General features: G+C 35.6%; 3 protein-coding genes and 1 long non-coding RNA gene across 6 annotated transcripts; all 4 read right to left on the reverse strand.

The window, feature by feature from the left end:
- Positions 1–840: 840 nt before the first annotated feature.
- Positions 841–2,157, reverse strand: LOC149959765 (uncharacterized). 3 transcript variants are annotated; one of them, XR_016478398.1, is made up of 4 exons: positions 1,990–2,026; positions 1,444–1,498; positions 1,113–1,263; positions 841–1,015 (listed from the first exon to the last, which is right to left on the reverse strand). It is a non-coding gene; the product is annotated as an uncharacterized LOC149959765 (long non-coding RNA). The 3 variants fall into 3 exon arrangements; XR_016478396.1 differs by lacking the exon at positions 1,990–2,026 and adding an exon at positions 1,829–1,874; XR_016478397.1 differs by lacking the exons at positions 1,444–1,498; positions 1,990–2,026 and adding an exon at positions 2,067–2,157.
- Positions 2,158–3,695: 1,538 nt separating this feature from the next.
- LOC149959766 (ganglioside GM2 activator-like) lies at positions 3,696–32,661 on the reverse strand. The gene is made up of 4 exons (XM_090165179.1): positions 32,375–32,661; positions 18,258–18,351; positions 11,126–11,324; positions 3,696–4,905 (listed from the first exon to the last, which is right to left on the reverse strand). The coding sequence occupies exons 1-4, from the start codon at positions 32,396–32,398 to the stop codon at positions 4,647–4,649; spliced, it is 576 nt and encodes a 191-aa protein (XP_090021305.1). The 5' UTR covers positions 32,399–32,661; the 3' UTR covers positions 3,696–4,646.
- Positions 14,857–16,918, reverse strand: LOC149959767 (uncharacterized). The gene is made up of 3 exons (XM_090165270.1): positions 16,853–16,918; positions 15,379–16,780; positions 14,857–15,304 (listed from the first exon to the last, which is right to left on the reverse strand). Exons 1-3 carry the CDS (start codon positions 16,916–16,918, stop codon positions 14,871–14,873), a joined length of 1,902 nt encoding a protein of 633 aa, XP_090021396.1. The 3' UTR covers positions 14,857–14,870.
- A 15,533-nt stretch (positions 32,662–48,194) lies between the features above and the next one.
- Positions 48,195–58,288, reverse strand: LOC149959768 (uncharacterized). The gene is made up of 4 exons (XM_090166533.1): positions 58,225–58,288; positions 54,759–56,865; positions 53,743–53,810; positions 48,195–49,642 (listed from the first exon to the last, which is right to left on the reverse strand). Exons 2-4 carry the CDS (start codon positions 56,845–56,847, stop codon positions 48,506–48,508), a joined length of 3,294 nt encoding a protein of 1,097 aa, XP_090022659.1. The 5' UTR covers positions 56,848–56,865; positions 58,225–58,288; the 3' UTR covers positions 48,195–48,505.
- Positions 58,289–72,089: the final 13,801 nt, after the last annotated feature.

Here is a 72,089-nt window from a genome sequence, read left to right on the forward strand (position 1 = left end):
GTGAGGTTTTTTTGACCGAGCCAAGACAAGGCAATAGGTATCGAGCCATATTGGCTCATGAGGCGGCTCGCGAGCTTATTGGCTATAAGTGGGTATTACCTTACACCCCCACGCGAATAGTAAGCCAGAGTCGAGTGGGGGGGAAAGCTTATCCCAGCCCCATTACCGCGAGAGGTGATCCCCCCACTTTAAATCACCGGTTATTTTTGCATTCCTTTTTTCGACAAATAACGTTGTTGTTTTTACTTTTAAGAGACATAAAGCGTGAGAAAATCTTTTCCTCGCTCTCCTAGCTATGTGAATATTACATGTAAAACTACGAAGAAATAATTAAATAATGCTATCAGCCTAAGGTAGCCAATAATATGACCAAATTATAATGATAACAATAAATAAAGCCGAGGTAATTTCGAATATTTCTTTAGAAAGTGTTAGCGTACAATAACTTGTCCGTTCGTTGATACCACTCAAATTGTCCTAATAGAGTGTAATTATTGTTTGCCTAAACTGTTTTATTTCCGAATACTATTTCGATATTGTCTATAGTTGTTGAAAGATTTATAAAACAACTCCTAATAGTCCAATGAGGAAGTGTGCTACTCCGACTATGCTGAAGATGGTGCTAAACAACACTTTGGGGCTTTTCATATTTTATTTAGTACCGGCGCGCGACGCACGCTCGGTGACTCTTTCCACTGAACACTTAAGCTCTAAAGCCTCTATAGTGTTTTGTACCGCCATCATCAGCATAGTCAGAGTATAAATCTTCCTCACTGTAGGTCAGCTATGAGTATCTAGTTGTTTAAATCTATACAAGAGTTCTGATGTCATCACGTAACATTTATATGATAGAACTTTTATTTCATTTCAGACATTTAAAATTACAATCCCTCATTGTTAATGTTTTTATAACTGTAATGATTTATACCATCTTTCAGTGAGAAAATTGCACTTTCCCTGTCTACGTTGAAGTTGCAGATGTTTCAGCATCGTACTTCACTCCAGTTACTTTATTCTAAAAGATGAACCGTGATTAGTTTTGCTAGTTGCCAAAATTATTGCGTGTCACATTCAGATGACGGAACACCATTCGGAAATTGAAGGTTGCGTACCTGGTTTCCTGTAGCGTAGGTGTTGTGATTGGTGCCAACATTTGAAATGCCGTCAATGTCACCAATGTTTGTGGTGTATGTGGGACCTATGTCAGATTTTGAGTAGTTGTTTCCACCGTAGAAACTGTGATTGTTGCCACTGATGTGCGAGCTAAATTGAAAGTTATTGGTATTAATCAGACGGATACCAAAATGGAAAGCATAAAAAGGTCATTTTTAAATATATTTTTTGGTCACAAAAAATGTTATTTGGAAATCACCCAAAGCATATTTTGATTGCAAACATTATATTGATAATAAATCGGTACATAAATGTTTCTGTCAGACCTACCATCGCGTGGCACGGAGGGCTTTTACCACCCTCCTATGCAGTATAGCCCGGCTATCTGAAATAATGGTCATAAAAGTCACTAGATGACTAGGGTGGTGCCTGGGGCATTAGCTTAGCTGATAATAATAATAATAAAACCCTGAAATGGAATAGAAATATTGATAGCAATCTCAATATACCACTACTACTATATCGAGTAAAATCACAGCGGCACCACGCAAGATTAGCTTGTTTTGGTGTGGTACACATAGCACGATGATACATAAATTATAAAATATTTTTCCTTCAAATGTTTCGAGGTAAAGACCCTAAAATCTCTAATACATTAGCGGCCATTAAATTCCCTTAATTTTAGCAGCGTTTTGTCAACCAACCTGGTCCTTACCCCTAAGTTCAAGGTTTAAAACCGACCGCATTTTCATTTTTTCATATGAATAATATAATTTATGAATCGGTCTGATACTACATGTAGATTTGTTTTACAACAGAACGTTTTCTCAAGCTACGCGCGCAAAAGAAAATTTTAAATACAAATAGATACCATACTCTGTGAATTCAATATGGTTTCGTTTTGATATCTAATCGCTTAAGCAATGGGAAGGGACACATAAGCTAATACTTACTTATTTTGTGTGGACGACATTTGGCTTTCGAAATGTGGCTCTGATTAGTAGTGTGACTAAATAATTTGAAAACACGACGCCAATGTTATCTCTGAAAATGAAAAAAGCTTTGTGGAGGCGCTTGACAACCAAGTACCACACTTGACAAAATATCTTATCTGAAAAATACTATACCCTATATATTAGTAGGTACATTGCGTATTCTGAGATAAGTGCGCAGGTAGAAAAACAATTTGAAGCCGGAATAAGGTTAGTTTGTAAAATTAGGGCCTTTGTAGTGACCGTGTTTAAGTACGGGATTTAAAGACAGTCTCGCCTGATAAGAAACTTTCGGACGTAAGCAAAAAATATGAATCATTACATTTTGCAATTTTTAATACAGACAAAAGTATCGAAAGCGTTGAAGTCTCAATGTTAAATGAAATACTTGAGTATCTTTATTTAAAACCAATCTCGTGCTTAGGGATTATGACGCGTCTCGACCTAATCAGACATTTTCCTTCAGTATCAATCAAAACATTCTTAAGTAAATATTTGAAATAAAATTATTTAAATGAAATGGCAAAACGAAAAGTATTACAAATACTTCAAGAAAAAGTATTTGTTAGAAATGAAATACTTCATCCTCTTTTTTTAAAACATTTAAAATGAAATTATTTAATTTAGATACTTAAAATTCGTAGTACGCTCCTTTCAATTACGGTGGATTTTGAAGCACTGCAGTTTTAAAAGACCTAGGATTTAATCTAATTGATAAAATGAATCGGTAGATCTGGATTATGTTCAAAGTTGTACGCAAGCTCAAGCACCGAGATAGTTCTTGAGAGGTCAGAGAGTTTCGAAAATTGATGCAACGATTAGACGTTTTAGATATTGTGAATTTTTTTTAATTTTTGTAGTTTATATTTTTCTGACGACAGTTCAAGAAACATCCGTACTGTCTCAATTTGTTATCGATAACTAAAGCTTGAAAAGGGAAGCAGATGGCGATGTGGTAACGTGATCTACTGCATTTCGTGGCGGTCTCTGGGGTCTGAAATTGAACTACAAAGATCTTGCTCAAGATTTTAAGCATTGAATAATATTATATTGATATGTATTCAATAATTTTAATGTTAATTTTTTAGTAATAATGTGTTATATATAAAATTTTATGTATCATTAACATGCTAAATATTAAAAATAATTAATTGGAATTATATTATTCTTATAATTTTTAATTATGTAATAGTATTAAATATAATTAAAAAATGAAATACTATTTTTATTTGAATTATAATTCTTTTGACTGTTTGTAAATATAGTAGTAATATTGAACCACAGATGGCGTCTACAACGTATTACTCAATTAAACTCCGCCCACAAAATTCGAAAAGAAGCGCGTCATGAAAATGTGGGCATATCTGTTTGAATGTTTCAGTGGCTTCTATCAGTACTTCCTTGAAATGATTTCGTTATTTTAAACACATTAATAAACCACCTTTTCATCTTACTCATAACGTTTTGGAAGAAAAATTATAATTTTATCCAGTATTCTTATTTGGTATCATGAATTTTCTAAGTATGCTAAAAAGGAACACAATAAGGTGTCGTGCAGCTCAATGGTTAGTTAATTATTAAAATCGTGAATTCGGGATAGAAATAACGAGTTTTATTTAAAATCTATTTACATATTTGCGCATATTTACAATAATTTCAAATCACGTACTACTCAATAGCAGTAGCAATTTATTCGAAGAAATGATCTTGTCCAAATATAATCCCCTGGGGAAACCATGTGAATGTCACCAGTTATGTCACTTTTTGATCAGTTTCACTGCTATTAAATTTTTGTTAAAATCATTCTTTTTTTAAGTAAAACAATGATAAATTTTAACTAATTTGCTTAAAGCTTTTTTAGGTTTAACTATTTAGTTATTTTTGAAAAAATCTTTTGATTTGATTAAGTATAAGACGATGTTTCGAAGCCTGCATGCTATTACTCACTTCTGGCTTCATTTATGTCATCATTTAATTTTTTGCTATAAATTTATTTGTTATGACTAACTAATACTTTTATTGGCATATCTAATATTGTTTGCTTAAAAATCGCAACAACTAAGTTAATTTGTTTAAATTGTTTGTACACAATATTTGGAGTAAAAGTCTGTAACCGAAATTCTGGCAACGACAATTATTAAAGGAATTTTGGAATGACTATGGAAGATCACTACTTCAAATAAATCGTTTCTGGCAGTAGCTTACTTCTTGATATTAATACAGATTCTTCGAAGTAACATAGGAACTTAAGTGTGATTCCTCTACAATAGACAAACTCACAAATTGCTTACAGATGTCGCCAATTTAAGCGTTTGGGTGGAAAGAGAAAACTATTTACAAAATTCAATTCCGTAAAAATTCCGAATAAAAATTAAATCTAAAAATTTAAATTTTTAGTTCGTTAAAAATTTTACGATTTAGCCGTCTTCTGGTAAGACTTCGGGTATTTAAAAATTGGTCTCTAATGGCGTTATTGTGAACGGAGCTTCTCTCTTGACAAACGTGAAATAAGTCTATTTCTTGTTTGTCTTTGATCGCCCTTCAAGACGTGTTTTTGATGGAAAAGGTCATATTGAGGCACCCGAGAACGGCGCCGCTGGAATCGACGAACGTGGCGTTCCCGGCGTAGTTTCCCTGCATGATTCGATGGAACATTCTCCCAAATGTTGGAAGTTTGAGCGGCGTACTATTCGCCGTGTACAAGCCTTTGACAGCTTGACAGTCGCAGCTAGATCCAGACGGAAACATGGGACACAGTTTTTGAGGGTAATCGAAAATCATCTGGCAAACGTCGTACGAACTGCAAAACAAAAATTCGAAATGACAGTTTCATTATTTTTTCCCATCAAACGTCTCACCAAAGTTATAAAATTATTCATTTACTAAAAAGTCTAAAATCTATTCCCGAGAAAAACATCTGACAAATATCGTTCGAATTTGAAAATGACAGATTTAATTATTTTTTCGATCAAACATCTAACTAAAGCAATTCTGAGATTAATGCGTTGATTTTATTTGAAAGTTTGCGAATTATTTCTTCAGTGTTCCTTTTAATTTCTTAAAAAGCAAAAGTTATTCTACATTTAGCTTTCATAAATAACTTTATTGGAAAACAAATTTAATAATTCCCAAAAAAACTGCATTTCTTGAGATAACACAAAACTATAATCTAGCGCTTTTCGACAAATATTTTAAGTAAGGTGAGGTCAGATGAAATCCGCTTTTGCGAAAATGCTTATTAGAGAGATTAAACCCAAACTAAAACAATAGCTTGTACTTCTTTAGTATTATTGTTCACAGACTAATGGCAAGAACGTATTCCAGATTAGCATCTTTACTCTTTCACCCTGTAAGGCGGAGAAAAACACCTGTAGGCTGTGAATATCTCCCAGGGAGCATACAAAATTTAAATATATAGGGTGCTATGGTTAAATATGTCATACATTTTAGTGCGTGTTCTTTGGGTCCGAATGAGTAAAAAATGTCCTATGAACATGGGCAGGAATCCATATCTCTATTTGGAATGCTTATCGCGTATGGTAAGAGATCCCCTTTGCGTGCGCTCCCCTCTCACTTAGTTGTTGCAGGGTCGTGCCAACCACAGGGGCAGCGGGGGCGACTTGCCAACGCTTCTATTTCACAGTAGGGGCGCTGCCATCGCTATTTTTCCTAGGGAGTTGTAGTCCACTCTTGGAGGAGAGAATCTCGTCCCAAGTCCAAGGTTCACTCAGGATAATTATTTGTCACGGACGGACTCTGACAATGTGGCATGTGTAGTTACCCTGACATACCTCATCCCTTCGATTCGAAATCACTGCCTTCCGCGTAGTCAATAGCGATTACCCACTTCCTGCCAGTACTCTTGTTACTATCGCAACCAACTTTAGATAGCGTTTTACAGCAACCGATGAAGGCTGTTACGTTGGAGGTCACGTGTCGGAAGCAGGTAAACGCTTCGTTACAAAACCGTCAATTGGAAAGCTCTAAGAATTCGAATCTTAGTTGGCCTAACTGAGATTTTTACGTCGACGCGAACAAAATTACGTTAGGCCTAACCGAATGTTTTTGCGAAAAGGCTATTACCCCTTAAAATGAATATCAGACGTATTAAAAATTAATATTATTAATTTACTGTTGAGCCTAGTTGGCTTGAGTTGGGATTGTAGTGGTCTTCTTTGGCAAGCAGGGCAAATCTGGTAACCGACCAACCGGAAATGTTTCATTCAACGTTCCCCATTTCGCCACGTAAAAGAGGCTCTTTTATTGAAGAGGATATCCGTTTAGATGGAAACTTCTTAGAATCGTCACTGTCAGTGGTGGAGCCAGGATGTTTTAGGACTTCAATTTTAATTGATTAAGCCCCTTAGAACGATTTCGTGGGTAATTTGTTTTTAAAGTAGGCCATTACCTGTCGTGCCGCCACTGTTCATTAAGACTAATTTATGACTAATAAAATTGTGCATTTAAAAGAAATTTTTCAACTCGTTTAAAAGTTCAGAGATAAAGCTTCCAACATCTATAGCCAGAGGTAGCAAACGGTGTCAAATGCAGAGTTGGGCAAAACTCCGAGTGAATTTGTGCTTGTGATTTCACTTTTTCGTCACTCGCCGAGTGAGCTCGCGGGAAAAGAGTGAAGGTAGTCAAGGTCAGCTCCTTCACTCTTATCAGTTTTCAAGACTATTAAAAGAAGGCGGGAATTTTGAATTTAAATTTAATTTAATGACTTAACTGGAGAGCGTGCTGCCATCTATTAACGGCAAAGGAGGCTAAAATATACTTTTTGGACCGAATTCAAATTTCCCGCCAAGAATAAGAGTGAAATTGGTGACCTTGAGCAATCTCACTCTTTGCGGAAGAGTGCACTCGGCGAGTAACGAAAAGCGAGAGTGGCAAAGAGTGAAATTTTTAATTCAGTTCCACTCTCACTTTTGAGTGAGATTGTATCTCTAAATATCACTATCAATTTTGCCCATGTCTGGTCAAATGTAAACAAGTAGTCAGGCTAGTTTTGGTCATGATTAGTAATTATAACCAGGCTTGGACATGAGGATTTGTTTTAGTAGTCAGCCTGACTAGTGAGCCTCCTTTCTTAATTTATTCTAGTAGTCACTGACTATAGTGGGGGTATAAAATAATAAAAACAAGAAGGACAGCCAACATTTGGCTTTACCCGTCAGAATTAAAATAGGAATTTATTATCACTTGAGTTACATGACTTTGGACGATCACAATTTAGAAATTAAGTGGGATTGATGAATGATGAATTTATGATAACGCCATATTCGCCATTATTTATCAATATTTCGGGAAATATTTCACTGTAGTCAAATTGAGAGAAAGGCTATCAGCGAAACCTGTGAACACTTTTCGTACGCAACGTGTTGTTTTCGAGGCGTTAAATAAACAAGTTGGCCTAAAGTTTATGTACAATATCTGGATAACAAATAAGTTTATACTCTAACAAATGTAAAAACAACATTATCGCTCTTCAGACTATATTTATTCACGACTCGAAAACAAGTTGGCCCGTTAGGATTAATGTTACATGCGCTTCCATGGGGCCTTCCACTCTACGCGAGTGGGCTACTATATGGTCTTACAATAAAATAAGTAATATAGAGTCGGCATACTTCAGGACTAAAATTTTTAATATTTATATTTATTTATAATAAAATAAATTAAAAACGGCGAGCTTTCGGACCGTGGCCCCTCGTCAAGCCAACAAATACAAAAATGAATTTTTTTATTTCACTCGGCCCTCTGTCCTGATTTAATCTACCTCTATCTTTTATGTACACTGATTCTTTAAAATTTCTTTTATGCCAATTTATTTATTTTGTTAATATTTCTGAATTATCCCACATTATTTCATGTCCATTATTATTGTTTAGGTGATAAGCTAGGCCATTTACAGGGTCTCTTTTTTAACCTTATCTTTATGTTCTTCTAATCTTGTTTTAAAACGTCTCTTTGTCTGACCAACATAGTTCAAACCGCAATTACAAGGTACATTATAGACAATTCCAGTTTCATTTTCTTTTTACATCTTTGGTTTGTTTTTTTAACAAAATTGTTCCTAAACTCCCAAATTTGTTATTTATCGAGCTTATTAATAGACAATTCCAGTTTCATCTTCTTTTTTCATCTTTGGTTAGTTTTTTTAACAAAATGGTTCCTAAACTCCCAGATTTGTTATTTATCAAGCTTATTTATGTCTAGCAAGTTGGCGACTCGTTTTTTCGTTTATTTCTTTAATATACGGTAGCACTAGTTTTGGTTTTTCTCTTATTTCACTAGTTTTTTAATTTTTTTACAAACGGGTCATTTCTAACGACATTTGCCTCAAATATCCTTTTTATACAATTTTTGGGTAATTGCATTCTTCTAATTGTTTTACCATTAATTTTGTATCCTTAACAGGTTCGTCACTAATCGCTTCTATTTTATACATTTTAAACTTTTTAATTGACCTATTTTTATCGCGTTCGGATGCGCAAAGTCATAATTTAAATTTGTTTTGCATGTGTAGGTTTCTGTTAAATTTTTGTCATAATATTATTATTTTTTATTTTTAATCTTAAATCTAAAAATGGCAACGACCCATCTATTTCTGCTTCATATATAAATTTAACATCATCATCTAATTTATTAAATTTATATAAAATTAAACTAAGCTTTTCCAAAGATGGCCTTATTTCCGTATCAAAAGATTAACAAGACGTTCAATATACTAACACGTACCTTTTTTTGTCTTGAAAAAATAGCTTTTGGCCCAAAAAGTTGAAACGAAAAATAACGCCAGGTGTTTGGATTTGAATTTTCGCCGCCACTTAGGGGCTTACGCCAGCGCCCCTAACCCCGTATGAGCGATTTGCAAACTAGCGTAACTTTAGAAATCGCTTAATTTAGGCTTAGGTCTCTTGTAACTGGAAAGCGCCGCGCGTGCAAATAAAAAAAAAATATTTCGCATCTACAGCAGCGCGAGCTTTTTTTTTAATCAATTTTAATCGAGCCGGGAGTGTTTCACCGGTTTCTCACCAGGTGTCGCGGCGGACGCGCGCTTTTCGATTTCCCGAAATTTCTTTATTTGATTAAAAATTAACCACTCAATATTTTTGGATGCGGTTTTCGCCATAAATTTTAGTTTTTATGGGCTATAAGGCTATCTATCTGGTTAAAGCTTGACCGTTCCCTTTTAAATACTAAATACGTATTTGTGAAACAAAGGTCTGCTAAGCTTATAATAGTTTCCACACGCTCTCTCAGATTTTTATCCTCTTTTAATTTAATCTTTAAAATCTCTCGCGCTTTTTTTATTGGGATATATGGGTACGTACTAATTACATATAGACTCCCTAATTCATCATCTTCAGCGAGTTTTATATTTTTTATATTTTCATATAATTGATATGAATTTTTAATTGTTCTATTGTTTTGAACTATTAGCGGTTTTATAATTTTAAAAAGAATATTTTATGTTTTTGAAGTTACACTATTCATTGAAGCTACTACTTTATGTAATTTTATTTGTGCGTATATGTGAGGAACCTTTATAGAAAAAGCAAATATCTTTTTATTTTCAATTTCTTTACTTTTTACTGCCTTGTTTATTAATGTCGATAATTTCATTTCTATTGAGTCTGTCGGGTAATTTTTTAACAACTTAAACTCTACTTGTTTTAGAAGAATGCAATTACCCAAAAAATTGTATAAAAAGTATATTTGAGGCAAATGTCGTTAGAAATGAACCGTTTGTAAAAAATGAAAAAACTAGTGAAGTAAGAGAAAAACCAAAACTAGTGCTACTTGCTAGAGATTATAATAAGCTTGATAAATAACAAATTTGGGAGTTGAGGAACAATTTTGTTAAAAAACAAACCAAAGATGAAAAAAGAAAACGAAACTGGAATTGTCTATAATTTACCTTGTAATTGGTCAGACAAAGAGACGTTTTAAAACAAGATTAGAAGAACATAAACATAAGGTTAAAAAAGAGACCCTGTAAATGGCCTAGCTTATCACCTAAACAATAATAATGGACATGAAATAATGTGGGATAATTCAGAAATATTAACAAAAGAAATAAATTGGCATAAAAGTAATTTTAAAGAATCAGTGTATATCAAAGATAGAGGTAGATTAAATCAGGACAGAGGGCCGACTGAAATATATTTGTTGGCTTGACGAGGGGCCACGGTCCGAAAGCTCACCGTTTTTAATTTATTTTATTATAAATAAATAAATATAAATATTAAAAATTTTAGTCATGAAGTATCCCGACTCTATATTACTTATTTTATTTTAACATATCGCCATGACTCTAAGGGTTTTTAAAGTTAATGTCTATGGTTTTACACTTGACAAAGGATCTCATAAGATTCGAAACGTTGCGTCAATGCCGGTTAGAGATGTTGATTTGGGTACATTTGTTCGAATTTCATTCGTCCGAACGGTGGTACAAATGTCCGAATGATCATTTGTCCGAATGCCGGAAAACAGGATCGTATGTCCGAAAACATATTTCATTTGCCCGAAAAATTTATCGCAACGTTTGTTGGTGATTTAGTCGTTCAATTTATGTTAACTTTACTGGCGAATTTCATTTGTTCGAATAATCGTTTGCCCGTTTTTTCGAACACTAGGAATTGTTTTTTTTTTTTAATATTGTTAATATAAGAAAATAGAAACATTAACGTGAACCTAACCTAACCTAAAATATCCACAACATTCAACGCAATTCCCACTTACTATATCGGCCAAAGGAAAAATGGACATAATAGGATAAAATGATTAGACATTATAATTCGGACAATTGATGCTACCGATTCGGACGAATGAAATTCGAACATTTGTTCCACCGTTCGGACGATTGAAATTCGAACAAATGTACCTACCCCGAGATGTTAGTACGTAACATAAAAAGCGTAAGGGCTTTTCCGTTATTTGATTAAATAATTAATTTATTAATACTATTTGGTGGCTAGTACTAAATAGGTATTTTGTGATGAAAACCTTCTCACCATGAACCAAATCTTCTGAAGCAAGGGACCCTCATCGCTCTTGGCTCCAGTTTTACAAGTTTTAGTTTTAGACGGACTCCGTTCAAACTGACATTCTGTTTGAAATTCATTTCAGCTGATATTAAGACAGTTCCTGGATTCAACAACATTTCTGGCCTCAAAGAACTACTTTGGAATTCGATGATGCTCTCATTTCCTCCTATACAGATCAAAAAGATGGAATACATTTAAAATATAAAAGCAAACAGTGATCGAAATATTAATTCGACTACTCTGAAGATAGCGCTACACAACATTGTAGCCACGTTCACACTGGAGCCTAAAACCCAGTTTAGGTCGGTTTGTATGCCAGTTTTGACCGTCTACGATAATTCTTGGTTCACACGTGCGAAATCGCTTCACCCCGGTTCGCTTATAGCCAAGGCTTAATGCCATTTCAAATTATGACTAGAAATTTGAAAATTCTAAAATGTATCCCAAAACAATTAGTTAATCATGTTTACTATACATATAGTAATATTATTTGACATTATTTAGAATTTTATCCCCATTATTTTTGAAAATACGAGCAATTTTACTTCCCCGCCTTGTCGTTTTGAAAGCGATTCTAAGCGAACCGACTTGGACGATTGCTTCCCGACCCAACACGAAGCGATTTCTCACTTTGGTTTTAAAAATCAGTTATCTAAACGAAGCGAATTTAGGGGTAAGTGTGAACGTAGCTTAAGTGGTTTTCTCAATTCTATTAAGTCAGGTTCACACTTACCCCTAAAATCGCTTCGCTTTAGATAACTAGTTTTCAAAACCATCGTGAGAAATCGCTTCGTGTTGGCTCTGAAAGAATCGCTTTCAAAACGACATGGCGGGGAAGTATTTTCCAAAATAATGGGAATAATACTCTAAATAATGTCAAATAATATTACTGTATGTCTCATAAACATGATTAATTGATTTGGGATAAATTTTCTATTTTCAAAATTCTGGTCATAGTTTGAAATGGCGATACGCCTCGGGGAAGTAGTTTACATTTGCCCCAATACTAGTTTTGGGTGACGTAGGTTACGTGACGATTGTATTAATAGTTGCAGACTAAACTAAGGCTTATTTAAATGGAAAACAGGATATTTAAATACGGAGCAGCTACAAAAGAGCGAGAAATGACTTGGTGCAATAGAAAACAGGGTAATTAAATACGGAATAACTACAAAAGAAACAGAAATTTTTTATTTCAATGAAAAACAGAGAATGCGCATTCGGAGAAGCTACAAAGAGACAAAGATGGCTGGTTTCTATGGAAAACAAGGTAATTAATTACGAATCAGCTACAAAAGAACAAGGAATTGCTCACCTAACCTAAACCTAACCTAAACCTAACCTAACCTAACCTAATGGTAGAATAGAAGAAAAATACTGGAGAAAAAACCAAAATGACAAATGGAAAATATTTTATAAGATAATAAGAAACTAAAATCTTAGTTTAGTCTACAACTATTAATACAATCGTCGTGTACCCTACGTCACCCAAAACTAGTATTGGGGCAATTGTAAACTACAGTCCGCCTCGGCTATAAGAGAACCAGGGTGAAGCGATTTCGCATGTGTGAACCCAGAATTATCATCGGCGGTCAAAACTGGCATTCAAACCGACCTAAACTGGGTTTTAAGCTCTAGTGTGACCGTGGCTTTAGATAACGGCGCGCGACGCACTCTCGGTAGCACACGTTAATTGGAACGTGCAATCAAGCCTGCGATATTACACTGAGAAAAGTCCCTTAATACACGAATGAGAGAATGGGGCCAGAAATATTTGGACGCCATTTTATAGTTTTTTCCGACTTCCATTCCTAAAAATTTGTCTGGCAGCATCGATTTCCGGTCAGATTAACGATGGCTGCGAACGACTCTGTCGTCTGTCTCGCGGATTCCAGCTGCAAAGGCTTAAATGTTTTGAATGATGTTTCGGATTCCAATATTATAGATAATAGGTTAATTTTCCCAATTGTTGGATACAGCAATTCCGTAGAAGAAGTACCCAAAATTAGCCTAGACCATATTTTAGCTTATTATAGCAAGAAATCGAAAGCCAAGCGCCCGTTCGAGAGAAGTTATAAGTTTTCAACTGAAAACTATATAACCAGTGGATCTGTGCAAACTTCATTCAACAGGTGTGTTCTATATTATTTTATAACTCTTAGTAGTTTATTAAACTTAATTGTAATATGTTAATTTTAGTGGTTCAAAAATCATATATATAAAAGGAAAGTGTTACCGAAGTCAACGAAAAAGACTCGAACCATACACTCCAATGGTTGCGATTAAAACATCAAACCCAATTCAAATAACGGATGGATATTGTGAGTGTAAAGCGGGCACAAAAGGAACCTGTAACCATGTGGTTGCTTTATTAAGGCTTGTATCTCTTTTAAAAGAAAACAATTATAACCATGCACCACCGTCTCTCGCATGCACCGAGTTACCTCAACAATGGAACCGTCCCCGAGGAAAGAGCGTACAACCACTTAAGTTGCACGATATAAACTGGGGAGCTCCGAAAGAAAATGGTTCTACTCCTGATATAACGAGTAGACTTTATGAAGCTCGCAGGTTTGGTGAACGAAATGAGTCAGAGTTAAATGACGCTGTAAAAAAGCTACAAGATGATCTCCGCTCTAGTGGAGATAGTTCTTTCGCTGATAGCTTGGCACAAAATTATACTGAATTAGAATTTGAAAAAACTCAATTTGGTAGAGCTCCGAGGGCATCTACGCTAAGTTTACAAATCCCGCTAATAGAAGATGGGTTTTCATTCAAATTTTCAGTGGATATTAAAGTCAAAAATTTTAAGGAAAGAAAAGTTAACTTTACTATTCCTAGTCAGCTTAACGATGCGGATTGGACGCTCCAAACTCACTATCTACCATTAACAGAAGTGGAGCACAAAATATTAATGGTAAATTTAAAATTTACTAAAAAGTAATTTCCTTTTAAACAAATATGTTTCGTTACTTGTAGGCAAATCAGGTCAGTGGTTTTGAGGCTACTTCCATTGAGAGAGACACCAGGAGCCAAAGTGCTTCTAATTTGTGGAAGGAACATAGACGAACTAGGCTCAGTGCATCCCGGTTTGGAATGGTAGTCAAGCGCGTTAAAGCCTGGTCAGACAAAAGTTTAGGGGATATTGTTGCCAGTAAAGACCTGAGTAAAATACCCAGTGTAAAATACGGAATCACAAATGAGCCAATAGCCATCGATAAATATTTAAATTGTATGAGAAACATTGTGCATGATGTAATAGTTAACTCTTGCGGGTTTATTATAAATCCAAATTTTCCCCATCTTGGAGCTTCGCCAGATCGAATTGTTTATGATCCTGCAGAAACACCAAGCGTGGGTTTAATTGTGGTAAAATGTGCGTACTCTTATAGAGGTAGCACAGTGGAGCAAGCTCTAGCCGACAAAGACTTCTATATGGAGTTAAATAATGGTAAACCAAGCCTAAAAACAAAACACAGACACTATGCTCAAGTACTTGGACAATTGGCAGCTGCTAATTTGACTTGGTGTGATTTTGTGGCTTACTTACCAAATGGATTAATAGTAGATAGGGTTCATTTTGATGAAGCAGTGTGGAATGAAATGAAAATTAAATTGGATAGGTTTTATTTTGATCAAATGTTGCCTTATATAGCAAAAACTATGTAGAATTATTATTTTGTAAATTTTGCATTTTATTTCATTTGAAATATTAAAAAAAATGGCATTCCTCCAAGCTACTATTATTTGTGTAACTTTCTGCATCTGGCAGAATTTCACTCAAAGGCTCCTCGTACTTCTCAGGCATTTCAAGAGGAACAATTATTTCTTCTAAAAACGTTTCATTATCAATATTATTAACATTGTTACCACTGTTGCTTTTCACTAAAGGTCCTTGGAAGTTCGTTAAAATTGCGCACACAGTCCATATTTCATTGATTACTGGAGACAATGTATGTGGTATGGCCCTGTCAAAAATATGGAAACCTTTAATTCTTTTAATTCTCCTCTCAACATGAATCCTTAGTGAGGCAATCTTTTGCGTGTCTTCAATTTCTATTTCATCAAGCTGATCTTTATTGCGAAGAAATGCCGGTATGTTGAGAGTTATGCCTTTTTCTTTTAGCATATCTTGTATGGTGAAACCTGAAAATGGTTACACAGTATGTCAAATAATTTGCTTCAGGGAAATAACATTCTTCAGTTATTTTGAATATTACCTTTATCTGCCATTATGACGTCCGAAGGCTCGAAAGGTAGCTTTAGCAACCCACTTCTTGCGGTGAGTTCCTTATCGGATATGCAACCAGTGTAAAGTGCGGAGACAAATGTTACCAGTCCATCAGGGCTAATACCAATTAATCCTTTGAAAGTAGTCGTCGATTTATAATTGGAGTAGGTCCCGGACTGCAGATATAATGATTTTGAGGTTTCACATTTAATTTCCGAAGCATCCAGAATCAATCTTGTATCTGGATAGTGCAATTTAAATTCTTCTGGCATGTTACGTAGAATAACTTCTTTGGAGGTCCAAATGCATAGTTGTCCCAATTGTAGGTACATGTAACTTATCCACGTAATTGTTATTCTAGAGACGGTGTTTGCAGAAATACCAAAACGTTGAGCAAGGTCTCTTGAAAACAAACCAAGTCTTAACCGCATTAAAACTAAAAATAATTGGTTTTCAGGTGATATTTTTCTTGGTCTACCAAGACCACTGTCAGTTGGTTTATTTCTATTTTTAGCGTACCAAAGAGCAATGTTCTCTCCATTTTCACCAGGATTCAGAAACGTGAACAAGCTTTTGAAACGACCATAGTTTGGTAAACCAGTGTAAAAACTAACATCTTCGTCACTACTTTTTATCGAATCTATGCTCAAAATTTTACTATTCAGTTCATCAGAAAGATGCTGCTTTTCCGCCTTCTCTTTTTCAAGGGTTTCTATGATAGTAGAAATCTCATCTTTTTTCAAACTCAACTCCTTTTTGAGATTATTATTTTCGAGTAGAAGAGCTTCTATTTTCTCTTTTAGAGACGCGCAATTAGAACAGTCTCTAGTTTCTTCATTAGTAGTCTTCTTTACGCAAAGTTTTATCGAAGTGTTTCTCTTATCAGAATTCAAGTCTATTTTTCCAGGAAATCTAGACACAAACTTCGACGTTGTAAGTGGCGTTGATGTTAATTTATAGCTAACGTTACCATTAAGATGGTCATTACTAGTATTATTTAAACATGAATCAAGTTCATCTTCGTTATCAATCACAATATCGCTTGGCTCATTAGAAAGATTTCTGGTTGAGATATTAGAGGTGGTAGCAGATGGAACTGATTCTCCCGATCCAAACTCAGTCGACAGGTTTGAAAAAATATTAGGTTCGCATTCAAGATACTCAAAACTAGACGGCCTACTGATAGAGCTATCCCAATCAAAAACTGATGGTATAGCGTTTGATTTTAATCGGGGCCTTTCGCTGTCTAGCGATACAAAGTCAGAGGGTTTAAAATGTCTTGAACAAACTTTGGTAGATTTAGTTATTTTACAGAAATTCAAATTACAGTGAATATTTTTTAGCCACTTAGCTCTTATCTTCTCTTCTTTTGGTAAACTATGAAATGTAACCTAAAATATAACCAAGGCTTACAGAAATGCCAGTTTAATAATTAAAATAAACTGTATTTATCAAACACTTACTTTTTGACCACTATCATCCAGACTAGATCTCTGTTGACAACGCGCTACAAAACACACTCGTGACATTTCTTTTTAAAATAATTTGAGAATAATGAGAAATTACTTTACGTGTTGTTTAGAATTTTCGAAAACAATCTTACTCGACAACAAAATTAGCCAAAGACTACAAAATACAGTTAAGACTGGTAACTTTGCTATTCCGGAAGTATCTAGCGGAAGCGCGTCCAAACTATAAAATGGCTCCCACACTTCATGCCCCCCCATTCTCTCATTCGTGTATTTTGTGTAGCGCCAACTTCAGTGTAGTCGAATTAAAAATATTCCTTATTAGTATCATTTGCACTAGTTAAATTGCAGAATTGGTTAAGCGCATTGTACTTGTTCGATTCTAGCTACCTGATACAAATGGAACGCTGGAAGGTGGTGCTTTGGGTATTCGCCTGGCTGATTATTATTATTATTATTATTTTTATTACAATTCGTTCTAAAACGTTTCTTTGAAATGCATTAACGGCCAAGGTTTAGAATTGTTTTTTTAAATGCTTAGATTCATTTCAAATAATAATGAACACGAAAATGGTATGGAACTTTAAGTATACCTTAATACAAAACCAATATTTATTCAAAACTAAAGACAAAGGTTATCCAATTAGCGGTAAGCCTTTCATATCATTAACTAGACAAGTGCAGTTATGAACTGACCGTAGGGGAAAAATTACTTATATATTTGGTAGGCACTGTGCAACTCTGTTCACTTCCGGTTCCTACTACAAGGACGCATACACGGTGACCATATTTCACCTCATATATTTGGAATCACAGTTCATTAGGGCTGTGCGAGTAGTGGTTTCAGGCAATCGAGTCGGGTATCGAGTACCAAATTCTTTTTCATCGAGTATTCGAGTCGAGTAATATTGAAGTCGAGTCGAGTAATCGAGTACTTGACTAAGGGGAAAATTTCCCTTATTCGAGTCGAGTAACTAAAAATAACCATCGAGTAATATTTATAACGAGTCGGGTTATCGAGTACTTGATTAGAAGCTGGTTCTATTCAAGAAATTATGAAAATAATTTAAAAGGAGTATAAAGTAACTTTCAATGCTGAAAAATATTCCTTTAATTTAAATGGACCACAGTTTCTACAACTTTGTAGGTACCGTTTATTGCCCCAAAAAAGTTGTAAAAACCCCTCTTTAAACTTTGAAGCAACGATAGCAGCTTATTCGTGTAATCGGGTACCCGAATATGCAATTTTTTGGTACTCGGTAATCGACGAGTATTCTCCAATTACTTATTCGAGGTCGAGTTCGAGTACACGACCTCAAAAAAGCCCTACTGTTCATTTGATATAAAATTCGTTATTAATGCGCAACTTATTTTAACGATGATAAAATGTCGTACTTACCACAGTCTGATGTTTGCGACGCCTTGAAGACAATTCTTTTCCGAGCGTTGACGATTGACAGGAAAATTACCACAAATACGAAGAAAAGTCGTTTCTGAAAAGAAAAATAATGGAGCTACAATGAGTTTCTGCCAGTTGAAAATGGTGCTATTCTTAAAACAACTTATCTATACAAGCCACTAAGCATCTGGGATTTTTAATATTTATGAGCCAATTATTAAAAATAATCATGATTTAATCATTTACATTATGATTAAATAACTTACTTTAGGATTAAATAATTTACATTAGGATGAAATAATTTGCATTAGGATGAAATAATTTGCATTAGGATTAAATATTTTACATTAGGATTAAATAATTTACATTAGGGTTAAATAATATACATTAGGATGAAATAATTTACATTTGGATGAAATAATTTACATTAGGGATAAATAATTTACGTAAGGTTTAAATATTTTACATTAGGATGAAATAATTTGCATTAGGATTAAATAATTTACATTAGGATTAAATAATTTACATTAGGATTGAATAATTTACATTAGGATAAAATAATTTACATTAGGATGAAATAATATACATTTGGATGAAATAATTTACATAAGGTTTAAATATTTTAATTTAGGATAAATTAATTTACATTAGGATTGAATAATTTACATTCGAATTAAGTAATTTACATTAGGCGTAAATAATTTACATTCCGATTAAATAATTTACATTAGGGTTAAATAATATACATTAGGATGAAATAATTTACATTTGGATGAAATAATTTACATTAGGGATAAATAATTTACATAAGGTTTAAATATTTTACGTTAGGATGAAATAATTTGCATTAGGATTAAATAATTTACATTCCGATTAAATAATTTACATTAGGATTGAATAATTTACATTAGGATAAAATAATTGAGCGTAGCTCTCACTGTGGAAACTGGCAGAAAAAGTGGCTGTCCGGTCCTAGAGAAGCTATTGGATGAAACGAAAAGGGGCGTTTCGGAAAACGACTCGAGAGGGAAAAATGGGTGATTGTTCCGCGCTTTAAAAAAAATTGGTATTCTCTCACTGCGATGAATTGGGGGGGGGGGGGGAGTGGGGTTTCGGAAAACGAGTCGAAAGGGAAAGAGTGGTTAATCGGTCGTGTTGGGGGAAAAACGACTCCAGAAGAGCCGGCGCCAGAAAACTGCTGTCTGACGGAGCCACGAGAGGGGAAACAAGTGGGCCCGGCAGTCCCAAATAATAGTTTCACACGAGCCAAGCTTTACGAACACACGAATAGTAGTATAACCGGTAACGGAAACATGAACAAATAAAATAAACGGTCGAGAAAAACCGCTCGGAATATTTTTGTAGGTAATATGGGAACCGCTCGAAATATGTTTGTGGGAAATATAGGGGTGACAATTTCAAAAATTACCCAGAGTGGTTGGGCTAAAGGGTTAAAAAACCAACAGAAGCGATTTCACCACGTTAAGAGATGCACTTACGAAAACCCATGCCGCCCCCTCCCCTCCCTTCACACCTAGGGGCTCATTGAAGGTGATAGCATAGTTCCCAAATTCCATAGAATGGCTGGGCTCCGAAGAGTCGCCAACAATAGATAGGAGCGCTCGGTGGGAGAGTCGCCATATCTTACCCTCCCCCACCCGAATGGAAGCGAGAGGCAAGCGCTGTTGCGGAAACCGTGTGCGAACGAAAACGCCAAAACGCCAGAGACGGAAACGCCAGAAGATCACCGAATCCCGATTGCCTGACTTGCAAGGTTGTTGGTTGTCTAAACCGCGTGAATTTTAGGGATGAAAAGCTGGTATAACTATAGCAGCATATGGCTAGCTTTCTACGGCCTTTCCCTCTCTGGTTTAAAGCGCGAGCGTAGGAGGATTCTACCGTGGCGTAAGAGAACGACGTTATTGCGGACGATGAGAATCCTACCGTGGCGTTCGAAAACGGCGTGTTTGCGAACGGCGGCGGCGGGGACCGTAGCGGCTACGGGAGTTTTACTCTAGCCTATACTAGGCTCGTGTAAAACTAAAAAGACTCAACAGCTGACAATGACCGAAAAACATAAAACGTTTAAATGAATTTTTAAATTTATATTTTTATTGACCGAAAAAAACAAAACGTTTAAATAAGTTTTGAAATTTATATTTTTATTTAAAAAAAACAACACGTTTAAAAATTTATTTTGAAATTTTACGTAAAAGAACATTTAAACAATGGGCCACGTCGACGTCGACCTCAGATTCCACACCGGCAAGTCGTTCCCCGCATCTTCTAACTGTTTCTCCACTCATGAATGCAAACGAATTGAAATAAAGAGTAATCTTTAAAAACTAAATTATTTATCTCGCTTTCCTTTCTCTACTTGAGTTTAATTAATCTAAGCCTAATTAACCACCGAATTTGCATCTCGCTCCGCTCAAGTATTTGTTGAAAATTCCGTTTTCGGTTTTTGCAACGTCCTAGTTTACATTAGGATGAAATAATAAACCTTTGGAAGAAATAATTTACATTAAGGTTGCCTAATTCGGAGTGGCTATTCCGGCCGAAAATTTTATCCAGCCCAGTGAGGGCCGTCTAATCCGGCCGAAACTTTCCTTTTATAAAAAAATTACTAAACCTTAATTTTAATGGTAAATCGTGTATTATCCAGAATCATTGCAATTGAGAAAAGGAAGCAAACTTATCGAACCATTAATACTAACCATTTAACTGACTTTTTGACAATTATTATTTTTCGTTTTCACCTTGGAGAGTAGAGACACGAGGCGATAAATTCCCAACGAACTTTATCTCGAATAATATTACTCTTCCGGTAATCCGGGACAGACGAATAAACGTTTTTGTTTGGATTACACTACAATCGTTTTGGAATCGTTATGTTTCTAATAATGAGAATATGAAATAAATTAATAGTTTTCTAATTGAATAAACATAAATATAGTGAGAGCTATAAGTCGCACTGAACATTGTTTTATGAAGGGAGTACGTAGTTCCATGATCAACGAATTTTGCATGTCTGCCACCAGGTTTAACAAAGCTAGGAGTGCTTGGCGCTAGTTACCCAAAAACGAATTTAAGCAGACTTTTTTTGTATTTACTAGGTACTCCCTTTAATGATAGTCTGTCTTAGAGCGATTGCGTTATCGAAGTTTTGGATCAGGTACGTTCTTGCGTACTATCCGTTCGCAAAAAGCTGCCGGTTTCAGATCGTTTTCAATACGAGCAAAAACACGTTTATTAGTACAGGAAGGTTAGCTCAAAATTTAGGTGAACCCGTAACAAATTAAAACAAAGCTGAAAGTTTCCTAAATTATAGATTTTGGGGCGCTCTTTCACGTGGTGTGGTCTCTTTTGTTCTCCCATTGGTGGAATTTCCGCCATCTTGGAAAATGGTGACCAAAATGCAGTGAAAATTCAATATCTTCCGTATGGCTTATCCAATTTACATGAATATGTTGCATCTTTTATGTTCTTAGGTATTTAGTCATATTATGCACCGGAAGTGCGTAATTTGAGCCGGAAGCTAAGACAAATTTCACAAATTTGGTAATTATTGACGTTATAAGCATAATATAACGTTATAAACATGTCTTGGGTAGAATTTTTATTCTTGAAACACTGACATAGTTTAATTCCTCCATTTTATATAATGGCGGGAAAAATAAATGTTACATCAACTTTGGTTTTATTAATTTAAGAAATATTTTTGGAACAATTTACTTTCATATTGTCTAGTAAAGATTCTAGAAAACGTTATAAAATAAAACCTACATATCAAGCACAAACTATTTTTTAATAGATATTATGAAAAATATATATTCATCGACATCCTCGTCTAAAAGTTCCGTATCGAAATCTCTACGTTCATTGGTACAAGATATTCCCTTGCATCGCCTACAAATTGAGGAACAGATTAGACCAATCTTTCGGCATTCCTCATTTCAAATCGCAGACGTCTTTGCATTTACTAGAGATCATCTGAAGAATCTCGGCCGGTGCTGGTTCAAGAGTGGTTGCGTTGAGGCCGTTACCTAGCCAAGTTTGAACTTGGTGAAAGACACGCACGGTATGAGTGTTGTTTCACAGCTGCGCTATTTGGTGGTAGTGATGCTAGCTCAAAATTTGAGCTAATAGACGAGGGGTCGGACACTTGCCATTATTTTGTACAGGATTTTGTAGAGATTTTGGCGATTTTATCATGACCTTTTGAAGTGATTTTGGGATTTCAATGTTAATTTACCATAGAGAGAGTTGAAAGATTTTGCGATTTTAGACAAAGTGTACGGAATTTTGGTAAATGTCCGACCCCTCGCTAATAGAAGACCCAGCGGTTGCTTTTATAAATGCGTGGAACCGTTGTCCGTCCAATGTATCCGTTTCATTTGCTCCATAAAGTCTCAACAAATACATTTCACCGACTCTAGATACTTCGTCATGGGTTGAGCTACGCAAGCAAAATATTTTTACGGCTTGTCGAAGTTCTTCGTTCTTCTTTAAAATATTAAACGCCTTTTTCTTTCCTTGTCGATAAAGTGCTGATGTTGTGTCGCAGCGAGTCATAGCGTGAAGGAACGGTAAAATCTGAGTCATATCACCTAATGTCTCTTGAACGTCTTTTATTTTAATAATTTTATCGGATTTATTCGTTACGAAATAAATATTACTTTTAAACGTGGGACGCGAAAGCGCAATTAGCAAAACCAGTAAGTCAGTGTCTTCTCCGACCAGCGCTATATTTTCGTGAATTTCTTCAAGCGCTAATTCAACTGTAGTGTTAACAATAAGGGTATCGGCATCTTCTTTCGCTTGCTTTACTGTGAATCCGTGTTCCTGGAACTAGATTAACAAGTTCTCAATAAAAGACTGCTTGTTTCAAGGATTTTTCAGGAATGTTACTTGAGATGTCGACACTTGAATATTGTCCTCTATTTTCATGTCAGTAGCCATAATTTTAGAATTTCTCCTACGTTGCTCCTCACCTTTGGTCGTTAGTGTTTCGTTGTATCCACCAAAAACTATAGTGGCATTAGCACCATAATGTGTTTTAACAAATTCTAAATAAAGGGAAAGTTCATGGACGAGGCCACACTACTCGGTGAAGTAGAAACCCACCATCTACGACTAAAGGATTGAAATCCAAGTTCGATTGGTTTGATGAACTATTCTAGTATGTTGGCTAGAGTAGCTTTGTTGGTTTTCCTAAACGAAATTTCGTCAAAGAGTGCCGGGGCGATTGGTGACAGCTCAAATTGAAGATATGTCTCTAAATTTGCTCCGCGTTGTAAGGCACTGGCAATTCTACCAAAAAGTTGCTGTGGGTTTACAATAACCTCGTCTTCGTCAAATCGAACGGAATTTTTCATCGCTGCTAATGGTTTTACTTTGTCATTTCTTCGTAGCTTCACTTCAAAAAACGTCCTTCCTACCATGCGCTTTATGGATTCACTACCTACTTCTAAAGCTGAATTACTATTTATTGTAGTATCTGCGATTAAACCTGAAGCAAGAGACACCAGGGAAGACTCTATCTTAAATGGCGAGTGGTCTCTTAACCATCCATAAAGTTTTGACGAGTCTTTGACGTCACGTGCTTGTCTAGAGTCTCTAACTTCGACGTGTTGTTCAGATGTAGCTGCAGTGACGTCACAATAATCTTCTAGGGCCTTACTTATGAGGGTACATACTGGAGTTGTTAACACCAATCTAGCAATTGTACTTTCAGTTAAACCACGTCCACTTGTTAGCCCTTCCACCACCTTCATAGATCGCATCAGAACTTGTTCGATAGTCATGTCAGACCAGATTCCGGACCAATATTTATTTGAGCATCTAACGGTAAAATACCCATTTTTAGTGAAATTGTTAAACTCTTCCAACGACATTGAGTTTTCGAGCTCAGAAATTTGCTGTAGGTATAGGTGAGCTGATTTGGCGTAAGCTAAATTTCCCGAAGCGTGTAATTAAGGCAACATTTTTTGAAGACAGTATAAGTGTAAAGACCAATGTCCACTCCACTCGGCTCTAACAAACAAGCGCATGACTTCAACAAGCTCAAAATATAATACCCATAATTTAGCTGTTCAACTTGTCTTGCTTATGTTTTCTTTCAGAGTCAAAAATTGAAGATATTTTTCGTACTTCATAACACTCCTGCATCTCCTCAGTAGTTATTACATTAAACATTTACTCCATGTGTTTACGCTTGATATTTTCCTTTAGACTTTCATCTATTGTGGGCATAGTATCGAGTATAAGCTTTCCAATCTATGGTGCTATCCAATTGTAATTTCACTGCTCTTAACCATTCATCACTTCGAATTGCTGTACGATTTTCTAGAGTTGTTTTTATTTGAAAAGCTTCAACCAAATGGTTTTCGAACTGATCTAGATACATCTTCACCACATAAAAAACAATATTGTTTTAAGTCAAAAGTTGACGTCTTCGATCTTAAATGTGTTTCCTCAATTTCAGTAGAAGTACTGGCCTCTTCTATTTTTTAATATTATCGTCACGAGTATATTCCCTTCTGCAGTTGTCATGTAACCGAACCTCTGACAGATTTTGGAGTTTTTCATGCAGCCCGTCTTTCCTTCTTAAACTTGCACTTACGAGGGTTCGTAACTTATGTAGTTTTTCTACAATTTAATAACTCGTCACAGATTATACATTTATTATCCATTTTAAATGAAGAAAAATACGAAATATTTTAGAGTTTTAACATCTTTCTTCTGCTAAAACTCAATCGCGACTGAACTCAATTATTTTGGTTTTCTTTAAAGTACGAGGTCCAATTTCAGTGTTTCGATGCCCTCTCACCTCCAAGGTCGTTTCGGCGAACACCCGTACGAAGATAAAAAAAAGCCGTAGGTCGTAACAGCTCGGAGATAGGTCGTCGTGTCCATATTGGTCAAAAGGGTTTTTTGAACAGCTGCGAAATTCAAGTATTTATCCCTTGCGTAGGGTCACACGAAGTAATTACACAACCGGAAATAAAATTATGCCAAACTATTAAAAAGATAGTTTTCAATCAAATACCCAAATAATTAAAGCAATCAACAGTGGTCCTAATCGAAAATAGGCTCTGATAAGAAAGTACGATCAGTTGAAGCGTAATAGCGATTCGCGAGTAAGGCTGGTCGGACTACACGTGACGAGTGACCAATGCACAAAATTATACCCTAGCATTATATGTAAATAATTCCATACTGTCGGGATTGTGCCTAAAAATAATAGGTGCAATTTGATAGTTTACGTAACTTCTAAAAAGTAATAATTCACAATTCTTTCCAAGTGGCCTAACATATCAAGCATAATTACGCACTTCCGGTGCATAATATGACTTAATACCTTGAACATTTTAAGTATTTTTTTCATGTAAATCGGATAAGCCATACGAGATATATTGAATTTTTACTGAATTTTGGCCGCCATTTTCTAAGATGGTGGAAATAACACCAATGGGAGAACACCGGAGACCACACCACGTGAAAGAGCGCCCCAAATTCTATAAAGTAGGAAACTTTCAGCTTTGTGTTAATTTGTTGCGGGTCAAAACCTATTTTTCCTGTACTATATGTTTCAAATTCGAAAATAACTACCTTCTGAAGCTTGTTAGTCCTTACAATGTTTGTCACATAAAGATTTACGTTGCATTGGCGAAACCGACTGTCATTTAATAATTTTGCACTGAATGAATGGGAAGTGTCATACTTATTTTACTATGTTACTTATGCTATATCTCGCTCGCACTCACTAGCTTGAGATCTGCTGATGCTCGCAGATTTTTTAGCGCCTAAATCGTTGATCCTAACATTTCACTCTTTTAGGATCGCTTAAATTGGCGCTCCTCTCATTTTCGATTTGTGATATTTTAAATGCTTAAAAACCGCTCAAAATTAAAGGAGCGCCCATAAAATTCTTCAATGTACGTGTTCCATAAAAGCAATACGAATAGTCCGGGCCACGCAGACGAGTCGCAAGGGGAGGGAGGGAGGTCAAAAATTGAAAATTTATGAAAAAAAATCACTTAAAAGGCTGGAAGTAGGGGTGCAAATCAACCACATTTCTAATCCGCTCCAAGGGATCGAAGGGGGAGGGGGCAGCAAATAGGAAAATCTATAACAATGATTTAGAGTTTCGAGGGAGTCGTGTAATTGAAAAGACTATTGCTCCAACACTTGGGAGAAATGCTTTTCGCCGCCCCTGTTTAAACCAGACAGTCTCGGAAACCATGTTTAAAGCCAGTGAGGTTCTAAATTTAATGTACTAAATATAGACCTCAGTATCTTTCCTGAATTTTTTTTAGAAATGTAAAACGTCTTTCTGTAAGACCGACGATAAATATCCAAAACCCTAGCACGAAGTCATTGCATAACGATGTAGTTTTTCCTATACTCTAATTTCCTAAAAAACACACATTGAAGGGTTGAAATGTCACCATAGGCATACTGTGCATTCTCTAGTACTAGGCCTATATGTGGGTAAATTATGACCACTCGAAAAACCAAAACGCGACCATAAGTTGTAACCTTTTCCGTGTGGAATTTGTATATTTCATTTCAGTAAGTAACTAACTCCAAGCACTCCTAGCATTGTTAAACCTGGTGGCAGACATGCAAAATTCGTTGATCCACCATAAACATAGAACTACGTACTCCCTTTAAAAACAATGATCATTGCGACTTATAGCTCTCACTATATTTATGTTTATTCAATTAGAAAACTATTAATTTATTTCATATTCTCATTATTAGAAACATAACGATTCCAAAACGATTGTAGTGTAATCCAAATGAAAACTTATTCGTCTGTCCCGGATTACCGGAGGAGTAATATTATTCGAGATAAAGTTCGTTGGGAATTTATCGCCTCGTGTCTCTACTCTCCAAGGTGAAAACGAAAAATAATAATTGGCAAAAAGTCAGTTAAATGGGTAGTATTAATGGTTCGATAAGTTTGCTTCTTTTTCTCAATTGCAATGATTCTGAATAATACACGATTTACCATTAAAATTAAGGTTTAGTAATTAAGGAAAGTTTCGGCCGGATTAGACGGCCCTCACTGGGCTGGATAAATCGGCCGAAACTTTTACTACGGGAAAATGTCGGCCGAATTAGCTGGTTGCTGATGGACGAATATTCCGGCCGAAACTTTCGGTTTGGAAAATTTCGGCCGGAATAGCCCCCAACAATTCGTCAGCTATTCCGGCCGAAAGTTTCGGCCGTTTTAGCCACATTTTAGTTGAAAGCTAGTCCGGCCGAATGTTTCGGCCGGAATAGTCTGGGGGCTAATGCGGCCGGAATTTTCGGTCGGAATAGCTTCGGCCTAAATAATTTACATAAGGTTTAAATATTTTACATTAGAATAAATTCATTTACATTAGCATTAAATAATTTACATTCCGATTAAATAATTTACATAAAGATAAAATAATTTACATAAAGATAAAATAATTTACATAAGGATTAAATAATTTACGTTAGGATTGAATAATTTACATTCGGATATAATAATTTACATTCGGATATAATAATTTACATTCGGATTAAGTAATTTACATTCCGATTAAGTAATTTTCGTTAGGCGTAAATAATTTACATTCCGATTAAATAATTTACAAAAGGGTTGAATAATTTACATTAGGATTAAATAATTTACATTAGGATTAAATAATTTACATTAGGATTAAATAATTTACATTAGGATTAAATAATTTACATTAGGATTAAATAATTTTCATTCCGATTAAATAATTTACATTCCGATTAAATAATTTTCATTCCGATTAAATAAATTACATTAGAAATGAATAATTTATATTAGGATTTAAAAATTTTATTAGAATATATCTCTAATTATTTATTTATTTGAAATTATACATACACTTGAAAAAACGTGAAAAATGCCAAATGCGTGAACTTTTAATTTAATCTTTTCATTGTTGTTTAAAACTTGGAGCTCTTGAGAACGAATTTCAAGCGCCATAATAAAAGCTGTTTGTCCGGTTTAATGTTTTAGGATTAATTAACTTTCCATCCTTTTGAATAACTTGACCAGGTAATATTTTGAATTTCATGCTTTAGGAGCTCTCCCTTACTTTCCGTAAAAGGTCGTTGTGACGGATTAGCAATTTGTGTCATTAGACTACGCTAATCGCCAAGAGTTATGTTTTCGACCTTGAATACCTTGGGTTTAACCTCGTAAACATGATTACTGATTTGTACGTGTACAAGACAATTAGGTTTGTCAATATCGAGACATAATTTTTGTTAGCTGTTTCGTGTAGAGGGAAATTAGAGGAATGTCCGTAGTCGTTTTCTTAATATATCGCGACAACTAACAATGTATGTTAAAACTTTGCAAGTTACAAAGACGCCAATTACTTTTATTACAAGTAAGAATTTTGTACAATTTTCATTACTTAAATTACAACAGTATACAATCCATTCTCTAGCTTTAATTCAATCAATACCCCACCTCTCAGTTTTGGGATCTTAAGGGGGAAGACTACAGTAGCCATTGTCTACTTTCGCGCTATTTCAAGCTGAACTCTTTTAATTTTGTATTTTAACTAAAATTAATATTTAAGTGTAGAACAGCCTCTTGTTTAGTGCTTAAAATAATTTTTACAATTTTAAATTTAAAAGTAATTAAGTTATTAAGTTTTAATTCGGACCCACGGAGCTAAACAAGTTCGGTAAGCGCCCAAACAACCCTTTAGTTAGGACCTTATATCTCGTTAACTATTAATATTAATTATTAAAATTATTTTAAGCACTAGAGGGAGGTTCAGCCTAATAAGAAAAATATAATTCAATTATGTAATTGTTAAAACAGAAACGTTCAGCTTGAACGAAAAAGAGACTTTTACTATCTTCTTCCCCCTTAAAATCCACCGTATATGATTAACTAGAATATTAGGAGTATCCGCCATTTTGTAAAATGGTGGATATTCATTTAAAGCGCTTAACTAGGTAAACTATTAAACTGAAGTGAGCATTATTCTAGTTACGGTTTATTTCTTTTCAAAAGGCGTGGTATTATTTTTTAAATGTCGCATTTTAGTTTCTATCATATATCTACTTTATTTAGGAACTAATTTAACCAAATTATCGAAAGCAAAAGTTAAATATTCACGTATTTTATAGAGAACTATTTTTCATCGTGGCGGAGTACAACCGATACCTTTGTGTCCCTGTAAAGAGGCGAGGGGGGAGTCATTTCCGAAGCACAAAAAAAAATTTTACCCCTCAAATAAGACGTCGTGCGGTTGGACCCAAGTGCCAGACTTTCTCCCCCTATTTACTTTTGGTCATAGCACTGCCAACTTCTTTAACGCACTTCCGCGGTCGGGGTTGGCCGTGGTCGAAACATAGGGGCTGCTTCACTAAGCGTAGGTTAAAAACGTGTTCTAGTCTTTAATTGTTTTACTATTTTCTAATCAGAAACATCACTATCACAATAATAATACTAATGTCCGAGTGGTCGTTAGATTAAGTTTAACAAATTAATCTATTTTCTTTTAAAAAGTATAAATATTTAAGTATGACTTTCTTTAAAGGTCCAACTTTTAAAGATTTATTTAATGAAGCTGGAAGTCGCTGTTTAACTTATAAACTTTAAAGCAAATTTAGAACCACGTGACTACTTTTAAAGGTTTCTACCTTTTGTTGGCGCTCAAAGGTTTTCCGAAAGAAATTTTACCCAGCATACCTTGCAATTTATGCTATCGCCAAGTTGTGGTATTTGATTATTTGTAGTATTTTATCAATTATGTTTGACTTTTTTTACAATAACTAGAGTCAGATATCCAAGGGAAATAGGTATGATACGTAAAATTACATTGACGCTTCATTTGTGATATTTGTTTGGGTTTTGAGTGACACGTAAGGGTCCGCTTAAGATCTAGAAGACTAATCTAAGGGCGCTGATAAAACTATTAATAACACTTATTTAAAGTACAAACCTTGTATTATAAAAATATTTGGCCGCATAAAAGATTTCATTTCCATCACTAACTGTCTGTATACCGGGTGTTTCAAACGGTTATGTAAAAATTTGAAGGAGTTGTAGGGGGTGAGTTGAGAAGTATGCCTGTTTTTCCCCCATTGTCCTACGATGAGTTAAAAGAACGCCAGAGAGCTTCAAAGTGTGGCCTACTAGCCCCTGGAAATAGGCTGCAACAAGCGTAAAACCAAGCAGAAGAGACTTTAAATACTGTTTAAGTTTGCTTTTTTACGCTGGTTATCTCAATTTGTTTACAGAGTCCTTTTTCACCTATCACACGAACCCAAACCTTATTGTTCGCATTTCACCGCTGCTTGGTTTTGCGCTTGTTGCAGCCTACTTCCAGAGGCTAGTAGACCACACTTTGAAGCTCTCTGGCGCTCTTTTCACTCATCGTAGGAAAATGGGAGAAAAACAGGCATACTTCTCAACTCACCCCCTATAATTCCTTCAAATTTTTACATAACCCCTTGAAACAGCCTGTATACTTAAATAATTATAAGCAGTTCTTTTATATTTTGAGTGCACTCTTTGACGCAATATTCTTTATCTAATCGCAATACGTCAAAGTTTTACCTTTTTAATTTATCTTTTTCTTTAGTTTAAAAGAGTACTGACATTAAACATACCTTAAGTTTATAACCTTCAAATTTAGATTTGTTTTGATATGCTTCCAAAGCTACTAAAACAATTTGTGAAACTGAAAAACCATAATTACCTTCTAAATCTAATTAGATTTTAGAAATATTAAGTATGGAAATGAAAATATAGATTTACGTTTCTTTATTTGTATTTAAAGGGAATATAACCTCAAGTCTTTTTTAAGGTTTTTTTTATGTTTTTGATGTTAACAATTTAGGCGGGAAATCACTAACCAGCGCCCAAAATATCTGAAGCCATAGGAGGGAGCGGGAAATGGTCGAAGTGTTGGTGTTCCATGCACAACAAAAAACCTGAGGTTATATTCCCTTTAATCTGGCCAATCGGGTAAGAAGTAGGTTTCAAGAAGGTTATAAACTTGTTAAAATCTTCATTTCATTTTTCATTGTACCATTTCAACGGAAAAAAATATTTGACATTTTTATATCCGTATTTCATGTGCTTGCTAAAATTTGATATTTTATTTTAAAGAAATCATGATCAGAATTACAACGCAACTCCTGGATATTTTCGATATTTCGAAATTGTTTAACTGCGTAAAAATACCTATATTATAATAAGGTTCAAAATCTGCTTATGTTCAATCATTTTATAAAATAATTGAAAGTAATAATGTTTTGCTATATGCACTTTAACTTAAAGAAGAAACACGCTATTAATTTTTACAAAAAGTTATTTACGTTTTTTTTTAGAAATATCTTTTGACTTTACGAGAACTAAAATAAATTTCATAAAAATAGTTTCAGGAAATGAGAAAAGTAATATATTTTATGATCTATATAAATTCTTTTTATTAGTGACAGTAGTTGGTTTCGTCTGAACAAAATATGTGGTGGATAAAACATTTTTGAATTTCGTTGTTATTCAAATCTTTCCGATTGGATTTCATTGTCTTTTCAAGCCGTTTGACCAATATCATTAAATGACATGCCATTCACAATGTAATTTTAATAAACGTTTGGCCATTTAGGGTATTTGCAGTTAAATACAATTAATTAGAAAATTTTAATTAGATTCAGAGTTAACAAACTTTTTATTTTATTTGCATTTTATACTTTTTTCAATTTCTTTAAGTGCGGTAAAAATTAAAATAACGAAAGTTTACAAAATGCACTATTAATTATTCACATAAATATTACATTAGAGCACAAAATTTTAGTCATGAATGAGTAATATGGATTTTCCATAAGCGATACTAAAACCAGTGAAACCAAAATGTTTTAAAATTGAAATTAATTTAAATATTTAATGACTATTAAACCGCCTCGGAATTATTATCAGACGCAATTTGAAAAACATTGTAAAGCGTATTTAGTAATAGTTTCCCTGTTTGAAATCCGATTTCATGAATTAGGATGCTTTTCCGCACTAATTTGCAATACTCACAGACAAAGACGATAAAATTAAACATGATTTTTTAAAATATCTTACTTACCACAGCAACGCTTCCGAAATCCATGTCACTCTGTAATTAATTATCGTTCAACGAGCAAATAATAAATTCATCAATGCTCACATTATCGTTAAATAATTATCAAAAGTTGAACAATATGACGACTTGAGATTTTTTGACGAAATACGCTAAGATACCGCGAGTGCACGTGAACCGAGAAATTATCCCGAAATGTTTACGATCCCCGATTGATCTCGCTGCGTACGAGCCAAATCTAATACATTTTTTTTTAATTTAAGCGAAAAAGCTCCCCGGGCTCCGACCTTAAGCGATCATTCTTCGGCACGCCTCCCCTGCCAGCGCTCTCTCGCGGCCGATAAGGACCCGTTTCACGCGTGGAAGGAGAACCGCTCTCGGTGCAGCTGCACTCTTTCTAGGCCAAAGATTGCGATCGCAAATTTTCCCTTTCAATATCAGACATTTTTCCCGCTTGAAGATGAAAGCTATAACTTAATAATGGGCGTTTCCAGGAAATAGCCAAGAAGTAATATTTCCGAGAGCCAGGACCTGCAAGTTGCTGTTTATATGGTGCTTGTTGAAATAATGCAAACGTTTCCCCTGTACCGTATGCAACGAATGTGTTCTTTTACAAAGGTATAGCTTTTTTGACATATTAAGGCTTAGCAAAAACACAACGTTCTGTTTACAAGTGAAAAGTTTTCATTATTTTAACAAGCACCAAACAGTAACTTGCTAGTCCTGGTTCTCGGATATATTACTTCTTGGTGATTTCCTTGAAGATGTTTTATCTAAGCGCTTTTTACGGAGGACGAATTTCACTTCGAAACTTCGACTTCGAAAGTTAATTACTGATAGTTTTTTTAACCGGGTTAGATGAGTGTTCTAGTCTGCCACTTTTAGAGTCAAAAAAATTAATTAACTTCCTTAATGGTGGTGTCACACTGTTCAAATGGTGCCATCCAGGATTTTAAGAGGTACATGATAATAAACTATACCGTTAGGGGATCCAGCTATGACTGGATAGCCTCTTACCTAAATGACCGAACCTGTCAAACAAAAGTTAATAATACACTCACAAAGGAAATTACTATTAAAACCGGCGTTCCCCAAGGCTCTACCTTATCACCAATCCTGTTTAATCTTTATATAAATGACATGTTAAATGAAGACTTAGAAAAAACGTTTATCTCTATGCCGACGATACCTTAGGTCTAAATGATGGTCCTGATTTAAATGAAATTATCAAATGCTTAAATTCAAATCTGAAAACTATTTACGAGTGGCTAACTGTAAGCGATCGAGAACTTAACATAGATAAATCAGTGTATATGATATTCTCAAACCCTAACAAGATTATAAAATATAATAGAAATATGTTTATAAGTAATATAAATCTAAACCGCGTTACAAATTATAAATACTTGGGCCTAATGTTCGACGAACAACTAAATTGGAATTCACATGTTTCTAAAATAGCTAAAGAAATATCATATATAGCATCTACACAATTTCCAAGAACAGAACTATACTATGCACTGGTGTATTCCCGTATCTCATATTGTATCTCTGTATGGGGTAATACCACTGAGAAAAACCCGAGGGGCATTTCACTTCCTTGATTAACGACGCAAAAGATTAAATCCGATTTAATCGTGATTATTTTGATTAAATTCATGTTAATCACGATTAAGTTGATTAAATCACGTTTAATCATGATTAGAATGTTTGAATCTGATTTAATCATGATTAAATTATTAAATCTGATTAAAATTATTAAATCCTGATTAAAATGATTAAATCCTGATTAAAAAAATTATATCGTGATTAGTATGATTAAATTGTACTTTAGTTTTGATTTTAATGATAAATTCTCGATTCGACCGATTATATTGATTAAATCGTGATTAAAATGATTAAATCTAATTAAAATTATTATATCAAATTAAAAAGATTAGATCATGATTAGAATGATTAAATCATGATTAGAATGATTAAATCATGATTATTATGATTAAATCTCGTTTAAATGATTAAATCCTGATTAAAAAGATTAAATCATGATTAGAATGATTAAATTTCGTTTAAATCGTGATTAAATTTTTTAATCTTGATTAACCTGATTTAATCACGATTACCCTGATTTAATCATTTTACTATGATTAAGACGCACCCAAAATGGAAGTGAACCTACACCGTATTCATTTTCTTCAAAAAAGGATTGTGAGAACATTCGCCCGTGTTAAATTTCTCGACCATACCAAACCACTATTTGAAACTTTGCAATTTCTAAATATTTATCAAATTTATAACTTTTGTAGCCCAACTCATATTTTTAAATCTCTAACAATTTATGATTATAATATTTATAATAATGTAATATTAACCTATTCGAGGAGGCAAAATATTTTACAAATTCCAAAAGTTAAAACTGTAAAAAAATTGAAATTTATTTTTTATAAAGGTATAAAAATTTTTAATGAATGTATGACAGAGGACATAAAAGCACTAAATCAATTTAAAAAGAAAGCGAAGGGTTTTGTAACAAACCTAATACATTAACGACTACCTGAAGACCGCCAGCTCTTTTTTATCTTTTCTTCTTTTCTTGTGTGTTTTTTCTTTTTTTGTTTCATTATTGTCTGAGGTTGGTTGGCCTAAAAGTCATTTATGACTTGGCCACAACAATTGTAAACTTGAACAAGTTCATCAGAATTAATAAAGAAATTATTATTATTATTATTCTTATTATTATTATTATTAATGGTTCTCAAATGTGGGCCTTGTTTCAGACAATTACCAATTTTACAGAACGTAATTGACTTGGCTTAGGGACCCACAAATCGACTTGGCTTAGAGACCCACCAATTGACTTGGCTTAGAGACCCACAAATCGACTTGGCTTAGGGACCCACAAATCGACTTGGCTTAGCTACATTTTGACCCAAAATTCGGGACGTAAAAGTACCATTCGCGTTGATTGGCTCGTTTGTAAATTTCACAATAACTTAAATTAAAGTATTTTTTAACAATATATTTGATATGGAATATATAATTTAGATTAAAAAATCCACTAAGCAGAGTATAAGTTGTCTAATTATACTACTCTGCAATGGTTTTCTGACGATGTTATTGTTTCGCTATTTTTAATTTTAGCTTCCTTTGCCATTAATAGATGGCACCAGGCTCTCCAGTAAAGTCGTTTTTTCAAATAATCTGATAGTTTCATTGCGATCTCTAATAACAAAGGTCTTATCTTAATACAGGTGTCAATGATAGAGCCGACAGTTGCTTTAAATGTATATGGGATGGGCCATAATAATACCAGAATTGCTCGATTCTTCGTACTATTCTCGTCATCCGAATCTTTCAAATTATTGGGAATTTATTTATTTATTTATTTTTATAACCTCCATAAACAAAGGAAAAACAGTTAAACTGTTTCCTCAAATTTATTTTTAATTAAACACAGATTTTAAAAATTGGTCTTTTCCTTATTTTCTTTTCAAGAGGTTCGCGAGAAGTTCCACGAGCATCATGGTCGAATTCCCCCCCCCCAGCACGAGGGGGAAGGAAAAACGTTACCGGCGTGTGCTTCAATCACGTAGGAAGACGTCAGTTTTAGGGAACCAATGAGATGCCGAGCTGATTTTATTTTGTTTAGAGTAAGGAGTTTCAACTTAGTAGGCGCTTCAATAAAACCTCTTCAAGGAAATCACCAAGAAGTAATATATCCAAGAGTCAGGACCTGCAAGTTACTGTTTATTTGGTGCTGGTTGAAATAATGGAAACTTTTAACCTTTAAACAGAACGTCGTGTTTTTGCTAAGCCTTAATATGTCAAAGCTATAGGGTTAAACCGAAACACTTTGGGCCTATCATACGGGTGAAAAGTTTCCATTATTCTTCCCACTTGATGGCGTGTCCGTCGCCGCCAGAACTCCACATGTGTTCCGCTATCCCGTTCTCCCTATTGCCCTCTTTTACACAATTCTTATGCTCTTTAATCCTTACATTTAAATACCGCTTTGATTCACCTATATATTTTTTTCCGCATTTGCAACCGATCTCATATACAATTCCAGTCATTTCATCAAATTTTTTATCAAGGAACCTTGGTTAGAGCTAACAAGTTTTATTCCTAATGGTTTTAATTGGCGGTTGGTTTTTTCGGTTATTGATTTTACATAAGGTAACACTAATATTTTATCATTTTTCGTTACCGTGTAGTTTTTATAATGTTTTACAAGATTTGTCGCAAAAATGTCTTCCACCAGTTTATTAGGATAATTACAATTCAATAATTGTGTTTTATATAGCGCTTTATCTTCTATGGGCCAATCCGAAAGGGTTTCAATCCGATGTTTTAACGATTTAACTATTCCTACCTTTACACTCCTGGGATGTGACGATTTGAAATTTATAAAAGATTGTGCATGAGTTTTTCGCCATTTCTATCTGGGTTGAAAAGGAGCGAGTGGGCTCGAAAAGCTTCCCCAATATTCTTTTTAATAAAAGTTTATTTTAAACCATGAAGAATCTGTCTCTATAGTATATTTCTTACTATTTACTAGTTTAAATTAATCATGGTTAAATTTTGCGTTTATGATTCCATTATTTTAACCAGCAATATTTGATTTTATAAATGAAAAAGTGGTCTTGCCCAGCTTGTTAAAATGTGGCTCTGACGTCACAAGACCCAGCAGCTTTATTAGTATATCCTTCGCACGGGCGATTTGCACGCGCTCCAGAAAAACCTATATTCCTCTGGCGCCTGTAGGGCGCGCTCGTAGCCTTGTAAAAGTAAGAGACTGTGACGTAAGAGCAACATTTAAACAAGGCCACGTTACTTTATAAAAAGAACTATTTAAAGCAACTGCCGGCTCTATCATTGCCACCTGTATTATTAAAAGGCCCCTGTTATTAGAGATGGCCATGGCCATGAATATTGTTTTTTTGAGATACACAAATCGGTGTCGACCCCATTGAGTTGGGAATATTAATCTAGAGATCAAATCTGCTCCCCGCGAAACAAGTTTTTGAAAAATACGAATGTGCCGTCTGCTCTAAAATGAAGAGCAAACGTTATCATATGACCCGTGGCGCCATCCATTATTTTGAAGAAAAAAAATATTTTTGCTTGAAAACGCGTCTTATTTGAACGAATCATTGAGAGATAGACGGCGCCACGGGTAGAATGATAACGTTTTCTCGTCATTAGGGACGCCGATGGGAGCAGACGACAGACAGTATTCTTATTTTTAAAAACTTGTTTCGCGAAATACTGAAATCCGACGTTTCGATTGGACCTCTAGATTAATATTCCCAACTCAATGGTCGACCCAATGCCTTAGACACCAGCACACAATAACTGATTAATCAGGGTGAGACAAGTGTAACGGCCACTGGCCAACGGGGGGATACGTGGAGACAGTGGTGGGGACACCCGTGGCGGAAGTATTCCGACCACCCGTTGGGGGATTGGTGGTCTTCCTCAGACGGCCATCCACAAACTCTGCCTCCCAGACGCTTGGGATTACAAGTGTACGCCACTACTCCCGGCGATGGCCATGAATCTATCCGAATCTTCGGAAAAAATGACTTTGGTGGAGAGCGTGGAGCCATCTATTAATGGGAACTGAAGTGACAATTCAAAATAGCGAAACAATAATGTCGTCGTAGAGCCATTATAGAGTATTATATTTAGACTACTTTTACTTTACTTTGTGACTTTAACCTAAATTATATATCCCATCTAAAATATATTGTAAACAATTACTATAATTGAAGTTATTTGGCCAATTTACAAACGAGCCAATCAACGCGAAGCATACTTTTATGTCCCGGCTTTTGGATCAAAATGTAGCTTCAGCATCTTGTTTTGATTTCGACGCTAGCGACATCTGTTGAAAAAAGAGCTACTTCACCCAGAGCCGACACTTGCTTTAAATAAAAGATCAACTTTAGGTCCTGGTTCTAGGAAATATTACTTATTGGTGAATATATTTTATTAAATCGCCTATTGCACATTAATTGTACTATCAACTAAGCTTCAGTGTTCACAGTGTGCATTTAATTGGGGGAACAAAAATGGTTAAAGAAATTGGCTCAATAAACTTGTATAATGTGAACGATGCTTTAAGTCTACCTGCACCCAAAAATTAAAATTTTATATTTTATAAGATTATGTATAGTAATCAACACTGTCTAAATTTCATATTAAGATATTAATTATTTTATAAGTTATTCCAAATAGAAAATGTGTATTTTAGCGGACAAACTTCCGCTTTCAATTGACCCGAAAACACAAAATATTGAATTTATGACGTAGAAGAAGCCAAACAAAATATATTTTACTCAAACCGCCAAATTGGCTAGATCATGATTACTTATGGCAACACCCTAGAAATTAAAAAGCCAAATTTCCAGGACAAGTTATGTCGCGTTGTGCGATGAAAACACACTAACCCATTAAAAAATAAAGGGTTCTGATTACCGTATCATGGTTTTAAATACCAGTGGATAAAACTATCTTTATCCCATCTGTATGAAAGAAACATTTCTACCAGGGAATAATTCTTTCACGGTTAGCGCTGCTGTCATCAAGCGACTTTTAAAGCCATAAAATCAGGTGGCCGGGTTACAATGCGTAGGAGGGTGGTGGCCAGCCCTTCATGCCACACTCACTATTACCGTTACCCTCAACAAGTTTTTATGGAATGAGGAAACCGAAGAGCTCGGGTGAAAACCCCTTAAGCCAGCTGGAAGAGAACTTGCAAACTCAACGCGGAAGGAGTTGTTCCGAGTTTTCACCCAGTGCCACAAACTGGGATCGAGGCGAAAGTGCTAACCACTCCGCCAGCGTTATTGCGAAGATTTCTAGACTTTTGAAGCGAGGGTCCGATCACTCCCTTGATTACTAGGGCATTATATGATTAAAATCAAATCAGTAGCTTTGGTTGTATAAAGATTGAAAATGATTAAATCATGATTAAACTTTTACTTTTCAATATTAGGACACCTCGTGACCCGAGTGCAGATTTAGAGGTATGATAACTTTTGTATTTGTTTGAAGAATATAGACCATAGAGTAACCCACTCGCTTAGAGTGGAAGGCCCTATGGAAGCGCATGAAACCATAATCCTAACGGGCCAACTGGTTTTCGAGGCGTGAATAAACAAGGTCCGAAGAGCGATGGTGTGTTTTTTACATTTTTTAGAGTATGAACTTACTTTTTTATCCAGATATTGTACATAACCTTTAGGCCAACTTGTTTATTTCACGCCTCGAAAACAAGACGTTGCGTACGAAAAGTACTCACAAGTTTCGCTGATAGAATTCCACTCTATGTGAGTTGTTTATTCTGTGATGTAGACGTTTCATCAAAATGTTTGTATGCACACTCGGTGATGGGTGGTTGTTTGAGTGAATAAAAAAAACGTTTGGTATTTATTTTAAAATTCCTTCAAAATCTATTGAAATTATTTTCCGAGAACGAAATTTTAAGGATCAATCGCCATATTTTGCTAGCTTTAGGAATTTATAAATTGACCTCAAAACCCTTATTAAGAGGTTTAAAAATAAAATAGGAGCCCCATTTACTTATATTTGCCGTGTTAGCTAGAAAAGTCTAAACATTATAGTTTACTCAAGCGAAAACAATTTACCAAATCGGGATTAACTTGGACAAGTCTAGTTTTGAGATCTAGGAAAAATTACCTTACATTCGGAACGTTAATTTAGGCAGTTCCGTTGTCCGCAATTAGTTCTAAAGAACTGTTCATTGTGAAAACTAACGCTAACGACTTCGGATAGGAGTAAATGAACGACGTCATACGTGTTTGGAAACGGAATGTCTCGAACTAAATTTGACTGCCAACTTATTATGTCAGTCTTCGTATGTCCGCATAGGGGTAAATTTCAATGTGTAAGTGGATCACTTCATGTAATGGGCGTGGATATTATGGACCCCTTCTCTTAAGTACTAAGCAAAATCGTTACTTAATAGTCTTGGCCGCCTATTTCTCGAAATGCCTGTTCGTCGTATAACAATATAAGTAATATATTATAATAACAGTATCAGTACCACGAAGTATCCATCGTTGTAAAATTTTGTGTTAGTTAATTACTATGCAGGGTCAAAAAATTCTGTTATTATCTGAACATAAGTATGTTGCAAAAAATTCCGTGATTTCATGCTCTTGGAGGATCCTCGTAAAATAGTGAATCGCGTCGAAAATCAATTTTCTCTTTCTTCGATGAATTCAGTTACCCATACTAGCACCAGCCATTTCCCATTTTTACTTAAAACCTAGATGACCTTGGATTCATGCCGCACCAATTTCAATTTAACCCGGCCACCGGTAATTGGCTACAAAAGTCACTAGTTGACTTAGGTCTGTGTGGTTCGTTGAAGATGATGTAGAAACTTAAGTTTGGGCTCTCTCAAGTTTCCAAGTAAATTTTTTTGAAAGTTCCTGCTAAGTGGGAACAGTCCCCGCTACTTGTACAGAATCATATTCTTCAATGTATCAGCTTGATGATGCAATTACCAGTGGCAATCGCGGAAAACTAAATATTAGACACGTTAAGGCACTCCTCGAAAACGTCTAATACGAACTTGTAGGAGTGTAGATTGTACAGAGTAAATCCACGTTTACACTCAGGTACAAGAATCCACCACATATTTTAGTTTAATGTTCAGTTAAAGCTGTACTTAAAGTGTTGGTTGCACGAAAAATCGATAGTAATAAAATCGAATGAATGCGGGCTTGTTTTGAAGCCCAGGACGTTCTCTTTCCAAAAATGTCATTGTCGAAACAAATAAATTTCCAAGCCAAAGGGTATTAACTTTGAGTCCGAAACTGACCTTTTTCGCTCCCCGAAATCCTGAAATTTTCGGCAAATTTTTCCCCTCCGTAGCAAATCGAAGCTGTAGTTTTATTCCTAAAATAGAAGGAACTGAAGTGGAGGGATTCTGTTTACTTGTAGAAGTTTTCAAACCAGAGGTTTTTAATCATAATATTAGGCTTATTATCGAAATAAAAAATATTTTTTTACTCGCGCGCTACGCGGCGCGCGCGACCCGACGTTTTAAGAATTTACAAGGAGCCTTCGGTTTCATATCGTTTTTCTACTACGTAGGCTTGTGTATGCCTATTTCAATTACTACTGCGTAGGACTTTTTCCTGGGTGTTAAATCAACCTGCTTTTAATCCCAGAACTGATGTAAAGAAATGTATTACAGACAATTAGCCAATGATACGCTTCGCATTTTCTGACGTCATGGGTGCCGAGAAGTCTGGAAATTCGCCGAAAAACTCGATTTCCACCATTTCGACTTCTTTTTATAATAATTCAAAGACCACTTAACCGATTTTGATGAAATTTTCTGTACTTGCTATAAAATGTTTGCTCTTTCTAATGAACCATTAATTAGCCATAGCTAAAATTTCGTGCAACCAACACTTTAACGTATCACTAATTGTTACTTGATTATCTACATTTTTTAATTGGCCCTAATATTCGGTATTAGATAGATCTTTAATTTGGGATGATCCAAGCCCTTCTATTTTGCTTCGTCCTGTAGCAAGGAACCAGTAGCCTTCGAAGGCAAAACCAGAATAATCTAGGAGGACCCTTTAATAGACACATGATATTTCCATATAGAAGATGGCTTGAATTTGACGATGCTAAATCTGATAACGTGTATGACTTTGAAAGGATTGATCACACTTCGATGACCCAGCCTCGATCAATCTCAGTCAGTATTGATGGAATGGCAGTAGCGTGGCCAACGATTTCAGATTTAATAAAATGTTATCCGTTCATTAAACGCCATACCACAAGCACATAAAGATTATCAAGTACTCTAAAGCTAGAACCTTCAACCATTACCACAGTTTTCATGATCATATAACACGCCTAAGCCACAACCTCCGATAACTATATCAAGTAGCCAAATCACTTGACAAATTAGTACATGAGACATACTTGTACCATGTGGTTTTAGCCTTTCGAAATTATTGAGCTTCCGCGCCAAAGAATGCATCGCATTCAGGATTTAAATATCACTTATGACTATTTCTAATTCAATGTTATTTGATGAGATAATGTAAATGACGAACGGACGCGGCAATTCAAATATCCTGCCGTTTGTTGGAGGGTTCCACATTGAGATGGCACTACGTCCGTGCTCCGATCGATAAAGCGTTCCTATGTTTTGCAAGTAAACGTCAGATTCCACGTCGTGCGAACGAAGACGTATTTGATTTAGATAATGTCTGTTATAATTGTAGTTACATTGGTCAGCGGTTCCCAATTTCTTTTGCTATGGAACAATAAATTATCCACCTAATTCTGTTGGAACCCCAACTAATTTTTTATACTTATTTTGGGTTGGGTTAATCGGTTTGTATAATATTGTTTTTTTATCGTCGATTTGGGTACTTTTTCTTGGGTGTACCGATTTAGTAGAGCTCGGGGAAACGGGTAAATTGACCACGAATATTTCAATTAATCGTAAAAAGTCCGATTAACTGTTTATTTATGGAGATTATTCACGACTATTATATGATTGATTATGCAAGAAATAAGTTTTTATTCGGATAATTTTCGGATATGGTTATAAAAGAAATGAACGAAAAATTTCTTATCCGAACGCTGAGCCCTACGATTTAGTGTGGTTTTACAGGGTGGTACCAACCACTTCTGTACACTGAGTACAGATAGTACAGCCTCTGCCAAAGCTACAAGTACTACTACTCTATTAATTCTACGAAAATAATTATTTCCGCCAAGAAAGTTTGGCCTAAAAATAATAAACATGTTTCCCCCTTTCCAAAAAACTCATTCATAACACCAGACAGGAAATTAGCGATCGGTAAATTCATACAGGTAACAACGGAACATTCTGAAATTATTTTCAACTTTAGCGATGATTTCGAATTCTTATCAAGACAATTTGGGTGTATGATACGGATTGGTTTTATAGTTATTATACACCTTTTGATTTACCACAAGGACAAAGCGGCACAAGTCGCTTACTGACTTAGCCCCTTAGCACCTTGTAATATGTATTATTTAAAACTTAAAATAAAATTTAAATTGAATTGAATACGATGTGAGAAAATGTGTCATTTACCGCAGGAAGAAATATTGAAATGTTGTGCAACAGAACATAAGTTTGTTTAGCAGGTGATTTCTTTCATTGTTCGGGATTTCGGAGTTCGGAGTAGGATAAGAAGAGTAAGGGTATGACGGCATTTTACTCCGATTCTGTGGTGGCGAATCGAGGGGTCGGACATTGGTGTACGGGATTTTGGATTTTTGAAAAATCCACTATTTTTAATTTTGGATTGTCATAAAAAGTCTATGGGAGCGAAATTCTTGGATGTTGGAATTGGTTATTTAATTCTAAATTTAGTACGGAATTTGGTCAAATGACCAACTCCTCGTGGCGAATAGTTTGAGTCGGAGTAAAAACGTTTTTCCAAAATATCTGCCTAGCAGATAAATTCTGGCTAGCATATGACAAAATCCGATTTACTCCTTTAAACTTCCTTTTCAGAAGGAGTAAAAAGAGTAGCCCTAATACTCCGGAACAAGTGAATAGTTTATGGTGCGGAGTAATTATCATCCTCGGATCAGGCGAATAAAATGTTTTAGGTTAAAAAGAGTAGGGTGTAGCTCAATAGCGCAGCTGGGTCATAATAGCAGCCGGGTTCAATAGCTCAGCCGGGTCAGTATAGAAGCGAAAAAATTCATTAGCGCAGCGAATAAGTTCAATAGCACAGCGAAGCGGTTTTTTAAATTACTTGTTTATTCTTAAATTTTCCATTTTGAAACATAATAATTGTCATTTTCAAAAAGAAATTGTTTTTTTTTTCAATCTACCCATTTTTTTCCTACCATATGACGCATCCAGGGTGTTAACTAAAAAACGATACAGAGCCAATTACTCAAAATGTGTTTTATGTAAGAATTTGAAATTTGGATGCAGAGGGACAAATGACAATGAAAATTTCAATGACCTTGAACCAGGTCTTCAATTCAGCCTGAGCTTCTCTGTTACTACGGCGGGGATTTGCATTAAAATACGCATACATCGACGTCTAAGTTGCCTACTAAGTTTTTTGGTCCTTTACCATTAAAAATACTTGGTACGTCTGAAATTAATTAATTAACGTTTATTTTGGAGTTTTATTGGTTTATTTACCTCGAGTAAAAGGTAATTTGACTTAAAAAACCTTAATTGGCGGGCATTTTCCTAATTGGAACCATTCTCCTAATCCTAATGGTTCTCGAGATAAATTTGAATGACCTAGAACTAATGTTTCAAGGTCATCATAAGTAACATATTTTGAACTCCACCACTCAGTTTAGAGTGTCACGACAATTTTGATCCATTAGATCTGGTAGTTTTCGATTTATAAACCGTTAAATGTCGTGTCTTGATTAGAATACCACACACGACCTTACGGTGTTTGGTCTAACATTTCTCGGCTTCCCATTGGTCAAATTAGATCGGGTCAAAGCTGTTTAGACTTAAACTTAAATGTAGAACACATTTCTAATCGGAACCATTCTTCTAATCCTAATGGTTCTCGAGATAAAAAAAATATGACCTTGAAGACCTGGTTCTACTTCGACAGCGATTCAATAACATTGAAAATATATTTAATTAAAGGCCGGTTTAAAAAAAAACAAATCCCAAGAACAACTTGGCAAGTGGTTTTAGGAATATCCTTTTTTATACGCTAAAGCTTTAAAAAAGCCATATGCGTTAGAAATTGTTTATAATAATGGTTACCACAATTTTAAACCAGCCTTTAATTAAACTTGTTGTTGGATCGCTGTCGAAGTTACGTTATTAATAATCGCTTGGTGCATTTTAGGTGTTTCCCAATTTCGACGAAAGTTTGTAAACGCGATAACTTCTCAACCGTTGGTTGTAGAGAGAAAATTTTTCCCCTTTCTAAATATGAACCGACCATTGTGAATTCAAAAACGCGCGAGTCAGTGCCGTAGAACCAAAATTTAAAAAGTTGACAAAAATGAGTTTTGACGGTTCCCGCCAAACTATTAATTTTAGGCGGACGAAACCGATAAATAACGAAAGCTATTGGAAAATAAATAATAGTTGCAATTGGTTTCATCGATCTATCTACTATAGTTTTCTAGCAGAATTAAAAAGAGGGCAAAAATTTCACGTGTCGAAGACTTTTTAAACAGAGTGTACATGGTTCTACTAAATTTATATCAAAAGATTGAGCATTCCAAATTGCTTGAGAAACATTAAAAGAGTGACTTTTCGCGGGATAAATTCGTTGGGTACGTTGTATTTTTTTCTTTTGTTGTATATACGCCACATTTTAGATTTCTAATTCGGATAGAATAACGATTGTGCAATGGTTGAAGTAAATGTAAAAAAATTCTGCTGCTATATTGAATCCTTTGGTTGCGCTATTGGGCTTTTCAGTTGCGCTACTGAGAATTCAGCTGCGCTACTAGGCTCGGCTGCTATATTGAACCCCAATCAAAATAGTAGACATAGTCCGAGAACAGGCGAATGGAAACCCCCTTCCATGAAAACTTGTTGAGGTTAACGGTAATAGTTAGTGTAGGGAGCTGTTGGCTCGCGTGGCTTGCCACCACCCTCCTACGCATTGTAACCCAGCCCACTAAATTAAAGGCTTCAAAAGTCGCTTGATGACTTAGGCCTAAGGTGGTGCCTTGGGTATTAGCCTAGCTGATTATTATTATTATTTTATTACACCTATTAAAGGGAAGGCAACAATTGACGACGAGTGACGAATCAGGAAAATAGTCATGTCTACAAGTTGGAAACTCACATGTGTCAGAACAAATTTCGAAAAGAAGAAATATTTATATTTTCAAGACAGGAATATATGCACTAAAAGCTATAACAGCAGGCAATATAATTTATAACTAACAATTGTTAGTAAGACATGGCAAAAGGCTGTATGGAATAACTATTTGATTTGTGATATTTCAGAGATGAAAGAGAATATTGACGATTGCATTTAATCATGTTTTAATGTAGTGGCCCTTAACGGGGCCGAGGGTTCAGAAACTGGTTGCCTTACCCGGGCGTTGGGGTCCAACACTTACAACCTACAAGGGCAATGGCGCACTAGGAGATGTGATCCTTGTTCCAATCTTGTATTAAGAATGTGTTACAGGATATAGCATTTCCACGTTTTGTAGGGTTTAACAAGTTGGCAAGCCAAAATATACCTCTCCTGGGAAGAGTTTTTAATTTTCAGTTATGCGTAACTGTATCCGTGGTTCTGCGGTAGAACGCTCACCTGTCGTTCAAAAGGGCTCGGGTTCTAATCCCGGCCGATTAAAAAATTATATTACACCCAATGACAAAAAGAGGGCGCTTTTGGAAAAACAATTTCCCTGATTCTAAGAAACTGCGTACGCAGTGATTACCCTTTGCCCCGAAAATGCGAACACGTTCGCAGGCCTGACAGACTGACCCACAGACAGACAGACACGGTGGTTGTATAACCCCTCCTAGGGTACAAAGTCCCCTCGGAGAGGTAAAAATTCTGGATCGCACTCTGCGCCATCTATCGGCTTGACAAGATTTGGTGACACAAAGAAAGCGACGTGTATTTTAAGCTGAATATTGTAGAGCTCCAGTAGTTATATATTAAAAGAATTTTTATTATATTTATTTATTAAATATATTTTGGGTTGTAAAGTAAGTAGACATGTATTTATTATTTATGTTAACGTATTCATATTCAAAAAATAAAATAATAATCCTTACCGCTTTACGATATGCGCACGCGCCAAGATACAAAATGTGTATGTATCACCGTTTCCCTGGCAATGCGATCCCCCACGCGCCTTATTTTTTATCCCTTCCGTTACGCGCCAAAGAATGCCTTGTCGAAGGTAGAGTGCTATATCCAGTAGACGTAAGCTTCAAAGCTTCAATTATTAATCCAAGGTCCAATGGTTCTCCCCCTCCCCCTGCGACTTCGGTCAGATAAGGGCCAAAAACTAGACTTATGCTTAGAACCACGGGGGAAATACACGAACTGCCGGCGTTCTTGCGAAATGGATTTCCAGCTGTGAAGTGGTGAAGCCGGGATATCCGGTTACAGCTGAGCGGTGCCCGTCGTCTGCCTTTTGATACCCTTCACTTCCGGGCGTTGACTCTCGCTCTTTTGGGAATTGAGATTCTGTAGGTGGTGCTCAAAGACTATAAATACATGTACGCATAAATACAGGAGTCTCAATACAAAATACCTGTGAACACTTTCGAAACACGAGAGAAGCTTCTGACCAGCCGTAAGAGGTGCCACTAGTAGCATTGCTGAAGCGCGGGAAAAATTTTAACCAGCGGTTACTATCGTATGCAAGTTGAGCCATTGAAGATGTCAGCTAGGAGCAACAAACACAACACCCCACACAAGGAGAACGCAACCCGTCAATAGTTGTGGATTTTCTTTCGTACAATTTTCATTGGTTAGACGCTTTAGCGCCTGCTCCCGTCGGAAGGGGAAACTTCGGAAATTGTCTTCCCCCCGCCCGTAAAACGCTCAGCGGAAACGGTCTCTAACATGCTTAATTTATATAGCCTTGAGTTTAGGTACATACGTGCCAATATATAAGTAATTATTTATTTCCATACGCATATATTTTCAAAATTAACAAGATACATTTTGACCCTATACTCTTACTTACCTCGAATAAACTTTTAACAGCAACCCATAACTTGCGTAGATTAACAAAATTTCGATAATTTTATATATGTAAAAAAATGAAATATATTTAACGAAAAAAGAAAATTAACAACGTTGTTTTCGCTTGGATTAGAAAGAAGTGCGTTTTTCCTAGATCGTTTTAGGAGTAGGTTAAAAGGTATATACTCAATTCTACACTTCGTTTATGCTTTTAATAATTTTCCAAACGATATTGTAATTTTAAGGACCCACATATTAACACGAAGAGGCCCTCTAGTGGAACCCTGGAGTTAATTTGTGGGCCTTCAAATGAAATGTAGGCTATAGCCTCCGTAGCCTACAACAAAAAGTACAATAAAGTAAAACATTTTGCGTGCTAATTATTTTACATATCAATGGGTTTATGGCTTTACAAAGCCAATTGTATATATTAATCAATATTCATAACGTAGTCTCCATCATGAGCTACTGAATCAGTTAATTTAATTTCTTTAAGCAAATATTCGCTTTTAAATTCTTGCACTTCCGATTGCGTCCATTCTCTGTTCTTGTCCAAACCGGTGCCAGGAAGAATGAATTTGAGGGCCTGAACGGAATAATTTTGGAAACGTGGATGCAGTGGTCTCAAAGCGGACTTGGGGAACAGTTCCGATCTTCCGTAATCAATAAGAAAAACAACGACGCGATTAATAAGTTTTTCTTTTACCACTCCTCTGTACCAAAGGGAATTGGTCGAACTTTTGGTGGCGTAAACCGTGCCTATCTGAGCAACAAGTACTGCTTTAGCTTCCTCATTCACATTGTAATGACGCTGCAAGTTGCTCATCAGCGACCTCAATTCGAAGCGCATTTCCAAAGGCTGGACGTAGATTTCGCTGGGGTTGACAATATGAGTAACTAGGACGCGCGTATCCGAGTTAATGGTTATATTTTTGGCCGGAAACTTTGGATGGATGGTAGAGATTACATTGTCCCGCTTGGAATCTAATCCAGCGTGGTTATCCAATTGTTTTGATTTAGTTATTTGATGTGGTTTGGGCGCAGTTCTTTTGACGGGAGCGGTTTTAAATGGACTGGCGTCATTATGGACAGACTGGTCGGGGAGCTTAGTATCAGTATTAATGGAAGAATCCAAGGTAGAATCACCGCACTCCGCAGTTGCTTCTCTCGCGACGTGTCTTGGTTTGCCAAGGCTCCCATTTTCAAGCATCTTAAGTATCTTAGCCATATCGGGCGTAAGAGACGATAAATCATTTAATTTTAAACCTCCTATCCCATTCGATACTTTGGTAGGGGAGGTATAATTAGGCTTAGATCCTGTAGAGCTTGAATGTGCGAAAGAACTTGGTTCGCCGGAGCCGTTAAAAGAGTTTGATTTGGTCAAAACATTGGGCTTTGATGTGTCCTTAGCTTCTACGGAAATAGGCTTAAAATACACATCGCGCATTGATTCGCCGACACAGTTATTGTTTTTATATGATTCTTCTTTGGAGTAAGAACTATTTGGTTCGTTCCAGCCTTTCAGTGTTGAAGGAATTTCCCAATTTTGACATTTCTTGACAGTTCCCTAAATGAAAAGAAAAGGAAAACCAGTATCATTAGGCTGGTCATCCACTAGAGGTTACGTAACCGTATCACAAGCGTTACGTCACTTCCACGTCGCATGACGTTTTATCTGAGTTTTAATTAACTTTCAAAAAGCACGCGTCCATTATCTCCGATGCTAAAACATAGACGCTGATTTCCAACAACAGTAATGGACGCCCTCTTACGGTTATTTTACGTTCTACATACGGTTACGTAACCTCAAGTTGACCACTAGCTTTAGACAGTTCAATAAACGTCATTCAGCGATTCGCTACGAAGCATTGACACGTAGAGGAAGCTACTGTTAATATGCTCCTTGTTAAGTTTGTTTTTAAAAAAGCCAAAAACAAGTCGACCCGAAAAATTTTAGTTAAGTCTAACGGATTTTTTTTGCGCCCCCGCGAAAATTTGTAGCCCTAACAGATATATTTTCCGTCAACGTTCGCCATGGCGTAGTTTCACACTTCAAAAAGTTGAAACGAGAAATAAGGTTTGTCTTGAATACGGGTTTAAGTTGGCCTTTTTGGCTAGGCCGGCGAATCTGGTAACCGACCAACCGGAAATTTTTCATTCTGCTATCTTCATTTCTCGCCGCAGGGGGCAAGTAAAAAGAGTAAAGTAATGAATTGGCAAAAATAACTATTTTCTTCGAACCACCATCAGTTGACTAATTAGTAACCTTTCAATGGTTCATCAATGGCCATAAAATATGGCATAATTTTTAGGAAGTGAAAATAACATATTATATAGGTTGTTTGGGGTTACTCGGTCAATAATTGAAGGTGGTGTTTTTTATGTGAAATTTAACCAAAATTGCCCGAAGAACCATCTCCTATAGTTAACGGTTTTTACAAACAATCCAAAGGATTTTTGTGTATTGCTTTCACGTACAGTGTAGCCGATGCCACCGTGTCGTACAGTCTTTACCAGTTAGGGTAATAAATTTTCACGATATATAGTTCCCAATATATATTTTTTTAATCTGAACCCAAGAAGTTAATCATTTTTCCAATTAAGTAGTTTTTCGCGATTTTCGACTTGAAATCTACATACTTAAGAGCGACTTGGTTGAAAAAAATATTTTTAGTTAATACTGATCATATCTGAACTACGTTCTCGGTTTCCTTTTGAAATTTTAATTTTAAATGAATGTCTGACAAATTTGCGGGATATCATAACCCACGTACGCACTATTGTGATATTTGAATTTCGTACCACTTGACACAGGCGCAATCTAACTCCAAAAAAAATTACGACCTTATTTTCAAAACCAGGTAACCCGAAAAATTCGGTTTGTCTAATAATTAATTTAAATTAACATTTTCGCGTTTCGCTACATTATTTGCAAAACCAGATAACACGAAAAATTAATTTTCGATAAAATTCATCTTGGGCTTATTAAGTTGATGTACAAGATGATTGAAAATTTGTTCAAATTTAAATTGAATATTTAAAATATAATTATAACATCGGGGTGATTTTGTGTACTTCAATGGACGTGACATCTTGTTTAAGAAATAACACTTTGAATATCAATTTAGAAAACGTTCAAATATGTCAATATGTATTTTAATTGAAGAGTCGAATATTGGCTTGATCATTTGGCTTGCAAAATTTAAATTACCATTTTAATACCTTCAATTTTTTGGCGAGTAGGCACTGCATGATTAAGAACTCCTTTGTAATTTTCGTTGTTATTTAACTAGTCAAAATATTTTATTTTATTTAATAAAAATTCAATTATTAAATAATATAATTATTGTTAAATTATTTAATAAAAATTCAAATATTAAATAATAGAAGAGTGTTATTTGGCCTTCAATCCGCAGGATCATTTAATTCATTTGGTACCAGAAAGCCATGTCGATTATATTCCCCCTGGCGATTAATGATTTCATTTAAATGTTAATGTTTTATGTTACTAATAATTTTGCGTATACGAAAAAACAAATCTACCATTAAATAGATTTTTTGATTACTTTACCATACTGGTACTTTAATCCTAGAAATACTAAAACCTACCCCTAGACAACTTCAACGATCGAATTAACTTACCATTTATTAAATTACTTAAAAAGTGTCACAACGCGCTTTCGTATCACCGTCCCAATGGAACCTTAGACATTCCAAGTGTATACCTCTATAGTTTCCTGATAATACTCAATGCTCGTCAACAGTTTATTTCTTGGGTTTTTATCAACTATGGGCCACTAATAATAAGAATGAGCTAGACTAATACCCAAGGCACCACCTTAGGCCCAAGTCATCGAGCGACTTTCAAAGCCTTTAAACAGGTGGCCGGGATACAATGCGCGTAACCACTGCCACATTATTCAAACCTGTTTAACTTATTGGTAAATGGGCCATTGCCAATTTTCATCAGTAGTAACAAAATTAAATAGGGGGAGAAAGTCTATCACTGCCTCCAGATTTTAACTTCCACCATGCTTGACACTCTTTTTAAAGAGCTAGTGATCACGTGATATTTCTAACCAATAAGGATAGCGCATTACGCGCGAAGTAGTGCATTTGCGGTATTCCGGTCCGCGCTCAAGATGAAAATTTTGAATTTTATTCCCTGGCAACCATGTCACCGCCTCGCGACTTCGAATAGTCTCTCTGTCAAATGCTGACCATTATTTCCTTCGATAACGGTTGATTTTAATTAAAAAATACTATATCAATTGTATTATAAACAAAAAAAGCTCGTAGCTATAGTTAAACTTGCAAATTGTTAGGCCTTAACATCGTAGATTTCCCAATTAGTCCCGATCTCTGCTCTTAGATGGCGCCACGCTCTCCACGATTTAAGTGAGCGTTATTCTAGTTACGGTTTATTACTTTTCAAAAGTCGTGTTATTATTTTTAAAATGTCGCATTTTAGTTTCTATCATATATCTACTTTATTTAGGAACTAAATTAACCAAATTATCGAAAGCAAAAGTTTAATATTCACGTATTTTATAGAGAGCTAATTTTCATCGTGGCGGAGTACAGCCGATACCTTTGTGTCCCTGTAAAGAGGCGAGGGGGAAGTCATTTCCGAAGCCCAAACATTTTACACCTCAAATAAGACCTCGTGCGGTTGGACCCAAGTGCCAGACTTTCTCCCCCTATTTACTTTTGGTAGTAAGCTTTCTAAAAACATTTGAGATAACTTTTGAACGCTCACAAGATTTGAGTCAAGAGAGCAGAAGTTAGTCATATAATGAAACTGCCCGTCTAGGCGAATGTTTTTGATATAAAAATATTGACATCAATATTCTAGTAGATTTGGCTCATTAAAACCTTTATTTATAAAACTTTTTTATAAATTAAGGTTTTTTTAAAGAAAATGGTCAAGGCAATTTTCGACTCTTCGTTGTAAATAAATTTTGAACTTTTTTTTTCATGATTTCAAGGTGCCACATCTCAAAACGGTTAACTTTAGGACATCGTTCTTCGGACAATTTTGGTTCCGTATCACACGAAGAACACTTCCCTTATTTATTGACAGTCTTAACCGAAACAACTTATATAGTATAATATAATATATAAAAAATATTTAAACATACGTTACAGGGTTGCCACCAAATTTTCAGATTCAAATTCCCTGACTATTCCCTGTTTTCCCTGACCATTTTGACAGATTTTTCCCTGACTTATTAAGGCCAATTTTTTTTTTTTATTTTTACTTTTATCAGAAGTTAATAAATTTAGATGAACTTATATTTCAGTAAAAATGTTTTTGCAATGTTGAAAAAATTAGCCAAACATTCAAGGAAATAAATGATAATCGTGGAATTTGTCATAGATCTAGAGTAGAATTACCTTCAAAAAGTGCCCAGGTAAAATTGAATTCCCTGACTTTTCCCTTAATTTTTACCAATTCTTAAAATTCCCTGACATTTCCCTGACTTTTTAGGCCCATTTTTAAATTCCCTGACTTTTTAGGCCCATTTTTAAATTTCCTGACTTTTTCCTGATTTCCCTCACGTGTGGCAACCATGCGTTATTATTATCATTATTAAAATTACAGTTAATGAAGTTATACCCGGAAGCTCGCAACACGATAGTTTCTAACAATTCTTTAAATCTTACTTTTGAAGATGACTTCGTATTTTCAAATTTGATATGTGGAACGTGTTTCATTAAGTCTGGTGTTTCATCTGTAAAAATAATTATTTTCTTATTACCAAACGTTGAAAGCCATACCTCCACAAAAGTTGAACTAAAACTTTGGAGTGGCAAATGTATATTACAGCTAAAGCTAACTTAAATAAGTTTAAACACAAAAATATTCAAAACAATACGTTAATGCAACCATATATCTCATACGAGATAATATAAATCTAGCCACTGGCGTAGCCAGGATTTTGTTTCGGGGAGGGGGGGGGGGCACACCATTGAAAAAAAAGAAAAAGAAAAATATTTGTACGTACGACCATACGTTTCGGGGGGGCATGTGCCCAATGTGCCCCCCCCCCCGGCTACGCCACTGCATCTAGCTATCTTGATAATGTTATTTGCTTGAAATATGTACCTTTGCGGGCTCCCGTTGATTTTTCAAAATTAAACGTTTGGGAAGAAAAAAAAATACGGGATATCTTTAATTTTTGCTTGAAATATATTTATAATGGTAGATAGTGCCATAACGAATGCTTTAAAACACTTGGCGTTTTTCATTTTTGGATTCCAATTGGCTCATTTATAGAAATTTCAGAAACTTGCACGTATCATTATGGATTCATGAACTAGATTCGCCATCCCCATGGCAACGCTGGACCTAGCGGAAATAGTTTTCAAGCGATACCATTGGTAACCTAGGATATGGTTTTGTTGGATCCAGAGAACCAACAATGCCGCTAGGTGGCGTTCATAACACAAATAAAACATGTTTGCGTTCTAGTTAATTAATCCATGGTTTAATTTCTCTCTAGATAACTTGGATATCAAAGACGGATTCAAAGCGAGTTTCGTGCAGTGAAATCGAAAACACGGTTTCATCTTTAAATTATTCTAAGAATTACCTGGAAAATATCATTAGTCTCGCTCTAATATATATTTATTTAATTAACTGCTAAGAGCTATCCTAAAATAAATAAATTTTTACTAGCCTGAGAATGCACCAATGTCTTTCGTGGTGTGCCTCGGCTTGAGGTGATGTAAGACGTCTCTGATATTTCGATTAATCTCGTTATCAGTTAAGGCTGTCTGATAAACGTTGTCCTTAACTCCGAGAATTTTAACTTCCAACTCGCAAAAGCAAATCGCTTCGGCAACTGTGTCTTCTAAGTCGCGAGTCGCGATGTCGTCTAACAAAACTTTGATTGAGAATCTCGGCACGCTCGCGAAAGTGCCTTCCAGAAAGAAAACGTTCGAAAAGGGGACGTGTTCCAGGCGAGCCGTGTCCAAGAGAAAGACTTCACATTCGCCCTCCATCACTCTGACCACTTGTCCTCGGTAAAAAAGGTCAGTAATCAAACTTTTGACGCAGACGTACCCGCCTTTCGCAGGAACCACGTTATTCAATTTGCACGATTTGTAGAAAGTCTGCAGTTTCGACGTCATTTCCAACAGCGCATTTTGGACTTCGGTGCTGTTGAGTTGGCAATAAAATACTCGGTCTATTTGAACCCCGCAAACTATAATTCGTTCTATTGTCCGTACTTCCGGGTGAGGTACATTTCCGCGAAGGTCTAAGTTTAAAACATTCGTCTGGATTCCAGGATTCTGAGAAACCCTAATGACGTACGTATCGCCTTGACGTCGTAGAATACGACATTGCAGGCTGTCTCTTCTCTGCCAAAACTTCGTGAGGTGATGAGTCGATAGAAACTCTTCTTCCAACGAGCAGCGGATGGCTTGAATCTCCCATTTCAACAGAATTGGCGGAAGCGGACACACGTCGGAATGGTTAACAACCTCTACGCAACCCACGTCGATCAACTGAACTTTGTGGATCTTACCATAAGACGACACAACCATTCCTCGTAAACAAACTCCCAATTTAGTGTATCTGATGAGACACGGAATTCCGGGACGCGCGTAATCTAGACGACCACCGAAGAGTTCGTGGCTTTGACTTAACAAATTCTTCCCTAGCTCTTTTCTCCGGTACTTAGTATCCGCCAATAAAATATATAATGACTGCGGTTCAAGATGGCAAATGGAAGCTACGTATTGGGTTCCGATAATAAGATTAAATTTTTTGTACCTACTTGGAGAATCGCTTGTTAAATCTTCATTTTCAACATCCAGAAAGCTTAATTCACTGGATCTAAATGCGTTGGATGTTCCTAATCGAGATTCCTTGTCTAACATACTGTTAGTAACGTCGATCTCGATTGTGCTTGTGGAGAAAAAACCAGCGTCATATTCGCTGAAAACGAGATAGTCGGTGGAACTTGGTGTAATTGGTCTTTTACGCTTGACGTCTTCTTGGTAGTGACTGAATAGTGTCCGAGTATCTTGCGCTTCGCTTTGGTACTTTTTAACTATCTTTCGGGGCAATTGCGGTCGTAACAATTGACGCAGAATTTCTGTCGACTCGATGACAGTTTCTTTTAATTCTCTTTTAAGCCAACTGCTGACTCTTTTGGCGGCGTACTTCATTTGAGAATCTCCTCCGTAAGTGGTCGACTCTTTTTCGAGAATGAACTCGTTGTAGCTCGTGCGTTTCAGAATGTACTCTACCGCTTGCTCGTGGCTGTAGAGCTTAACTATTGGAAAATGACCAACGCCTACAATTTCGCAAGAAATTAGAGGTCTCATCAAAGTATTTTCTTCAAATTCTTGGATCACGCGTTGTGACATCGCCGGTGAAATGTCCGCTGAAATACACTCCGTAGTTTGCCAGGATATGTTCGTTAGAGCGTGGTCCTTCAGTTCTAATACTTGACTGATATGGATATCTTTGGTATATCCGTAGTCAATGAAGAATATCATTACGACGTCGGCGTTCAACGAGTTTCGGCAAATGATTCGACCGCGGTAGATTCGGGATTCGTAGTTGACCAACACCATCTTAGTTGGCCAGATGTGGGAGCTTGTGATGGATACGTAAGGAAGACACGGTTCGTTTAAAGCTTTGTGTATTTTGTCAGCCGTCTTCAAATCGAACTGGATGAACAGTTTTACCAACGACATTTCAACGCGCATGTGCGTTAAGCGAACTTCCTCGTAAAAGCATTTCTTGTTCTCCATCACGGAAAGTCGGGGTTTCTACAAAATAAAATACATATGGGGTTTCATGTTGAGACTCTTAATGTTAAATATTCGGAAGTATAATATCAGTAAAACAAAATTTTTATGTAAGTGTTAAACAGGTAATAATACCAAAAGTAAATAGGGGGAGAGAGTCTATCACAGTATCACTGCCTTCAGATTTTACCTTCCACCATGCTTGACAACCTTTTTAAAGAGCTAGTGATCACGTGATATTTCTAACCAATAAGGATAGCGCATTACGCGCGAAGTAGTGCATTTGCGGTATTCCGGTCCGCGCTCAAGATGAAAATTTTGAATTTTATTCCCTGGCAAACATGTCACCGCCCCGCGACTTCGAATAGTCTCTCTGTCAAATGCTGACAATTATTTCCTTCCACAACGGTTGATTTTAATTAATAATTACTATATCAATTGTAAAATAAACGAAAAAAGCTCGTAGCTATAGCTATTATTTCAGTTAAACTTGCAAATTGTTAGGCCTTAACATCGTAGATTTACCAATTAGTCCCGACCTCTGCTCTTAGATGGCGCCACGCTCTCCACGATTGAAGTGAGCGTTATTCTAGTTACGGTTTATTTCTTTTCAAAAGTCGTGTTATTATTTTTAAAATGTCGCATTTTAGTTTATCATATATCTACTTTATTTAGGAACTAAATTAACCAAATTATCGAAAGCAAAAGTTTAATATTCACGTATTTTATAGAGAACTATTTTTCATCGTGGCGGAGTACAACCGATACCTTTGTGTCCCTGTAAAGAGGCGAGGGGGAAGTCATTTCCGAAGCCCAAAACGTTTACCCCTCAAATAAGACGTCGTGCGGTTGGACCCCCAAGTGCCAGACTTTCTCCCCCTATTTACTTTTGATAATACCGTATAAATATCCTACGCACTACTAATGAGTCTCAAACAGGGCAAAACCGGTATACTGTTGAAAATTCTGGCTAGGTTTTATTTTTTTATCTATATTGTTCGAGTTTAGCGTCTTCATTTTATGCACGAAGGCCTATTGGTCCGAGTATCGTGTATTTCTTTAGGTTTTTGCTTCTTCTGCACCATTTTTTATAGACTTTTCTAACTTTTCGCGTTTTTGAATAAAAACAGTGAATTACAGTCTATCCGGTCGTTTGTATTAACTTCTGAAGGGAATCGGAAGCCAATAACCGATGACCGGGTTAAATTGCGTAGGAGGATGGTGGCAAGCCCTTCAAGACACGTGGCCAACAGCTCCTTACACTTACTATTACTGTTAATATCAGCAAGTTTTTAGGGGAAACGGAATAGCTAACCAGCAAGGTTAGAACCACTTTGACACACCACTAAATAATTAATTAACTATAACTTAAGGATATACCTCAACACGAAATTCGGTTAGATTTGTGTTATGAACAGGTCCTCCTAGCGGAAAAAAATGTTTTCTGGACCAAAAAAAAACATTTGCATGATTATCAATCAAGATATCGCTTGAAATCTACTTGCACCAAGTTAAACAATCTTACTGAAGTGTAGAACTCTATGGTTCGAGGTATATCCTTTGTAGTCTATCGTGCTGTCTCGAGGAAATATCGATTTTGAAATGATTATTTTAAAAAGAGGCTTAACGGAATTTAAAAGGAACTGTGAATAGACGCTGGCATAAACTCTAATTATGTCTTATTCAACTTGTTAAAATGTTCCACGCGCGTCTTGATATTTTAGCGTGAACGGGCTCGAGCGATTTCGCGCGTGCTCCCTGAAATAAAAAATGCGTGAGTCATTTACGCTAAAATATTAAAGAGCACGTGGAACATTTTAACAAGATGAACAAGACACGAAGAAAATTATCTCAAGACTAAAACTGACTGTCTTGAATTAGATCTATCGTTCTTCCATCAGCCAATATTATTTTCCCATAAATATTTCTAAGTAAATGAAAAGTAGAAAATCGTAAAGTTGGTCTTACCTCGCGAGACAGAGCTTTCGTATATTTGGCACACGCTCAATTTTCACGCGCGCTAGTAAATCTAAAATACCTCGCGACTTTAGCACGAGCTCATAGACAGTAAGAGCTACGTTTAAACACAAAAATACCACGTTCCTTTACAGAATTAAAAATTAAGGATTGCGTTCATTCTTACACGTATGATCGCGACGGTGAAATTAGCAACAAGCGAGGGTAGATATTTTATTGAGAAAAAGCTGCAGTAATACCTTCGCAGCGGGTACAAAGCGTTAGACTAACATTTGAAATAGTGTAAGATATGAAATCTAAAACATGTGGTTTCCCATAAAAAATGCGGTAAAAAATTTTAGAAAATACAAATGAATAAAATAATAAAATCGGTGGACAAAAATAATAATAAACCAGATATTATCTATCTTAAAAGTTCAATGTCTTCACCCTCCCTCGAGCGATAACAACGCTTGTAACGGCTTGTGATGAAATTGCTGAGACTGAACAGGCACGGCCAACTTTATTATTTTAATTTTAATTTTCTTAAATTGCCATTTAGTTTCGTTGTTTTAATGTTGAGGCCCTCAAGGGGTCGGCGTGTGCAGTAACTGGTGGCTTTACCGGGGAGTCGGGGTCCGGCTCTTGTAATCCATAAGGGCGGTGGCGCACTGGGAGATGTTAGCTCCGTCCAAATGGTCCTATCTCCACCTCCGACTTCGGTCAGGTGTGGGCTGGATACTGGGCTTCAGCCCAGGCTAACGGAGAGGGGCCGGGCAAACTGGCCGCCTCGGCGGATTGGGTAGCCTACTGTGGGGCGGCGGGCCTCAGTATGAGGGCCCGGCGGCCCTGTTTCCCGGCCTTTTGGAGTCCACCGGGATATCCGGTGCCAGCTGTGCCGGGTTACTTGGGCTGCTGTTTGCTCATCGTTCCCCTTTAGGAGCTCTTTCCAAAGGGCTTGACTCTCTGCCTTTCTAGGTGGGGTGTCGACCGGAATTGCTAGAGCATCCGTTCTCTATCCCACTGCTGTGTGCGAAGTGGCGAGCTGGTCGACCCATTGCTGCGCCTTCTGCTGGGATGAGCTACTTGCGTCGAGGGTGCGACCATCAGTAGTGGGGTTCTATTACCCATGCTGGTTTTGTCACCTGTCCGGGCTTGTGGACGCTGGCGTAGGGCATTCTGATGAGACCACCGGTGTAGTAGGCTGTTTGATCGCTTGGAACACTGGTCTATAAATTTCTGACCACGTGTGTTTTAATGTTGAAATTTAATATTCATTATAATACATTCGTATTTAAGGCCAGTTTTTTTTCAGTTCAGTTCTTTTTTTTGTTTCAAGTGGTCAAAAATATTTTCAGTTGCCATGGCAACGTCTCCTTTCGGGAAATTTCATACCTCCTATAGGTCTACCTGAGACCAAGAAACACAGGGACGTCTCGCTCATAGCATACCCAACGCTTTATTTTTCGGCGGGGCTTTGTTGCGGATGCGGTAGGGAGAGGGGGGTTTGGTGATACAGATAGTCTATAGGCGCCATCCATGAGAGATAAAAATAACGTTTTTTAAAGAACTTAAAAAAATAATCAGCTAAGAGTTACATATTTTTAAATAATTTTATATTTTATTAATATTTTAGGGATACAAATATTAAAAAACGTACCAGAAATTTCGTTTTTTGGAGCCACGCTGTTGCAGGCCACGTGCTGACAGATTGTAGGGCTGTGCACGTGACTCAAATAGCCAATAAAAATTGACTCACCTTCGCTTCTAGCGACACCGCGCGAGATAAAGAGGAAATAGGCAGCCGCAACCAAGCTTCGGGCGCGAAATGTCAACCGTGCGACGTCCCTGTGTTTCTTGGTCTAAGGGTCTACATTACGCCCGACTTTGAACAAAATCGGCATTAAACACCACGGGTACTCCACTTGTTAGTAGCGCCATCTGGAAGAGTACTAAATCTTTTTATTTAACTGTTAAGCTGATCGTGGTAGATCTGGGAGCCAAAATTAGGTAGTAAATAAATAGTTTAATGTGGTTAATTCGGCTGCTTGAATTCAACCTGATATACAATATTTTGAAACTCACTGTTCTTTTGAATTTAAAAAGTGAAATATGATGTCTAGATGATGTTCATTTTCACAAATGGTTTCTTCTTCACTCTATGGTCCACTTCAGTCTTAATTATAGAGCATAAGCTTAAAGGTATCCCAACTTCCACCAGATGACACTCTTCTCTATCCGATTTATATTAACCTTGAGGTCTTTGAAAAACCCGCCGCTAGATCGGCGCCGATCCGTAACTACGGGTTATGGCGTCCTTGGTGAAGGGATAACTTCGCACCATCTCATGTCGTTACACAAGGCATCACAATTCACGTGCTATGGCTAAGGTATGTCTAGCGAAGAACGCTCGTTGCTACTTTAGTAGAGTCAAGCCTGGAGAATAGAAGCTCAACCAGTGAAAAACTTTGGACATATCATTGCCACCTGTATTATGAAAAGGCCCCAATTATTAGAGATGGCCATGAGTCTATACGATTCTTCGAAAAAACGCGACTTTTACTGGAGAGCGTGGTGCCATCTATTTATGGCAAAGGAAGCTAAAATTTAAAATAGCCAATGATAACGTCGTCAGAGAGCCATTGCAGCGTATTAAAGTTAGACAGCTGTAATTTATGAGAATGACCATTTTTAAAACGATCCAATCAACGCGAGGGTACTTATAGGTACCGCGACATCTATCTACTTTACGTTGAGCCGCCACTGGCTTTAACCTTTATTATTATTAAGGTATCGATAAACCTTTCTGTGGGAAAAGATTATCCTTATGCGGTCAATTGAAAAGGGGTAAGTAATGATTTTTCATTAAATTAAATAAAACAAACATCTAAAACTTAACCTTTCTAGCTAACTTGTTCTTTAAACCATTCTATTTCTTTTATAAGCTCCTGGCCATTAATATTATCATATTTGCAACTACAATCACAAGCACATTTTTTGAGACAACTTAGAGAATATTTTTTTTAAAGATATTCCAGATGAAAATAAAATCAGAATATATCGATGCCATAGTTTCATACCGTTCTTCCATATTCATCATCAATCTATCGTACACAGCATTTATTTCTTTTAAAAAAATTAGCCATCGTCTTTTGCCAATCGGTGCTTCCATAAAATCCCCCTCAAAGTCCAATATATAGTTTGTGCTACCGCGACTGGACTTACATCTTGTTTCAGGGTTGCCATAAAATTTTCAAATTCCCTGACTAATCCCTGTTTTCCCTGACTATTTTAACAGATTTTCACCTGACTTATTAAGGCCAATAAGTTAATAAATTTAGATGAACTTAAATTTCAGTAAAAAGGTTATTGCAATGTTGAAAAATTTAGTCAAACATTCAAGGAAATAAATGATAATCGTAGAATTTGTCATAGATCTAGAGTTGTATTAGCTTCAAAAAGTGCCAAGATAAAATGGAATTCCCTGACTTTTCCCTGAATTTTTACCAATTCTTAAAATTTCCTGATATTTCCCTGACTTTTTAGGCCCTTTTTTATATTCCCTGACTTTTCCCTGATTCCCCTGACGTGTGGCAACCCTGTGTTTTTCGTTATACTGCCTAGGCTGTCATCAAAGTTCTGGCAGCAGTGTTCGGCGGGGGGGGGGGGGGGGGCAAGACAGTTGGAGATATTTATATAAAGATCGATTCGCAGTTCAACATTTTCGGCCTTTTTCTCCTTGTATCAGGAAAAGGACATCGCACTTCTTCTGAAATATGTCGTTAAGCCTGGTCAAAGGAGAAAAATTGTCCTTTGCCAATTTTTCCTGGCTTCTATAGTATGTCCAATATCAGTGGTCAAAAGTGGACAAAACTTATTGCAGTCTATTTGTTGAAAGAAGTCACGGCCCATCGGTTGGCGATCTACGTTCGCGCGTCGCTAATCCGGGCTCAATATCAATAGAGTTTTCTTGCCAAGTTTCGTAGTGTTTCCCAAAGGAGAAAGTCGGATTTGGTTTCGATCTGATCGCAAGATGAACGAACTCAGTAAATAAATAGTTAAATATTGAGTTTGAACTGTCGTGTGACCGTGACCTTAGACGACTGTGTGACTAAATTCGATAAAGAAGTGTTTGATCTGTTGTGGTGTAATTGTTTCTTTCCTATCAGCGAGTGTTGAATGAAACGGTTAGTCATATTTTGATTTCTGTAAGCTCTCGAGGTTCACTTCCCCCGCTTAACTAGTATTTTTTTTTGATATTTTGTGTTATTTACGTTTGCAATTATATTTTCCTACGAACTCTTGATCAATATTTAATAAGTCCTCGAGGAGTAGAAACGAACTGGTCTTGACTATTTTCTTGTGTGTATATTGGAACTAGCCGAGAAGCCCACACTGCGGGCGGCCCCTCAGCTAGTTGCGTGTTTCGAGGCACTCCACCCCAGTAATGCCCCCTTCCCCTTTTCCCCATGCCAGAATTACCGGGGTACCCCTTTCCCTAAGGAAAAATAACAAAAAACACGCATCACTCGTAGTCTTTGACAGCGCCTCGCTAGGGGGAGATTTTGTTTTTGTGATGACAACATTTCGTTACTAGCTCTCAGTACAATATTTCCCAAAGTGACAAACTTATTGAACAATATTATAGACTAATGCTAAAACCAAAAACTATATCAACACCACGGCGAACGAGAGGCGAGCCTGGCGAGTGTGACGCGACCTTTGTACCTTCGAGAGAAGTCGCTGCTGGCTTGCCCCGTCCTGGTTGTAGCTAAGCGCTCGCTCGGGCGTTGATTCTATTGGAGGGGTTATACAATCACCGTGTCTGTCTGTGTGTCTGTCTGTCCTGCGAACGCGTTCGCACTTTCCGTGCAAAGGTAATCATTGCATACGCAGTTTCTCGAAATCTATGCTTTCGCAGTTGCTAGGACTGTCGAAGGGTTGGCAAAAAAACCGTGTGACGGTGACCGTTGACGGATTAATTTGCGGTTGGGTTTGGTTGTTCTATTTTTCGTTAACGTTCACCGTCGCGACAGTTTTAACTCAGTTTGATTGGATATTTCGTTATTGCAATGTTTATGTGTAGGATGTGGATGTAGAGTTTGTTGTGTTTGTGTTATGACGGTTGTGGGTGTTGAGTCTGTTGTCTTTGTGTTTGTTGTGTCAGTTGTGTTTGTGTTTGTTGAGTCTGTTGTGTTTGTGTTTGTTGTATATCTATGGACGTTTCTTCTTATTGACTTTTGGGACGAACCGAATGCTGAGTGTTATGGCAACCTCTCAACGTCCAATGGCAGGGTTTCCACCAATTGTTCACGGTATTCGTCTTAGTATCAATATGCGATTAATTAGCGCCGGCCGGAAATCGAACCCGGCTTTGCTGCGTGCAAGGGATTTACTCTAACCACTGAGCCACCTACGCTTGTTAAGCTACGGTGTATTTTATTTATTCTACATCATTTTAAATATTTATAAATTATATTAATCTTATATTTAATTAAATATTTATAAATTATATTAATCTTATATTTAATTAAATATTTATAAATTATATTAATCTTATATTTAATTAAATATTTATAAATTATATTAATCTTATATTTCATTAAATATTTATAAATTATGTAAATCTTATATTTCATTAAATATTTATAAATTATATTAATCTTATATTTAATTTAATATTTATAAATTATATTAATCTTATTTAATTAAATATTTATAAATTATATAAATCTTATATTTAATTAAATATTTATAAATTATATAAATCTTATATTTAATTAAATATTTATAAATTATATTAATCTTATATTTAATTAAATATTTATAAATTATATAAATCTTATATTTAATTTAATATTTATAAATTATATTAATCTTATATTTAATTAAATATTTATAAATTATATTAATCTTATATTTAATTAAATATTTATAAATTATATAAATCTTATATTTAATTAAATATTTATAAATTATATAAATCTTATATTTAATTAAATATTTATAAATTATATTAATCTTATACTTAATTAAATATTTATAAATTATAATCTTATATTTAATTAAATATTTTTAAATTATATAAATCTTATATTTAATTAAATATTTATAAATTATATTAATCTTATATTTAATTAAATATTTATAAATTATATAAATCTTATATTTAATTAAATATTTATAAATTATATAAATCTTATATTTAATTAAATATTTATAAATTATATAAATCTTATATTTAATTAAATATTTATAAATTATATTAATCTTATACTTAATTAAATATTTATAAATTATAATCTTATATTTAATTAAATATTTATAAATTATATAAATCTTATATTTAATTTAATGTTTATAAATTATATTAATCTTATATTTAATTAAATATTTATAAATTATATTAATCTTATATTTAATTAAATATTTATAAATTATATTAATCTTATCTTTAATTAAATATTTAAGTATTTTAATGTAAAATTTGTTCGTGATCAGTAATTGAACTCGGGTCGCATTGTTACCATGAGGATAGTTCACCGCCGAGCCATTGACTTAAATATTAAAGTAAAGGAACCATTATGATACGGCGGGTTTTTTTACTAATAGTAATCGGATGAATACAATATCTGTGGACATGGTTTTTTAACTTTGTTTTTTAATTTTTGTGAACTTGTTAAAGTGTAACTTTTTTACGAATGAAAATTTAAAGGTCAAATCTTGTTTAAGCGCAGTCAGCAGATGAGATGGATAAAGGGTAGAACCCGTTAGTTTTTTGTAATTTATTTCGTTTTTTCAGTATTTTTTTTATATTTGTGAGGATATTTGGACATCTACGATTCCTAATGCAGTCATTGATTTCCTGGGCGTGCGAGTCATTATATGATATTGGAAATTGGACGGTATTGGTCTTTTTCATGCGGTATGTGTCACAACGTCAACCGGAAGTCTACGAGTCGTCCACTACCAGATGTCGAATATAGCTATTCTACGGTATCTTCATCAAGGGCGAGTGTTGAAATAAAATGAGCGTTAAAAATGAGCTGAATAAATTAAACTCGGTTGTTTCGTCTCAATTATTTTAATTAAAATTAAAATTTAATACCGGGCGGGATTGAACCGGGATTACGTTTTTAGTAAATAACTCTGAATTGCGGAGATATCTTTAAGGGACGTCTCGAGAAATTAATACCACTAGGGACAATTCTTCCGAGGAGAGGTATATTTTGGCTTGCCAACTTGTTTTATTTGGAAAACCCGACTAAAAAAAACCCCCGACCAAAAAATTTAAAAACCCGAGGATCCCCGACTTACCGGGTCAGGGTCGGGGTCGGGGTCCCCGTACGATCACTAACAAAAGGACAAGACCAGCAACGTTCCCTCAGCTCACAGCGACGCCATGGAACCATTTTCACGTTCGCGGGCCTCAGACCTACTACAAAGTCAGAGACAAGGGTGTGCCTTATTTGCATTTCAAAAGATCAACAAGACGTTCAATACACTTACACTTACCTTATTTTGTCTTGAATAAATAGTTTTTGGCCTAAAAAGTATTTAGGTTTGAATTTTCACCGCCATCTTAAGGTGTACCGCCAGCGCCAGCAGCAACTTAGCGAGCGTTTTGCGAACCATCTTAACTTTTAAAAACGCGCAATTTAGGCTTAGGTCCCGTATAACTGGAACCCGCCGCGCGTGCAAAACAAATCTTTCGCGTCTTCAGCAGCACGCGCTTTTATATTGTTTCTCTGCCTCACCGATTTATCACCAGGTGTCGCAGCGGACGCGCGTTTTTCAATTTCCCAAAATTTCTTTATTTAATTAAACATTAACCACTTAATATTTTGTGATGCGGTTTTCGCCATAAGTTTTAGTTTTTAACGGGCTTTCTAACTGGTAAAAGCTTGACCGTTTCCCTTTCAGTTCACCAATGACTCCCTTAAAACATGAGGTCACTATTGTTTTTGTTTCAACTCCGCCCAACAATACCTGGAACAAAACCGGAGGACAGGGCCCCAAAACTTCAGAATTCTGATTCTCCGACTGCGGTGACAAGCCATGAGAGCACTTTGATTCTCTGAGTGCGAGAGAAGCCATGTCGGAATAAATATAAAATAATGCACGATGAAGTCGCGCTCGAATATTCTAATTAACTTAAAAAAAAGAACCCTTGCTCAAGCCGCGAACTAAATTCTCATCGCTAATCAGCCAGATGACATCCGTCCACGGCATTCCGATCAGAAAGCGATGATCAAAGCAGTAGAAGATCCACGAAGAGTAATATATTCGGCTTCCTCATGCAGCCTGTTAGTCACTGACTACCCAACAATCCCGAGACAAGAAAACCAGTTGAAAGAGACCAATTGCCTCGCCTAGCCAGACAATAAGACCGAAATTCGAAGTACCTACGCCCTCGCTAGCTTGTATTAAATCAGAATCAAGAGAAGCATAGATTATGCCAAACCGTAGACGAGTAATAAAGAAAATTTTGAAAAGAGTGAATTAAAACGCGTAGACAAATAACCGTAAAGACGACGTTCTGTGGAGTGCGGGTGTCGGGCGTCTTGCGTAAGCCGAGGAACGTGAAAATTCGTAAACAGAGAGTCGGAGGACATTGAAATCAAGTGAGATGTATAAAACTCCCACTCGAGGGGCTAACCACTTCTTGTAATCGGTGTACACCCTAACTGTAATGATTACGTAATCTTCTGTAATCTTTTGTACTCATTCGTAATCCCGTAATCATTTGTATATGAAATCACGCGTACTCATCTGTAATCACGTGTAATCATTTGTAATAGCGCGTAATCCTCTGTAATCACGCGTATTCATTGGAATTCTCCCGTACCCAATTACTCATCTGTAACAATTTTTAAGTTTTGGGTTGCCTGTGTACTAATCGTAATCATTCTGTACTCATCGTAATCATTCTGTTCTTATCTTAATCATTCTGTACTCATCGTGATCATTCTGTTCTTATCTTAATCATTCTGTACTCATCGTGATCATACTCATTGCATAATCATGGGTACTCATCTTAACTCATTAATGATTACGTAATCGGTGTACAGGCAAATTCTTACTGGTTAGCCCCTCGGTGAAACGTAGAGGAAAATTCTGAGAAAACAGTGTGCTCCCTCGTTATTGTCCGAGGAAAGGTTCGAACAGGTCCCCCACGAGATCGAGACTCGAGGGCTCATTCCCCTTCGTATGCTTGCACCGTTAGGATTATTATTTTCATTCGTGTTTACCCTCGCTTTTATCATTTGGAGTTAGTAATTTGGCATGGTTTAATTGTCACCAGCTTAATTGTAGAATCTTTAATTGTAGTATTTTATATTTAGTGTAGTGTGTACATTGTCTTGTTTCGCCTGAATCTAGGAAAATTTTAACTGATCTCATGGAAGATAGTAAGAAATAATTTTGGTAGAAGAGTGTATTATTTTATGTTTGAATAAGAAATAGATAACAGTATAGTCGTGGTGGCCTGACCATCACGAGAGTAAAGTAGAACAAGTTGGCTAGCCAAAATATACCTCTCCTCGGAAGAATTGTCCCTAGCGGTATTAATTTCTCGGGATGTTCCTTAAAGATAGATCGCCGCAATTCAGAGTGATTTATGAAAACGTAATCCCGGTTCGATCGTGCCCGGTATAAAATATAAATTATAATTAAAATAATTGAGACGAAACAATCGGTTATAATTTATTCAGAATATTATTAATTAAGTAGTTACAACAGTGAGTTAGACGTACTAAACAATGCACAATTGAATTTAACCCTATTTACGGTACAAGTTTGTCAGTTAATTATAATACGAAGCCAATTTTAATGAAAGAAAAATATGCAGAGGGTATTTGTATTTTTCTCGCTTACGAAATACTTGCCGCATCTTTAACGCTCATTTTATTTCAAATTAAACATCTTAATCAGTCAAGAAAACGTTTAAAATAAATTATGAACTAATGACGACCCAGTTAACAAGTTGGCAAGCCAAAATTTACCTCACCTCGGAAGAATTGTCCCTAGTGGTATTAATTTCTCGAGATAACACTTAAAGATATATCTCCGCAATTTAGAGTTATTTGTTAAAATTGTTATCCCAGTTCTATCCTGCCCGGTATAAAATTGTAATTATAATCAAATTAATTGAGACGAAACGATCAATTTTAATTTATTCAGAATATCATTAGTTAAGTAGTTCCAACAGTGAGTTAGACGTACTATAACAATGCACAATTGAATTAAACCCTTTTTACAGTACAAGTTTGTCAGTTGAATATATAACAAAGTTAATGAAAGAAATATCTACAGAGGGTATTATAACGACCGTTCGCTTTTTTGGATTATAATTTTAACGGAATCGGGCCGATTTAAATTAAACAATAGTTTATCGAAATTTTGTTAAAAGAATATTCTCTAAGGCCGCGCGATAAATTTACGATAATAATTTCCCGTCGCCGTTATATCGAAAATTTAGTTGATTCGGGATTGCCAGAACTGTAATGTTGTGGGCGAGTTATTAGAAAATGGCAACCGGAATTATGCAAAATTATAAATGTTTATTTTTATTCAGAACAGTCTATGGAACGTTCTAAATTTAACTTTCATCAATAACCCAACAATATATATCCCTCCTACGTAATTGTGCAGAACTGGTACTCAAGTGTCTAAGACTAGATTTGACTTAGTTCATCGTGATTGAAAAATAAACCAAAACATACTTACACTTAAGTAAATATCATAAATTATACCGAGTAATTTTAACTAAATTCAAACTAACTTACTATAAACTCTTGCCTTAATTAACAGCTGAGAGCTGTTCGCTACTAATTACTTCCAATCTACATAATTAGCTTCACAGGTTGAGTTGATAATTTCAAGGGTATAATTAGGTTTTTCCAATTCAAAAAATAAAAACAATCAATTTTATCTTACAGCTGACTTGAGTTAGTTCACAATTACTTTAACACTTTCAGTCTTAAACACGCACTGTTCATACACTTAAGTCCATTCACTCACGTTCCAAACGCGAAACACAATTTAACTCTTTTCTTGACCGAAAACCGAACATACTAATTAAAACCGCAAAGTTACCTCATAACCTTTGACCGACACCAGGACCCCGTCCTGTAGTAGTTCGTCTGACAGCTAATAACTAAAAAAGAATCTTCTTTATTGACGGCAACGGCTTTATATACGTTAATTTGGCGTTTTTTAAACCCGCCAAGATTTGACTAAAGTTCTAAAAATTGAAGAGATTATATTTTTTACCCGGTTTGATTGATAGTTCTCCACACGGTGGCGCTATATTATTACTTTGATATAGTTTCCGCGGGAGTTTTGAATAATTATCATTCAATAAACAATATATACATATATTGTATTAATCGGTTTAGTTCATAATCATAATTGTTCCTTTACTTGCATATGTTCCCTAAGGAAGTCAATGGCTCGGCGGTGAACTATCCGCATTGTAACAGTGCGACCCGAGTTCAATTCCTGATCGCGATTACATTTTACATTAAAACACTAAAATATTAGATTAATAGAATCTATAAATATTTAATTAAATATAAGATTAATATCATTTATAAATATTTAATTAAATATAAGATTAATATAATTTACAAATAGTTAATTAAATTTAAGATTAATATAATTTATAAATATTTCATTAAATATAAGATTAATTTAATTTATAAATATTTAAAATGATGTAGAATAAATTATAGTACCTAACTTTATAACTTTGTAAAGGACATTCGCCAAAGCTGTTTTTTAAAAAAACACCGTAATTTAACAAGCGTTGGTGGCTGAGTGGTTAGAGTACATCTCTTGCACGAGGCAGACCCGGGTTCGATTCACGGCCGGCGCCAAAAAACCGGAAATTGATACTAAGACGAATACCGTGTACAACTATTGGAAAAACTGCCATTGGACGTTGAGAGGTAGCATAGCACTCGGTCCGTCCCAAAGTCATTAAGAAGAAGTTGGAGAGAAAACGCCCATACAAACACAACAGACTCAATATCCACAACCGTCATAACACGTACTGAACATCCACAACAATCGTAACACGAAACAACATTCACGACCTACAACATAACATAATATCCGGTGAGCGTTGACGAAAAAAGGCCAACCAAACCCAACCACAAATCAATCCGTTAACGCTCACCGTCACAAAGTGGTTTTGCCAACCCTTCGAGAAAAGCGCAACACCGTACCTTTCACAAATACGATTTTTCACGTTATTATAATGAAACCGGATAAGCTTTTGGGCATGACCTACGCTCTTAAAGGTTCCTCTAAGACTGGACGATTTTGCGGGAAAAGGAAATAAACTTAAAAAATAGTAGATACAAATATAAGACAGAAAAAACCAACAATACCAAAGATTAGACAAAAAAGAACGTAATCTCGATCAGTTAAAAAACACAACAAAAAAGAGTATCCGAAAAAATAAACCTACTGACAATTAAAGAGTTTAACAATGTCATTGAATAATATATTACAGATTTATAACACAACGTAAAAATAAACAATAGGTGAAAACTATTCGCTAGTTTTGGAGTAATTTTTTAGGAAATAGCGAGCAACTTCAAAATACAGTTTGGCTGTTATACTATGGAAGAAGTTGGTAGTTTGGGGTATAAGGTGTACTCTTTTCGTCCCAAAGCGAGCGAATACTTTTGGCCTAATAACACAGCGGCAACGAATCAAAAACACAGCGGCAACGAATCAAAGTCCTAAAACCGCACCCCCGGTTCAATTCCCGACGAAATAAAAACAAGTTCAGAAAAATAAAAAAACAAAGTTCAATAAAAAATATCCACAGATATTGTATTAATCCGTTTAGTAATAAAACCCGCCTTATCATAATGGTTCTTTTACTTTAACATTTTCCCTAAGGAAGTCAATGGCTCGGCGGTGAACTATCCGCGTGGTAACAATGCGACCCGAGTTCAATTGTTTATTTAATAAAATATAAGATTAATATAATTTATAAATATTTAATTAAATATAAGATTAATATAATTTATAAATATTTAATTAAATATAAGATTAATATAATTTATAAATATTTAATTAAATATAAGATTAATATAATTTATAAATATTTAATTAAATATAAGATTAATATAATTTATAAATATTTAATTAAATATAAGTTTAATATCATTTATAAATATTTAATTAAATATAAGATTAATATAATTTATAAATATTTAATTAAATATAAGATTAATATAATTTATAAATATTTAATTAAATATAAGATTAAT

This window comes from Leiobunum rupestre, chromosome 2 (genome assembly GCF_980474605.1).
Source record: "Leiobunum rupestre chromosome 2, qqLeiRupe1.1.hap1, whole genome shotgun sequence".
NCBI classification, from domain to species: domain Eukaryota; kingdom Metazoa; phylum Arthropoda; class Arachnida; order Opiliones; family Sclerosomatidae; genus Leiobunum; species Leiobunum rupestre.

Excerpts from the sequence above, each read along its gene's own strand:
- LOC149959768 (XM_090166533.1), bottom strand. The coding sequence starts at position 56,847 with ATGGAGAACAAGAAATGCTTTTACGAGGAAGTTCGCTTAACGCACATG. Across the intron at positions 53,811-54,758 it reads AGACATTGGTGCATTCTCAG|ATGAAACACCAGACTTAATG; the intron begins GCTAGTAAAAAT and ends TTATTTTTACAG. Across the intron at positions 49,643-53,742 it reads ATACGAAGTCATCTTCAAAA|GGAACTGTCAAGAAATGTCA; the intron begins GTAAGATTTAAA and ends CTTTTCATTTAG.
- LOC149959767 (XM_090165270.1), bottom strand. The coding sequence starts at position 16,918 with ATGTCACGAGTGTGTTTTGTAGCGCGTTGTCAACAGAGATCTAGTCTG. Across the intron at positions 16,781-16,852 it reads TGGATGATAGTGGTCAAAAA|GTTACATTTCATAGTTTACC; the intron begins GTAAGTGTTTGA and ends GTTATATTTTAG. Across the intron at positions 15,305-15,378 it reads CGTCATAATGGCAGATAAAG|GTTTCACCATACAAGATATG; the intron begins GTAATATTCAAA and ends AACCATTTTCAG.
- LOC149959766 (XM_090165179.1), bottom strand. The coding sequence starts at position 32,398 with ATGGATTTCGGAAGCGTTGCTGTG. Across the intron at positions 11,325-18,257 it reads GTCGCAAACATCAGACTGTG|GAGGAAATGAGAGCATCATC; the intron begins GTAAGTACGACA and ends TGATCTGTATAG. Across the intron at positions 4,906-11,125 it reads TTCAGAAGATTTGGTTCATG|TTCGTACGACGTTTGCCAGA; the intron begins GTGAGAAGGTTT and ends TTTGTTTTGCAG.